Source organism: Saccopteryx leptura, chromosome 2, assembly GCF_036850995.1.
Source record: "Saccopteryx leptura isolate mSacLep1 chromosome 2, mSacLep1_pri_phased_curated, whole genome shotgun sequence".
Taxonomy (NCBI): domain Eukaryota; kingdom Metazoa; phylum Chordata; class Mammalia; order Chiroptera; family Emballonuridae; genus Saccopteryx; species Saccopteryx leptura.
In genome coordinates this window covers 155,696,696-155,768,784 of record NC_089504.1, presented here as the reverse complement: position 1 = coordinate 155,768,784, position 72,089 = coordinate 155,696,696, and the positions used below count along the sequence as shown (strand labels likewise).

Genomic DNA, 72,089 nt, shown 5'->3' with positions numbered 1-72,089 from the left:
TACCTAATTTATACAGTATTATGGTTTTATATTCAGACTTTCATTATATGTATGTGTGTATGTATATAATTATATATACAAACATATTTGTATGTGTTTACTTTATATATATTATATATTTAATATATCACATATTCAGTATATTGTATATCTTTATATTTTATATAAGATTTATGAAAAGAACATACATGAATATATAAAAGCATTATAATTAAATAAAAGCATTATAAGACAGTTTGTAAAATTACACAGGTTTTTAATTTGTTTTAAAATTTTTTATTTCTTTGTTTTTCTAAATTAAAAGATATTGACAAAAGTTTTAAAAACTTACTTCACATCTAAGTTTTATTAAAACATTTAGCTATCTCTTGTTATCTTTAAACAATATATATATATTTTGTGTATATGTACACATATGTATGTATATATGTGCAGATATATGTGTACATATGTGTATATATGTGTGTGTATATATGTATATATGTGTATATACACATACACAATATGGATATACTTACCCAAGTCTCTTCTAACTTGTGCATTAACAACATTATATTCATGTACCAAAAAGTAATAATAATGATCCTAAAACCTTGTAAAAACCTCTAGACATGTCAAAATTGTAGGCATATTTATAGTTATTTTTATTGATAAGATGGAAAAGTTAATTTTTGAGCTTTCAATTTGTTCTAGACACAAAGTTAGTTATTTTATGTACATTGTCTCATTTAATTTAATATTAGTATTTTATTTTTATTTGTTTGTTTGTTTATGGGCAGGGAGAGAAAAAGACAGGAACATTGAGCGGCTTCTGTATGTCCCCTGACCGGGAATCAACGTAGCCAACTTCATGCTCTTGGACAACACTCCAACCAACTGAGATATCTGGCCAGGGCTTTTTGTTTGTTTGTTTGCTTTTTAGAGACAGAGAGAGGAAGGGAGAGGGGAGAGGTATAAGGGATGCATTCATTTCTTGTTCCATTCAGTTCTGCATTTATTGGTTGCTTCCTGAGTGTGCCCTGACCCAGGATTGAACCCTCAACCTTGTTCTTTCACAATGACACTAACTGCCTGAGCTAACTGTCCAGGGCCTTAATATTAGTGTTTTAATTTTATGTAATTCCCACAAGAATTTTTTGTACAAGCTTCCATCTGTTCTGAAGATAGGAAAACCCACATTTAAAGAAGAAAATTGACCTGCCAAAATCAAACACTAAGAGGGAAAATCAAAGTGAATGCTTAGTTTTATGACTTCAGACATATTTTTTTAGGTAAGGTATATTAGTATTACTTAGATGTATTCTATAATCTAGATGTATTTATTTAAATAGAATATTAGATCATCTTTGTGATATATTAATACAGAGATTACAGATACCATTACTGGGAGGTAATATCTTAAATAATTTAATTCTGGAAAAGAGATTCAAAAAATATATTAGTCAAGAGTGTTAAGGAGAGTGAGGAATGTATAAACTGGGTAAATTAATACTTTGAAACACTAATCTCATCATTAACAGAAACAATGGCTTTAAAACCTAAAGCGTTATTGTAAAATACTGTATTTCAGACATGCAAAAGGTATAGAGAATAATAAAACAGTATGTATTGATCATTCAGCTTAATAAATAAAATACTATGAATATAATTTGAAGCTCTCTTTGTATCTCTCTCCAACTAATCATATTCTTTCTTCTAACCTGAATTTAGTAATTAATGACTTCCATGCATTTTTTGAATAGTAATATTCCAGAGTTCATAATCAAAATATAAATAATATATAGTTAAAGTTTATCCTTACCCCTGCCTTGATTTGTCATGTCTCGTACTCACTCATTCCTTGAAAGCAACATAATTTATTTTCTTTTTTTAAATTTTATTTAGAAAATTAAATTTAACAGAGTGACATTGATCAATAACATTACATAGGTTTCAGGTAAACATTTGTATAGCATCTGAACTATTGATTATGTTGTATACCCATCACCCAAAGTCAAAACATTTTCAATCACCTTATATCTGTCCTTCTTTACACCCTTCCCCCTATCTCCTTCCCCATGGTCCCCTCCCCCCAGTAACCACTTCATTTTTATCTCTATCCATGAGTCTCAGTTTTATATCCTACCTATGTGTGAAATCATATAGTTCTTAGCTTTTTCTGATTTACTTATTTTACTCATTATAATGTTCTCAAGGTCCATCATGTTGTCATAAATGGCTCTATGTCATCATTTCTTCTGGCTGAGTAGTATTTTATTGTATATATCATATGTACCACATCTTTGTTATTCAATCCTCTATCAAGGGACATTGGGTTGTTTCTATGTCTTGGCCACTGTGAATAATGCTGCAGTGAACAGTGGTGCATGTATTTTTACGTATCAATAGTAGATACCCAGTAAAGGGATTTCTGGGTCATATGATAATTCTATTCTTAGTTTTTTGAGGAACCACCATACTTTCTTCCATAATGGTTGTACTAATTTGCATTTCCACCAGCAGTGAAAGGGGTTCCTTATCTCCACAACCTCTCCAGCACTTATTACCTATCTTCTTGATAGTAGCCAATCTAACAGGTATAAGGTGGTATCTCATAGTTATGATTTGCATTTCTCGACTAGCTAGTGAAGATGAGCATCATTTTATGTATCTGTTGGCCATTTGTATGTCCTCTTGGCAGAAATGTCTGTTCAGGTCATCTCCCAATTTTTGAATTGGATTGTTTGCTTGTTTGATGCTGAGCTTTGTGAGTTCTTTATATATTTTGGATATTGACCTCTTTTTGGAGCTATTGTTTGCAAATATCATTTCCCATTTAGTTGGATGCCTATTTGTTTTGTTGTCAGCTTCTTTTGCTGTGCAGAAGCTTTGTAGTTTGATATAGTCCCATTCATTTATTTTTGCCTTTACTTCCCTTGCCTTTGGGGTCAAATTTATAAATTATTCTCTATGGCCAAGGTCCATGAGTTTAGTACCTATATGTTCTTCTATGTAATTTATTGTTTTTAATCTTATATTTAGGTCTTTGATCCATTTTAAATAATTTTGTGCAGGGGGACAAACTGTAGTTAACTTTTATTTTTTTGATGTGGCTTCCAAATTTTCCCAGTACTATTTATTGAAGAGACTTTTTTTTTTTTAATTATCTCCATTGTGTGTTTCTGGTTCCTTTATGAAAGATGATTTGTCCATATATATATGTGTGGTTTTATTTCTGGGCTCTTGATTCTGTTCTATTAAACTATATGTCTGTTTTTCTCTCAATGCCATGCTGTTTTGATTATCATGGCTCTATAGTATAATTTGAAATCAGGTAGTGTGATATCTTCGGTTTCATTCTTTTTCCTCAAAATTGCTTTGGCTATTTGAGGTTTTTTATGGTTCCACACAAACCTGGTAATATTTTGTTCTATTTCATTAAAAAATGACATTAGGATTATGATTGGGATTGCATTACATCTGTGTTTTGCTCTGGGTAATATGCCCATTTTAACTATGCTGATTTTTTTAAATCATGAACATGAATTTTTTTTTCCATTTTATTGTATCTTTTTTTATTTCTTTCAATGATGTTTTGCAGTTTTCAGTATATAGTTCCTTCACATCCTTTGTTAAGTTTATTCCTAGGTATTTTATTTATTTTTGTTGTTGTTGTGGCAATTGTAAAAGGAGTTGTTTTTTTAGAGTTTATTTTCCAAAGTTTTGTTGTTGGCATATAGGAAAAGAATAGACTTTTGTATATTGATTTTCTATCCTGTGACTTTACTATATTCCTTTATTGTTTCTAATAGTTTTTGGTAGACTCTTTGGGGTTTTCTATATACAGGATCATGTCATTTTCAAGAAGTGGTACTTTTACTTGTTTCTTCCCAATATGGATGCCTTTTATTTCTTTCTCTTGCCTAATTGCTCTGGCTAAAACTTCTTATTCACTATGGTGAATAAGAGTGAAAAGAGTGAGCAGCCTTGTCTTTTCCTAATTTTAGAGAAAAAGACTTCAGTTTTTTACCACTTAGTATATTAGTTGATGGTTTGTCATACATATATAGCCTTTATTAAGTTGGGGTACTTTCCTTCTATTCCAATTTTAATGAGTGTTTTAAACATAAAAGGATGTTGTATCTTATTGAAAGCTTTTTCTGCATCTATTGATAGGATCATATGATTTTTGTTCTTTGTTTTGTTGATGTGGTATATAACATTGATCAATTTCTATATGTTGAACCATCCTTGTGCTCCTGGGATGAATCCCACTTGATCATGATGTATTATTTTTTTAATGTGTTGTTATATTCAATTTGCTAGTATTTTGTTTAGGATTTATGTATCTGTATTCATTAGAGATATCAGTCTGTAGATTTTTTTTTATAAATAAATTTTTATTTTAATGGGGTGACATCAATAAATCAGGGTACATATATTCAAAGAAAACATTTCCAGGTTATCTTGTCATTTAGTTCTGTTGCATACCCATCACCCAAAGAGAGATCGTCCTCCGTCACCCTCTATCCAGTTTTCTTTGTACCCCTCCCCCTCCCCCTCTCCCTCCTTCCCTCCCCCCACCCCCCGTAACCACCACACTCCTGTCCATGTCTCTTAGTCTTGCTTTTATGTCCCACCAATGTATGGATTCCTGCAGTTCTTGTTTTTTTCTGATTCACTTATTTCACTCCACATAATGTTATCAAGATTCCACCATTCTGCTGTAAGTGATCCGATGTCATCATTATTTCTAGCTGAATAGTATACCATGGTGTATATGTGCCCCATCTTCTTTATCCAGTCTTATATTTTTTTTTATTATTATTATTTTTTTAATAATTTTATTTTTTTAATGGGGTGACATCAATAAATCAGGATACATATATTCAAAGATAACAAGTCCAGGTTATCTTGTCGTTCAATTATGTTGCATACCCACCACCCAAAGTCAGATTGTCCTCTGTCACCTTCTATCTTGTTTTCTTTGTGCCCCTCCCCACCCCCTTTCCCTCTCCCATTCCCCCCTCCCCCCCGTAACCACCACACTCTTATCAATGTCTCTTAGTTTCACTATTATGTCCGACCTACGTATGGAATAATACAGTTCCTGGTTTTTTCTGATTTACTTATTTCGCTTCGTATCATGTTATCAAGATCCCACCATTTTGCTGTAAATGTTCCGATGTCATCATGTCTTATGGCTGAGTAGTATTCCATAGTGTATATGTGCCACATCTTCTTTATCCAGTCATCTATTGACGGGCTTTTTGGTTGTTTCCATGTCCTGGCCACTGTGAACAATGCTGCAATAAACATGGGGCTGCATGTGTCTTTACGTATCAATGTTTCTGAGTTTTTGGGATATATACCCAGTAGAGGGATTGCTGGGTCATAAGGTAGTTCTATTTTCAGTTTTTTGAGGAACCATCATACTTTCTTCCATAATGGTTGTACTACTTTACATTCCCACCAACAGTGGATGAGGGTTCCTTTTTCTCCACAGCCTCTCCAACATTTGCTATTACCTGTCTTGCTAATAACAGCTAATCGAACAGGTGTGAGGTGGTATCTCATTGCCGTTTTGATTTGCATTTCTCTAATAGCTAAAGAAGATGAGCATCTTTTCATATACCTGTTGGCCATTTGTATTTCTTCCTGGGAGAAGTGTCTGTTCATATCCTCTTCCCATTTTTTTATTGGATTGTTTGTTTGTTTGTTGTTGAGTTTTATGAGTTCTTTGTATATTTTGGATATTAGGCCCTTATCTGAGCTGTTCTTTGAAAATATCATTTCCCATTTAGTTGGCTTTCTGTTTATTTTGTTATCAGTTTCTCTTGCTGAGCAAAAACTTCTTAGTCTGATGTAGTCCCATTCATTAATTTTTGCCTTCACTTCTCTTGCCTGTGGAGTCAAATTCATAAAATGCTCTTTAAAACCCAGGTCCATGAGTTGAGTACCTATGTCTTCTTCTATGTACTTAAATGTTTCAGGCCTTATGTTTAGATCTTTGATCCATTTTGAGTTAATTTTTGTACAGGGGGAGAGACTGTAGTCCAGTTTCATTCTTTTGCATGTGGCTTTCCAGTTATCCCAGCACCATTTATTGAAGAGGCTTTCTTTTCTCCATTGTGTGTTCTTGGCCCCTTTATCAAAAATTATTTGAGTATATATATGTGGTTTTATTTCTGGACTTTCTATTCTGTTCCATTGGTCTGAGTGTCTATTTTTCTGCCAATACCATGCTGTTTTGATTGTCGTGGCCCTATAATAGAGTTTGAAGTCAGGTATTGTAATGCCCCCAGCTTCATTCTTTTTCTTTAGGATTGCTTTGGCTATTCGGGGTTTTTTATAGTTCCATATAAAACTGATGATTTTTTGCTCTATTTCTTTAAAAATCGTCATTGGAAGTTTGATGGGAATTGCATTAAATTTGTATATTGCTTTGGGTAATATAATCATCTTGATTATATTTATTCTTCCTAACCAAGAACAAGGTATATTCTTCCATCTTATTATATCTTTTTCGATTTCCCTTAACAATGGTTTATAGTTTTCATTATATAAGTCCTTTACATTCTTTGTTATGTTTATTCCTAAGTATATTATTTTTTTTTGTTGCAATCGTGAAGGGGATTATTCTTTTGAGTTTGTTCTCAGTTGTTTCATTGTTGGCATATAGAAAGGCTATTGACTTCTGTATGTTAACTTTGTATCCTGCGACCTTACTGTATTGGCTTATTGTTTCTAGTAGTCTTTTTGTGGATTCTTTGGGGTTTTCGATGTATAGGATCATATCATCTGCAAAAAGTGATACCTTTACTTCTTCTTTTCCGATATGGATGCCTTTTATTTCTTTGTCTTGTCTGATTGCTATGGCTAGAACCTCTAGTACCACATTAAATAAGAGTGGAGAGAGTGGACAACCCTGTCTTGTTCCTGATTTAAGGGGGAAAGCCTTCAGTTTAGTGCCATTTAATATGATGTTAGCTGATGGTTTATCATATATGGCCTTTATCATGTTGAGATATTTTCCGTCTGTACCCATTTTGTTGAGAGTCTTAAACATAAAATTGTGTTGTATTTTATCGAAAGCCTTTTCTGCGTCTATTGATAAGATCATGTGGTTTTTGTTCTTTGTTTTGTTGATATGGTGTATTACGTTAACCATTTTACGTATGTTGAACCATCCTTGAGATTCTGGGATGAATCCCACTTGATCATGATGTATTATTTTTTTAATATGTTGTTGTATTCGATTTGCTAGTATTTTGTTTAGTATTTTAGCATCTGTATTCATTAGAGATATTGGTCTGTAGTTTTCTTTTTTTGTGCCATCCTTGCCTGGTTTTGGTATGAGGGTTATGTTGGCCTCATAAAATGTGTTTGGAAGTATTGCTTCTTCTTCAATTTTTTGGAAGACTTTGAGTAGAATAGGAACCAAGTCTTCTTTGAATGTTTGATAAAATTCGCTTGTATAGCCGTCAGGGCCTGGACTTTTATTTTTGGGGAGGTTTTTAATGGTTTTTTCTATTTCTTCTCTACTGATAGGTCTGTTTAGGCTTTCTGCTTCTTCTTGATTCAGTCTAGGAAGGTTGTATTGTTCTAGGAATTTATCCATTTCTTTTAGGTTGTTGAATTTAGTGGCATAAAGTTTTTCATAGTATTCTACAATAATTCTTTGTATATCTACGGTGTCCGTGGTGATTTCTCCTCTTTCATTTTGGATTTTGTTTATATGAGTTCTTTCTCTTTTTTCCTTGGTAAGTCTTGCCAAGGGTTTGTCAATTTTGTTGATCTTTTCAAAGAACCAGCTCCTTGTTCTATTAATTTTTTCTATAGTTTTTCTTTTCTCTAATTCATTTATTTCTGCTCTGATTTTTATTATCTCCTTTCTTCGGCTGGTTTTGGGTTGTCTTTGTTCTTCTTTTTCTAGTTCCTTAAGGTGTGAAGTTAAGTGGTTCACTTGGACTCTCTCTTGTTTGTTCATATATGCCTGAAGTGATATGAACTTCCCTCTTATTACTGCTTTTGCTGCATCCCATAGATTCTGATATGTCGTATTGTCATTTTCATTAGTCTGTATATATCTTTTGATCTCTGCACTTATTTCTTCTTTGACCCATTCATTTTTTAAAAGTATGTTGTTTAGTTTCCACATTTTTGTGGGATTTTTTCCCTCTTTTTTGCAGTTGAATTCTAGTTTCAAGGCTTTATGATCAGAAAATATGCTTGGTACAACTTCAATTTTTCTGAATTTGCTGATGTTGTTTTTGTGGCCCAACATATGGTCAATTCTTGAGAATGATCCATGTACACTGGAGAAAAATGTATACTCAGTCACTTTGGGATGAAATGTCCTGTAGATGTCTATCATATCCAGGTGCTCTAGTGTTTTGTTTAAGGCCACTATGTCTTTGTTGATTCTCTGTTTGGATGACCGATCTAGAGCCGTCAGCGGTGTATTGAGGTCTCCAAGTATGATTCTGTTTTTGTCAGTTTTTGTTTTAAGATCAATAAGTAGCTGTCTTATATATTTTGGTGCTCCTTGGTTTGGTGCATATATATTAAAAATTGTTATGTCTTCTTGATTCAGTGTCCCCTTAGCCATTATGAAATGGCCATTTTTGTCTCTGAGTACTTTTCCTGTCTTGTAGTCAGCATTATCCGATATGAGCATTGCTACACCTGCTTTTTTTTGGATGTTATTTGCTTGGAGTATTGTTTTCCAGCCTTTCACTTTGAATTTGTTTTTATCCTTGTTACTTAGATGAGTTTCCTGTAGGCAGCATACAGTTGGATTTTCTTTTTTAATCCATTCTGCTACTCTGTGCCTTTTTATTGGTGAGTTTAATCCGTTTACATTTAGTGTAATTATTGATACTTGTGAGTTCCCTATTGCCATTTTATATCTTGCTTTCTGTTAGTTTTGTGTCTTGTTTGATCCTTCTCTTTCGTTTTTCTATCTTTTGTTTTTATTTGGTTGTATTCTATACATCTTTCCTCTGTTGCTATCTTCTTTATCTCATGTGCTTCTGTGGTGGTTTTTTCAATGGTGGTTACCTTTGAATAATGAAAAGGGTCCCTACCCTGTTCATTGTAGCGCACTATTTTGTGAGTACTTTTGCACTCCATCGTCCTTTGCTACTGTTAATCTCCATCTTCTCCCCCTCTTTCTTTTTGTTGTTGTCACAGTTTAAATTTGGTTTTATTGTGTTCTTCTTGGAGCTTTTACTTGTGGCTCTGTTTTTTTTTTTGTTCTTTGTATCTGATTGGAGAACCCCCTTTAGTAATTCCTGGAGTGGGGGTTTTCTGATGATAAATTCCCTCATCTTTTCTGTATCTGTGAATGTTTTTATTTCTCCTTCATATTTGAAGGATAGCTTTGATGGGTATAGTATTCGTGGCTGAAAGTTCCTCTCTTTCAGGACTTTAAATATTGGGGTCCACTCTCTTCTAGCTTGTAGAGTTTCTGCTGAGAAATCTGATGATAATCTAATGGGCCTTCCTTTATATGTTGTATTCTTCTTTTCCCTGGCTGCCTTGAGAATTTTTTCTTTGCTGTTGGTTTGTGTCAATTTCATTATGATATGCCTTGGAGTAGGTTTGTTGGGGTTAAGAAAACTTGGAGTTCTGTTTGCTTCTTGAACTTGAGGCTTTAGTTCTTTCCACAGGCTTGGGAAGTTCTCATCTATTATTTGTTTGAGTATGTTCTCCATTCCATTTTCTCTCTCTTCTCCCTCTGATATACCTATTATTCTTATGTTATTCTTTTTGATGGAGTCAGATAATTCTTGTAGGGCTATCTCATTTTTTTTAATTTTTGAGTCTCTTTCTTCTTCTCTCTGTTGTGCCTCAAGTTGCTTGTCTTCTATTTCACTAATCCTCTCTTCTATCTGACCTGTTCTATTAGCTAAGCTTGTTACTTCGTTTTTCAGCTCGTGAATTGAGTTTTTCATCTCTGTTTGATTTGTTTTTATAGTTTCAATTTCCTTGGACATATATTCTTTGTGTTCATTTAGTTGTTTTCTGAGCTCCCTAAATTGCCTTTCTGTGTTTTCTTGTATATCTTGGAGGATTTTTAGGATTTCTATCTTGAATTCTCTGTCATTTAGCTCCAAGGTTTCCAATATATTAAATTTTTTCTCCATAGATTTTTCATCATCTAGCTGTGTTACCTCTCTTTCTTTTGTATCCATGATATTCGATTTTTTCTTCCTTAATGGCATCTGAGGGTGGTTTTATTGATAGTATTAATGAGATTTAATGAAGAATAAAAAGTTAAAAAAAATAATAAAAAAAAATCGAAAAGAGTTGTTTTTTTTTAAAAAAATTAATAATGAAATAAAGAAAAATAAAATAAAATAAAAATTTTTTAAAAAGGATATTATTTCCCCCCTCCTTTTTTCCTCTCCTCTCCTCTCCCCTCTTTCTTGAGAAAATCTTGTGGTGAACTGTGAATTATAACAAACAATGCCTGTGATGGAGGGCCTGAATTGGGTAAAAGTAATAAAGGGGCAAAAAAAAAAAAAAAAAGAATAAAAAAGAAAAACAAAAAAAAAAAAGAAAAAAAAAGAGCGTATGGACCAACAAAAAGCAAATAAGGAAAAAATTTGGGTCAAGAATAAAATTATTTGCTTTTAGGTGTTGGTTGTCTAAGAGTTATGATGAGAGGAATAAGAGGAAAATGGAAAAATGGGGGGTCAAATTAAAAAATTACTATTGTATTTAGTGGAACAAGAACTAGATAAAATGGAGAGCCAGGGATGGGAGCACTGCTAGTGAGTTAAAAAGGTGAAGTAAAAACCCCCCAAAATGCCACAAACATAAGTTTGAGTCCCAGATAAGATAATTTGTTTGTTATTGAGGTTTGAATGAGAGGAGATATAAAGGAGAAAGGAAGAAACTAATATAGAGGGAGAAAAGAAAGAGAGAGAGAGAAAAAAAGAGGGAACCACTAAAAGAAGAAAAAAGAAAGGAGAGAGAGAGAGAGAGAGTTAAGGGTTTTGGAGTGCAACCCTCATAGAGAGAAAGGAAGAGAAGAGAAAAGATAATGGGAGATGTAACACTTATGGGTAGTGTAGTTCAAGGAGAGGAGAGAGTAAGACCGGCAGAGAGTTAATCGGCCAAATTGGAGGAGGAAAAAAAGTATCAAGAATGAAGATAAGAGAAACAAATGAACAAATATAATAAAATGGGATAGGTTATAAAGTCTGCAGATTATTCTTGATTTTGAGAGGTTACCTTCTTGCTTTTTCTTTTCTCTCCCTCTTCCTGGTCGGTGACTCTGTACCCCGGGTTCTGCCCCTTTGGCACGCTCAGGTAGAGGTTTGCAGTTGATAAGTCTCTATGGCAATGTCATATATTGTGCTTTAGTCTCGTTGGCAGTTGAGGCTCATTACCATTTATAGGCTCCGACAGTGAGAGAGTCCGTGTTCCTGGAGCCTTTCTCCTAGTCTTTCCTTCCTCAATTAGTAGCCTGATAATCCAGCTATGGGGTTGCTGCTGCCTCTGCCTGGATCGTAAGAGGCTCAAAGAGCTGGCAACTCCCCACTCTATTTCCACTCAGCACAGGGCTCTGGGTAAGGCTCAGTCAGTCAGAGCTGCTAGCATAATCAGGCGGGCTTTCCGCCCACTCAAAGACCTCTGGCTCTGTCTGCCACTCTGTCCGGTAACACAGGCGGGCGCCCACTTCCGGGGCGCTTGGAGGAAACTCTCACTCACTGGCTGCGCGCGCAGACCAGGATATCCGGCCAGCAGTCTCACGCTCTGAGTGAAACCCCCAACCGCAGGGAAAAGTTGCAGCGTTGGAATTGAATCTCGCTCCTTCCCCGTGCGCGGCTTTTGCAAGGCGCTGGGGCGGCCCGAGATTCTGCTTTGGCCCACACAAAGGCCCCTGACTCTGCCCCTCTGTGCGATAACACGGGTGCGCACTGCCGAGGCACTCGGAGGAATCTGTCATTCACTATCTGCGCGCGCAAACCAGGATATGAGGCGGGCCGCATTTCCCTCTGAGTGAAACCCCTCCAGCACAGAAAATCTCCACCGTTGGAATTAGTTCTCACTCCCTCCCGAGCATGGCTTTCTCAGGGCGCTGGCGCTGCCCAGAGACTCTGCCCTCAGCGCACAGAAAGGCCTCTGAACCTGCCTCTCCGTGGGGCAACACGGGCACCCACTCTCAGGGCCTAGGAAGAAATCTCTCGCCCACTAACTGCGCGCACGCCAACCAGGAGACCGGGTAAAATGGCCGCCCCGCTTGTCTTTCTTTGTTTGGGTTTGGCGCGAGTGTTAGCTTGTATTGCCCGGGTTGCCACAGGATCAGTTTTTCCTCGGCTTGGATCTCCGTGCCACAGCCTGGTTCGGCCGTTTGTGCCGCGGCCTAGATCTATTCACCCCCTTTGCCCGCCTCAGTTTCTATATTCACAGTTACCAGAGAAAGCCGCCCTGTTTAGGTTAGTGAGGAAAACGGAGCATTTCTTACTCCCTATTTCCTTCGGGGTTTGGTTATATATTTAGCCAATTTTTCACTCGACCATACCTTTGGGTGTATTGCGAAGTTTCTGGAGGCTCCAAGTATAGGTTTTTCTGTTTCTGGTTGAAGATCTTGTTGAGTTTTGGGGGAGATTTATCGGTATCACTTCCTACCCCGCCATTACTCTGACGTCATCTTATATATATATATTTTTTACAGTGATTAAAAGCCTTTAAGCAAACTCTTGGCCAATACAGCAAGAATCCATAAAAGAGTAGTGTCCTTAACATGTTCACCAAGTCCAAGTTGGCCCCATTACCATGCCAAATCCCTGAAAAATGCAACCCAACCACAGTTCAGTCTGTTAGGAGCTGTCACAGGGAGCAGGAGTCCAGGAAAAGTCCACATTCAGGAAAAGTCCGCATGGCACTGGAATTGTTGTTACCATTCTGTACTTTGCAGCTCATGTCCAAGTCCCAATGACCGCTGCTTCTTCAGTCTGTAGATTTTTTTGTGTGTGTGTTGTCTTGCCAGGTTTTGGTATTAAGGTTATGTTGGCCTCATAAAATGTGTTGATTTTTCATTTTCTATGTTGCTTTTCAGAGTTTCATTATTATCATGTATTTCTGTATATATTTTCTACATGTGTTCTTTTTCTACACAAAACACAGTATCAAAATATATTGTTTTTCTATAATTCACATTTATATTCAAAATTACATTTGTAAGATTCTTATACATTTATATTATAAAGTATAATTCATTCATTTTCATTGCTGTATAGTACCCCAGTGTATAAATGTACCACATTATAAAATTTATTCCACTTTGGACATTAAGCTGATTCAAGTTTTGTTGTTGTTTGCTTGTTTGTTTTTTTCAGATGTGAACAAATCTCCTAAGATATTATTTTATGGATCTCTTTATGTTGATATTTGAGCATATCTTTATATATACTTGAGAGAGTAACCTTCTAGACTATAGGGGTCAGCCCATTGCCAAATTGGTTTCTCAACCTTTTCTTTTTTTACTTTTGTGAGCTCAGTTTTTCATTTAAAAAATATATTTATTTCCTGAAAACCACCATTTTTATGTGTTTTGTTGAGATGGATATAATGTTTATGAAATTCAGGGAAGCCAGGGAAGAGCAAATAGACTTGGTCCGATTATGCGTGAAGATGCAAAGTCAGCGTCAATAGGTGGACCACGCTATGTGTAAACTCCCAGTAATGCAGGATAGGTTCTTTTGACCTACATCAGAAAAGAGTGTCCAACAGAGAGCCAAGCATTTGTACTTAAGTGCAATTGAAGAGTAGTGCCATGCTCCCCTGTTACCCATGTCATAAAGGGAATTGTTGGATAAGTTAATGATTGAAAGCATAAGAAGAGATGAAGAACAAATGAGACTTGTCTTTGACATTATGTGGCAACTCTGTAAAAATTAATATTTGACAGTCTCATTGTTTAAAATAACAGGGAAACCCCAAGATTAAGAAAAACCATGAACACATGTGCCCCTGTCATCTCTGCTGAGAAAGCCTTCCATGAACAGCTTCTTGTAGCAGAGATCACCAATGCGTGCTTTGAGCCAGCCAACCAGATGGTGAAATGTGACCCTTGCCATGGTAAATACATCACTTGCTACCTGTTGTACTGTTATAATATGGTCCCCAAAGATGTCAGCGCTTCTCCATTGCCACCATCAAGATCAAGCATATCAACCATTTTGTGAACTGGTGTCCCATTGGCTTCAAAGTTGGCATTAAGTACCAGCCTTCTACAGTGGTATCTGGTGAAAACCTGGCCAAAGTACAGAGAACTATGTGCGTGCTAAGCATCACCATAGCTATAGCTGAGGCCTGGGCTTGCCTGGACCACAAGTTTGACCTGCTGAATGCCAAGTGTACCTTGCTTGGTCCATTGGTACATGGGTGAGTCCATGGAAATAGGAGAGTTTTCTGAGGCCCTTGTGGACATGGCTGCCCTTGAGAAGGATTATGAGGAGGTGGTGTGAATTCTGTGGAAGGAGAGGAATGCTGAAGTTAAAATGTCACAATGGTGCTGCTTTTACAGGGAAACTTATTCTTTTTCAAACATTGAAAAGTTGTGGTCTGATAGTTAATTTATATGTAGCCATATATACTCTCATATACATTTACTTACCTATGCTTTAAAACACAAGGTTTTGTTACAGACCTACTTGTCCATTTCTCTGATAGGTTTGAGTAAAGTATTCCCTGTCTTAAATTTTAAAAATAAATAAATAAAATTAAAAATTAAGAAAAAGAAAAGGCTTTTAAAGAGACAGTAAATTCTCCCAAACCATAGATACTAAAGTTGTGATGGTAAGGACATCTGCACTTGGTTTTAATCTCACTTACGCCTTAGCTCAACAGATGTTTGTTAAAAAAGTATTTACAAATATTAAGCACAGAGTAAATATTTATTGATTCAGCTAAGAAGTAAACTTGTTAACATATAGGTATCTTCTGATTCTTAAGTCTTGTGATTTTATCTCTAGTATCCATCTTGTATTCACCACCATACTGCTGCAAATGCCTTAAGAAAATATAGAGTATTTTAGGCTTTTAAATAAGACCATTAAAAAAGTTTCTACACAAACTCTGGGACAATAGACATTAATTTCCCCTATCTTTCATTGGGAGGTATTTGATGAAATAGGTAAAGATAGCTGAGGAGGTGGTCAGATGGTGCTTTTTCAAATTTTAGAAAGTCATCTACAAGATGAAGCAACAAGAATTTGGAGGTTGTTAGAATTATAGGTTTGCTCTAAGTACTCTCAAACAGGGATAAGGATGAAGAGTAAGGGCCACTTTCACATCTGCTCAAGTGAAATGAAAAGTGTTTTTAAGAGACTCCTGGACCTTGAGAAAGCCTGATGTGGACCAGTGCAATGTTTATGAGAGAAAGAGACAGAGAGTGAAAGAGACAAACAGACAGAAAGAGGAGGACAGTTGGAGTCATTTAAGGTCCTGACCAAGACAATCACCAGAGAGAGGAGATACCTTGGCAGAAGGAAACCTGAGAGAGATAAGCGGGCAGAAGAAGGGGTTGCATTTCATAAAGAAAAGGAAACTGCAGAGCAACGCAGTCCCCACATCCTCAGCAGTGACTACTGGTATCAAAGAGAAACAGTCAGCCCTGGCCAGTTGGCTCAGCGGTAGAGCGTCAGCTTGGCGTGTGGGGGTCCCGGGTTCGATTCCCAGCTGGGGCACACAGGAGAAGCACCCATCTGCTTCTCCACCCTTCCCCCTCTCCTTCCTCTCTGTCTCTCTCTTCCCCTCCCGCAGCCGAGGCTCCATTGGAGCAAGGATGGCCCGGGTGCTGGGGATGGCTCTGTGGCCTCTGCTCCAGGCGCTAGAGTAGCTCTGGATGCAACAGAGCAACGCCCCAGATGGGCGGAGTGTCGCTCCCTGGTGGGCATGCCGGGTGGATCCCGGTCGGGCGCATGAGGGAGTCTGTCTGACTGCCTCCCCATTTCCAGCTTCAGAAAAATGAAAAAAAAAAAAAGAGAAAGAGTCACCTTTAAACATCTTTCAAAGCTACACCACTGCCAGCAAGGTAGGACTGATCAGTCTCATACTTCTCTCTCCAAAACCCTTAGTTCAAAACCTGGCGAAATCAGAAGATATGAATAAGGAATTAATAAAAGAGATATTGTGGATCTTAAGGAGGACCTGGCAAAGTAACAAAGGGAAAAAAATGTTTTTTACCATCTGCCCTTCCCAGATATACATGTCTGTAGAGAGTTCACTTTGATTGAAATTCAGTTTTTATTATTATACTGGACAAGATATAACAATTATTGAATTGGGATTGTTTGAGGAATAAAATAAACCAAAGGATTATTAATTTTTTAAAAAATATGGTTATCTTAAAGTAAACAGATAAGCTTTCTGGGCTATCTGCCCAAATTTTATTGCATGAAAGGAAAATAATGGCCCCACAGATATGGTTTATAAAGGTAATTACAAGGAAAAACTGTCTTTAGGATTTCAGGTCTGTGTCTTGCTTATTCAATGTAACAGTTACAAGAACATTGAAGTGTTGCAATGACAATGAACTACTTGGAGTAGCAAATCTGTCCTTTGGTTCCCGTTCCTCAAAGGGGGCACCACTTGTCGCTGCAACAATAAAGTACTTGGAGACTAGATAATATTCTCTGAGGGGCCAAGGGTAGGCAACAGCTCTGGTCAGCAGATTAAAAGACTAAAGCCCTTTCCCCACCCTTCCTCAGATATTTATGAGCTAGTACAAATAACTCAAGGAAGCAGACAGCAGAAGTTTTCAGGGGGTGAAGTAAAGGATAAAGAACATGCTGACTTTTAATCTCTGTTCTGAGAGCCTAAACATTTCTGTTACTGAATCTTATCCTGCTGTTTTGTTGTTTTCAGTACAAGGTCAGAGAGGCCCCTGACCCCTTGTCCGCTCAGGGCTTTTGCCCTAGGGAGCCGCGCTGTCTCTGATTATTTACCCTAACTCTGCAAGTCTTCACAGCGTGTTCCTACATGGAAAGATCTTATCAATTGGGGTCAAATAAGATTAAATTCTAATCCTATAGTATTTGAGAATCACTAACAACATTAGCTTAAATTCCTCATTCATTAACCTTTCTGGGACTCGAGAGCCTAATCTGTAAAATGAAGCCTAAAAATTGAATGTATGTACATAAAGTAACTCACAGATTTCTGGCTACATGGAGAATGTTCAGTGTACATAAATTTCATAATCAAAATGATATTGTATAAGTGATAGCCAATTATGACCCTTGGGCTAAATCCAACTCACCTATTCTTTTTGTAAATTAAGTTTTACTGGAATACAGCTACATTCATGCTTTACATACATTCTATAGTTATTTTCATGTAATGTATTGATATTTCATGCATTGTAATGGCAGAGTTAAGAAGTTGTAACAAAACAATATGGCATGCAAAGCCCAAACTATTTACTCTCAGGCCCTTTACAAAAAATATTTGCCAAACACTGAGTTAAATTAAACATTGTGCTCTTACAATATGCCATTTATCAAAATAATGCCTTTACAATCATAATTTTATTTAATGTTTACAAAAACTTCTTTTTATTAATCTCCACGTTTTAAAATTAATTTACCAGTCAATGTATTCCTTATACAGAGTACTTAACTCTCTGTAGGGGAAGATGACAGAAAGGTCTTCTCCACAGAGTCACACAGGGTCCCAGGATCTCAACATCTTTACCTACATCTCTAGATATGCTTTCTCCTTTATCATCCTTGTAAAAGAAAGAATGAAAGAGAATTGCTTACTGGACCTTAAACTTTTTCTGCATATAAATGAAACACATTTTACTCATAACCCATTATCTAGAGCTACAACTATAGTTACATGGTCTCACCCAGTTGCAAAAGGTTGAAGCAGGAGCATGTGGATATTAGGTGGTCAATATATCTTTGTCGTATTCATGAGGTAAGTAACATTTTATTAAAAATTTAAGAATAAAGAAGATAAGAGAGACCAAGAGATTTTTCCAACCATGCACAACTGCTAAATGATAGAGCTGAATTAAAATCTAAGCTCCTTGATCTTCAGAGACCATAATATCTTATTGCAATATTCTGATTTTCCCTAAATACTCTTTATTGCACCTCATTCTACCAATCATTCCTTTTATTTCTATTATAAAGCTCTGTTCAACATTATGATATTTAATGTGGAAGAGGTTCTCATTTTAGGACATGATCTTCCCACAAGATATCTTCTGATCTGTTTGTCTACCTGATTCTACATTTAGTTGAGTTTGGTAATTTAAATTAGCTAGTTGGATACATTTTGTGTTCATTTATTAAAATGCCCAGAAAGTATATCAAAGAAATGGTAAAAAAGATCCTGTTGAAAAGTTCCTCAGATGTATCATTCAAAATAAGAAACACTTTTTTCTCCCATACCAGTATTCTTAGCCAGAACTTGAAGTAGGCAGCTTTCAGACCTGTTGTTGTTTTTTTAATTGTACAAAATAAATGACATCCTTATTCATGAGAATCTGTTCTAATTTAGAAGCCTTACCATTGCATACACCTTTACCATGCAAGCCTCAGGGGAAAGTAGTTAAACTTAATAGCCTCTGTGAGTTCTAAACAAAAATCTACAATAAATGAAATGGTGAGAATCAAATTCAGGTGTTTATAGAAGCCAACACTTTTGGAAAGTCAATTCATATTTATGAAGCTCATTCTGGAACTATAGAAATACCTTCATTGTCATTAGAATGATGTTTTCCCTACTTTTAGAATTTTAATCAGTAATTATTTAGTCGGTTACCTTTCCTTTAGCCCCTGGATTAAAATACCACTATGGAATATATATTTTCTATAAGTCATTTTTCTTAAAACTAATTTTATTTTTACTTCAGTAGGCAACAACAGAGTACTTGATCAACTACCCAAGACATGAAAGAATGGAAATGCAGACCTAGTGGGAAATAGTTACTTAAAAGAAATTCACCAATTTTACAGGTGCAGAAATCTAAAGTATTTTTAAGTTTCTGATTTTTATAGATCATTATAGGATGTGAACATGCCCTTCTAGAAAAGAAAATACTATGGTATTTAAATTGAATGAACATAAAATGATGTCAACCCACACTAAACAGATCAAGGCCAACAGATGCTCCACTGATACTCCATTTTTCACTTGCCATGTTGGCTATAATAAAAATTGTAAAACATTGCATTTTGACACACTTTTAAAAATACACCCACATATTGCTTGTGGAAATGTAAATTGGTTAAGCTTCTTCAGAGGGTAATTGTATGGCCAGAGGCCTCCACCATCATGGCCATGTAGGTTCTCATTGAATTTGGACAGATGGTAAAGAAAATGGAGCCAAAAAATGGTGGGCTGTTCCTTTATTAAAGTTTCACACCGGTGGACAAGCAAACAAGCAGGGAAAACAACTCCCTCTTATTCAGAGCTCCCAAAGCCCTGATGCATTCTTCAGTTTCACAACCAGGAGAATCTTCTTCGGTTCCTACTGGAATCAAAGGCCCCATAAGCTTCAGTGGGGCTCCCAAAGCACCCCAATTCTGGTTCCCCATCTGCACACCTTCTCTCTCTCTCTCTCTCTCTCTCTCTCTCTCTCTGCAAAACTGGCTTCTTCCTCAGCACTCTGTATTCTCTCCGCTTTCTCTGCAAAATTGCCTGGGCCCACAAAAACCCCTCCTTCAGCAAACATTAGCAAAAACAATAGTCCTCCCAAGCAGGAATGCAATCTGCAATTTGCAATCAACTGCCCTGCTCTGAGGGCAAGCACACACGTGGCTGCCCAGCACCATTTTTTAACAATAAAAGTGAGCAAACTCAAAATATACAAATTTTACAAACTCATGTGCCCAATGGTAATAATAGCCATTTGTTAAATTGTTAATCTTATGTATCTACTGACCAGAAATTAAACTTCTAGGAATTATTTCCTAAATGTGTTCAAAAAGGTATGTACATTTATATTTACTTTAGTCTTGTTTATAATGGTAAAAAAAAGAGAAATAAATTCAAATATTTGTTTCTTTAGACTGATTAAATAAATTATGGGTACTGTGCACCTGAAAATTTTGTGTACTAACACAGAATGAACAGTAAGATGTAGGGTTGGATGGCTAAAGAAAGGAGCAGAACAATGTCTTGAAAATCTTCCTTCTATCAAATATTTAAATAAAAGAATAAAGACATACAAGGTATTTCAGAAACTGGAAAAAGGTGCTTTGAGGAAAGTAGTCAATGGGAGGAAAGGTGGGAGCGAATCTTACTTTTCAGTGTATTAGAATTTATCATTTGTATGCATTGCCTACTCAAAAATGATTACAAAAACAACTGAGGTTACTATTGTTGAACTGTAATATAAGAAGTACAGGCAAAATTATTCAATTATTACCTTCTATAAGAAACAAATTTGATATATTATGAGACTTTGAAATTTATATTCATAAAAAATATTTTATATTATTTCAAGCAAGTCTATGACAATGAGTCTAAATAATTGTAAAATGTGCTTCTTGCTATCTTCTATCCTTATAAATATTCCAGTATTTAATTTTAGATAATGATGCTTCTCCTTAAATTAATCTTCTGCCTTTCATTATTCAAGTGTCCAGCCTCATTAAAATCATTCTAATCATCCCCATTGCTCAACAGTATTAGTAAAACTTACATTTAAATTAAAAATAATTTAGGTGGTATTCTTAATATTTCACAAGCATTCAGCTATTTTTATAGTTTTACCTCTTGAGTTAAAAAACAAAAGTAAAAAAAAAAAAACAAAAGTAAAGAAGATTAAATGTAGCCCATGTCATTGTTTTAATTTAAGTGATTCTGTGTTTTTATCTCTAATGCAATACCATAAAAAGTAGATTAATATTAGCTCTCTCTTTTTTGATTTGTAAATCCCACCTCTCATATTACCTCCTCATTTACACTTTTAAAAATTTTATGTTGCTCATATTCTTTTATTATCTGTTAGGTTATTCAGCGGACAAGATTTTATGTACATATTCTAGTGCATTACCCTTGAGAAATGAAGATTATTATTCATCCTGAATAAATAAATACCATGTAAGCTTGTAATGGTAGATTTTAAATAACATGAGCTGCAACCTAACATAATCTCTTATCTGCTAGATTAGGCTATCTATTTTCAAAAACAGATTTTATACATATATATGCTAAATAATATTATATATTTTTGAAAATAGCATGTGGCATTTGCAAAATGCCCATTATTATGTCTATTACATTATTTAACAAATAAGTTCAAGACTATGATCTTTGTATTTAGCATTGATTTAAGTGTGAGGAAAAGACCCAAGCCAGCTTGAAAAATAAGAATTAAAAATAGAAACAATAATTATATTCGTTTCATGAGTGAGTCTTGAAATTTTGATTTAGGTGATATAAATTAAATTAGTTTGGCATGAGCTCCCTCTCCCCCACCACAGCAGTATTGGTCCCCAGAGTCTATGTTGTGCGAGGAGCCACTGAGCCACTTCACCTGCAGGTGTTGTAAAGTACCAAAAGCTACAGAATTAATATTAATATTTTGGGAGGCTTGAGAAACATTTTGTTGATTTGGGTTAAGGTGTGCAGAGAAATTTTGATAATAGTCTCTGTACTGCGTGATTGGCATAGTCAGGATGGCCCTTGGCATTGCGTTGTAAATGCAAAGGAGAGGGAAACATGGATCCCCAGACATTCCACCACACCTGTGGGGAAAAGGGTGAATGGCTAGCCAGGTACAGGGAGAGAAAAGCCAAAATAAACCTTTTCTCATAGCAATGAGCCATTTGCGGGCATTTGTCCCCACAGAAACTACCTCTCCTATGTAAATGTGTATGGTTAACACGTGTGACTCTGGACAGAGAGATAGCAGATGAACACTAGATAATATAGGAATGCCTTTTAATATGTAAAAAGACATCTTTCTACCATTGTGTTGGCTTGTAAACTTTGTTTTCCCCAAAAGGATGTATGGCTTGCAAATTGAACATGGTCCTATCATGTTAAAGGACATATGACTATAACCAATAGTGGTAAGGGGCTCCCAATTGCAATTTTTGCTTCTGTACTTCTCACTTACAAAACTATAAAAACTAAGTAGAACAAAGGGCCGGCACGCACTCTCCATCAGATATCTGTCGGAGTTCTCGCGGCTTGGTCAAGCTAGACAATAAAGCTTTGATGTGTAATCCATGGACCTTGGCCTCGACCAGTGTGCTGTGGCCTCCCAGGTCAGCGGGGGTTAAGGCGGATTTCAGCGGCTGGTTGTTGCAGTTATTAGAATTTATGGATGATTGGAAGACTGAAATTATATTAGAGGAAAGCAGAGAAAGGCCATGTGGAGGGGGCCAGGAGAAGCAGCCAAGATGGTGGAGTGCTGAGTGAGGGGCCAGCTTGTGCAGAGTTTGTGCAAAGAGAAGGAAGGAGATGGGGAACAGAGGTGAATGAGTCTGGTGAGCTAGAAACCTTTGATTCTAGGAAACTCGGATAAATCAGTAGCTTTGTAAGCACTGAATGTAAGCGGGTTTTGAAGCCCGGTGTGTGTGTTTTTGCTTGCCCACTGTGTGCAAGCTAGGATTAAAGATGATATCATCCCTACAAATTTCTAATTTTAATTGGAGTAAATATAGCGCGCTCATTTAAATTTAAATAGAATAAAATGTGAATCCTAAAACTTGCTAATTTTGGCTAAACTGCTTCAAACTCCAGGCTGCAAAGCTTAAAAGAGGGTGAATTTACCTAGCAAAGATGTAGGTTTTCATTAATAATATAGAAAATGATAGCCACACTGGAATTTTCCAGCCTTATTGTGCACTTTAATTTGCCTGTTAATTAATAGGATAAAAATGTTTTAATAAGTTTGGAAATGTTACTTGAAAATGCATTTACTATGTTTTGTTAATTTAACATAAAGACAAGTATTTCTTACAATTTTGAAGTAAAGATATTATAAAGTGTACTCAACAAATGCTTAAAAATCTGTGTGGTGACAAGGAAGAAAGAAAAGCCACCCCAAGCAAGGCTCTGATTCCATTAGTAAATATAAGAAAGAGTTAAGGTTCTGTTAAAATCTACACTTGTTTCAGGAGTTAAGCTGTCTGACATGACTACATACTACCTCTTTCTCTTTAAAGACAAGTTTAAATTCTGTTTCCTCTATAAAGTAATTTACATATAGCCAGTCGAAATTAATCTTTCATGGCACTGAGCTACTGTACCAATTTATAATACCTCTCTAATAGTATTAATATATTGAATACTTTGTTATTGTTATATGGGTTACTTAAATAGATTCGTTTTTGTATTCCTAATAGTATCTCACTGCTGCAAGCGTGCATTGTGCAAGTATGTGCTAAAATTTGTTTTAATTTGTTGAATGACTATTTTAAATGCATCAGAACAGCTTATTCTTTAAATATTTATTCTGAATGAAAGGTCTATGTAATTCTGACATTCAGGTTTTTATGTTTAAGTTTGTTATAATAAATCTGTTTATTTCCTTTAGTGTAATAAAAAACAAAGCTCTCATTCTTGAAAAAGTGCAAATGTAAAGTTTAGAAAAATAACTAGAACCATGAGAGGAATGTTTACCAATAGGTTTGCTAATTATTTTGGAATTGGGACTTTGTTTTGTTTTTTTAATAGTGATCAGAATAATGTGGTACTAGGAAAGTTCTGGAAAATGTCAGTTTTACTTTAAAATGAGAATCTGCTGTTTCTGTATTTTATTGTTTTCAATAAAACCTTGTGTTTTGGACCTTTTAAAAATTTTCTCTTAAATACTAATGTACAGGTTTATTCAGCAACTGAGAGACTCTGGAATCCTACAAAAGATGCCAAAACTTCTTTTCTCTTCCTGCAAACTTCTACCCTCTTTTATTTAATCCAGCTGATAATGCTGTTTTGTCTTTTTCCAATCAGCCCTAGGTATATGGAAAAAGTTTATATAGGCAGATGGGGACCCTCAATCCCCTCAACGAGATCTTCTGAGCATGGTATTTAAGGTCTATAATGACCAAGAGAGGAACAGAAAAGGCAGACAGAGCCAAAAAGAGATCAGGCAAAATACCAGCTCTTGGCATACACCCATAAAGGCTCTAACACCCTCGAGAGACTTCATAGGACTCCCATCAGGGCCCTGCTTCAAGAGTGGAAAGGAAGGTCATTAAGCTAAAGCCTGCCAGGCTTCTCGGCCCCCGCCAGGGACATGCCTTTACTATGGGAAAAAGGGACAATGGAAGGTAAGCTGCTCCCTCACTCCTCCAAGGGAGGGTTCAGTCTCTTCTAGTCCTGCTTCGGTTACCTGTGACCTGACCTTGCCAGCCTACTGAGGCTTGCCACTGAAGACTAAAGGTGCCCACGGCCATTGGCCCCATCTCACGTCACTGTGGACGAGCCTAGGGTATTTCTTCCAAGTAGCAGGTAAACTGATCTCCTTTCTTATGGACAGACACAAGGGCCACTTACTATGCCTTGCCTGAATATTCAGTTTTTTTATTCATCCCTCGAAGATCTCTGTTGTGGGTATTGATAGTCTTACTTTCTGCTGCTTTGTTTACTATTTAGTGTTTCCTTTATTCCTCTTGCTTCAATGCCCCATGCCTATTTTAGGCTGGGACTTACTCCTAATTTAGACGAATTTACCTCTGCTACCCAGGATAGTGTATCCACAGGTTCTCTTCATCACGCCATGATTGCAGAGCTCCACAGAAAGGCACCCTGGGTTCACCTCTCCAGTTTAAAGAAAACAGAACCCCTGGTGGGCAGAGCATTGCCCCTGGTGGGCGTGCCGGGTGGATCCCGGTCGGGCGCATGTGGGAGTCTGTCTGACTGTCTCTCCCCGTTTCCAGCTTCAGGAAAAAAAAAAAAAAAAAGAAAACAGAAGCTCCAGCTCCATACGTGCTGCAGACGGCTTTTCCAGTCTACCTGAATTGTTACCAGCTAGAAGCAGTGGTCATTGGGACTTGGACTCTAGCTGCAAAGCATGGAAATGTGACCACAACTCCAGTGCCTTGTGAACTTTTCTTGAATGTGTGTAACTCCTCCTTGGGACACTTTTCAAAATGAAGTAGGCTTGGGTTACATTTACAAATAATATGAAACGATAATAGTGTCAACATGGATGTGGTGAAATTACATTAACATGTTAAGGACATTTAAGACTAAAAATTTTATTTTAAATCCTGTTGTATTAGTTAAGACTTTGCTTAGTAATCTAATAGGTTTTAATCACTTAATTGTATCAGGACACTTGTTATAATATCTGTTGGCATTGGCTGTTTTATTGTTGTTTATTTTATATTTTTCCAGTCTGCCTCCAAATCCGAACATGGGAATTCAGATGAGTAAGAATCACAACACACAAATTTGAAATTTTAATATCTGTTGGATACCGAAGTATAAACAGGGTTGTTTTTTTTTATATCCAGGGGACAGGTGCTGGGCCTAACCACCCATCTCACCTGCCCAGTTAACAAAGAGCAATACCTGATTATTGCTTATCCCACTCTGGTCAAACGCCAGCTAGGGGCCATCAACCTCCTGGGTCCCTCGACCTACGTTTCAGCCTACCTACCAGCCTCTCCCCTTGGTAGATACCACGTCTTATCCTCCCATTCAGAGGGGGGAATGAGGAGCCACTGAGCCACTTCACCCGCAGGTGTTGTAAACTACCAAAAGCTACAGAATTAATATTAATATTTTGGGAGGCTTGAGAAACATTTTGTTGATTTGGGTTAAGGTGTGCAGAGAAATTTTGAGAATAGTCTCTGTACTGCGTGATTGGCATAGTCAGGAGGGCCCTTGGCATTATGTTGTAAATGCAAAGGGGAGGGAAACATGGATCTCCAGACATTCCACCACACCTGTGGGGAAAAGGGTGAATGGCTAGCCAGGTACAGGGAGAGAAAAGCCAAAATAAACCTTTTCTCATAGCAATGAGCCATTTGCGGGCATTTGTCCCCACAGAAACTACCTCTCCTATGTAAATGTGTATGGTTAACACGTGTGACTCTGGACAGAGAGATAGCAGATGAACACTAGATAATATAGGAATGCCTTTTAATATGTAAAAAGACATCTTTCTACCATTGTGTTGGCTTGTAAACTTTGTTTTCCCCAAAAGGATGTATAGCTTGCAAATTGAACAAGGTCCTATCATGTTAAAGGACATATGACTATAACCAATAGTGGTAAGGGGCTCCCAATTGCAATTTTTGCTTCTGTACTTCTCACTTACAAAACTATAAAAACTAAGTAGAACAAAGGGCCGGCACGCACTCTCCATCAGATATCTGTCGGAGTTCTCGCGGCTTGGCCAAGCTAGACAATAAAGCTTTGATGTGTAATCCATGGACCTTGTTCGTGTCTTCCATGTTTTGGGTCCCTCCGAATTAGGCTTAACATTGTGCAGCTGTATATATGATTTGCAACAGTGGCATTCAGAGTCTCTGTGTACCATTTCTCCCCTTTATGCCATAAAGGTACAAGGCACAGTAAAGAGGAAAAAAAGACAGGTTAAATATGAATCTTTATTGAAATTTCAGTTTGTGCCTATTCTAAAATTATTTACCATAAATTGTCTGGGCTAAGCAAGCTTTTAAAAAATCTTCATTAAAGTTTTTCTTAGCAAGGAAATAAATTCCTTTCTGTGACCTTTGGAAAGTAATGTCAATGCTTTAATTTTCATTATAGTAATGTAAAGCATCATGAAATGCAAAGTCCAATCATTAATCATGCCTTAGGTAAAGGTGAGTGCATTTGCACTGTGCCTCAAAAGAGCTCTTTAATGTCTGGTACATTGTCCCCATAATACAATTCCTTGTCTATTCTGAGCCAGACCTACAAGGAATTTTAAGGAAGAACTGAATAGTACAACACACATAGATACCTGCAGTAATTGTGAAGTGGAAGAGAAGTCAGTGGTGGTAACATATAGATCCCCTACTCCATGTTTTATTTGAACATGGCAACATGATGTCTAAAGGAAGTCTTCCTGGCCCTAGAGGGTTGGTTCACTGACAGAGTGCAGGATGTTGTGTGGATGTCCCAGGTTCAATTCAGATCAGGGCACACAGGAGAAGCAACCATCTGCTTCTCCATCCCTCTACCTCCCTCTTCTCTCTCTCTTTCTCTCTCTCCCCCTTCCACAGCCATGGCTCAGGTTCATTGGTCTCTGGTGCTGAGGATGGCTCTGGTGGAGTCTCCACTTTAGGCACTAAAAATAGCTCAGTTGCCCAGCAACAGTCTCAGATGAGCAGAGCATCACAGCCCTGTAGGGGCCTTTTGGGATTGATCCGATTGGGTGCAGGCGGGAGTCTGTCTCTCAGTCTCCCCTCCTCTCAAATAAATAAATAAATTAACAAACAAACAAAATAAGTAAGTAAGCATTCCCTTGCAGGCAGATGCAAACATTGTCTCACATTAAATACTTTAAAAACTGAAGTTTGAATAAGTTAGTGTTTCCTTGTTTTTCATTCAGAATTGGAAACAAGCACTTCTATCACTTTTTTTTTCTGCAGAATCATCTTTCATGAAGGAACTCACTAATGACCGTAAAAAGTAGCCTGCTTGACTGTGTAAAGACTTGCTATGTCTGCGAACAACTTCTGACATCTAAACATTTGCTCTCTTTTAAATAACATGGGTAAAATAGAAATGTATGTTAAATTGTTCAAAGACAATACTACTGGTCACATTAACGACACTTATTTTCTAAATCCAGTGAATATAATTTTGGTATTTTTTATCTCATTGAGTGAAGTCTCTTAACAGAAAATAGCATGATTCATTGCCTTTCTGGGTGAAGGTGATTAGTGATAATTCAAGAATTTCTGTATAGGAAATGGTTATGGAAAAAGGCTAGTGAATACAGGTGGAAGTTGAATTTCATAAAGAACAAGTGATGTTTATTTTGATTGTATTTAATACATGGGATGAGGTAAGAGAAAATGTGGAGAGCTCCCTAAACCTCTGACTACTCTTTTCACAAGTCGCTGCTAATTCCAACCACAGATTAAAATGCTAAAATTCTGTACAAAAAAAAATAACTACCCAACCAGAGTAGAAGGACTCCAGAAACTGCAATTTCTGGCTGCAGATCCACACAACATACCAACCCCTGAGAGCAAATTTCTTAACCTTTTTATTCCTAGAATTATTTGCAAGCAGAAAAGTTTTTGCAAGCCCTTTGTTAGGTTTCAGAGTGTAACAACAAAATTTTCAATGTGGGTCAAAATTTAGATTTTGACCAATTTCATGAACAACCCTCAAACGTCACATTTCAGCACATTTATATTGGCCAGTGTAACAATTTTAATCTGAGAGAGAGAGGGACAACTCAAAATGGCAAATTTAATTCAAGTTGTAAATATATACTAAAAAAAGAACATTTTTATCACAAATCTTGAGGACTCATAAGAAATTTTTGATTCTCATCATTTATTTGGAATAGGTTTAATTTTACATTTTATATTGGGTTTAGATCTTCAGGACACACTCTGAGCTGGATACTTGCATAGAGACGGTTTCTTAGGGTGTGTTCTTCATATAGTGCTTTTGAGGGATGAGGACAACAGGACTGGTCAGTGGAGAAATGGGATGTCATTGTGTCAGGGTTTCAGCCAATTCCACAGAAAGCTTCAGAGGGAACAGCCCTGCAGAGTCTCAAATTGAAGGAAAAAGGTACCAAGGTTCACCTCATGCATGGGCAAGTCCTCGGATGTGGTACCACAAGGAAGGGAAAGGAACTGAGCCAGGCACATTCCTTAGGTCTAAACAGACTTGCCTGGATGAAATTTCGCTGTAATCCCTTGCAAAGCTACACTCTCAGCCACAGAACAAAGGACTGTCGCAGTCTACAAGGACATATACATTTTTTCCCACATAAATCTTAAGTCATTCAACTCTTAATAATAAAAACCCATTGCTCACTACTTTCTAATATTTTTCATGCATTAATGTGTATACAGGGTTAATGTTCTGAATATTGCTACTTATTTGAATATAACACATCTTAAATATTTGTGGGTTTCATGTGTTTATTATTGACAGAATGGACTGTTTACCACCATTGATTTCTTGCTAGAGATCTTTAAAACAGAATTTTTACACACCACACAGTTGCAAATAGAATTTGTGTCGCTGCAACTATCACAGATAAAAAAAAAGACCTTGCCTTTTGTAGTTGTACCTTTCAATCAATATTTGTTTAGGGCTAGGATGAAAGCATTTCCGTGAACAAGTCACAGGCTTTTGTACTGGCATCAGTTGTCTATTTGCAACTGTGTTAACAAATTACACCATCTCTCATGCCAAATCTACATCATCTCTCAGCTGGACTCTGACAACAGCCTGCCAGCAGGCTGCTCAGCGCCTCAGATTTCTCTGTTGAACACCATTTTCTACAGAGGTGCCTGAGGAAATTCAGTTAAAATGCAAATAAGACCACCAAATTCCCCTGCTTTAAAACAGTTCCATAGCTCCCCATTGCACCCTGAATATATTCCATAGTCCTTCCCATGGACTAAAAAGGGCTTCATGATCTGGGTTCTACCTGCTTCTCTTAAATTCCCTCCTGACTTCAACTACTGAGTTTACAAACATCAAGAAACACTGGCCTCAGTTCTGTTTGTATAGAATAACAAACTCTCTGGCTCCAGGGTCTGCATTCTGTCATCTATACTCGGAACACTCTTCCCTCTGAGTCTTGGCAGTTCATGTCCTCTCCTTCTTTAACTATGCTATCCAAAGATACCTACATATTACCTTCCTTCTTGGGCTTTTACTGCCTCTCCGTGTCCCTGTCAACATCTTCCCCAGCCTGACCATGTCTCTGCCTAATGTCTTCATCACAACTCTCCATAGTATTCTTGTTTATTAATTTAATAATGTTTATTTTTATTCTTCCCATAAGAAGGCAAACTGTGTGTTTTGTTCCTCCCAATTTTAATGATCATAAGATCTATTCCAAATATTTAATAGACACAGAAGAAAAGTATGTGAAATGAAACTGGAGAGTTAGCCACGGACTGCACTAGAAGTAGTGTGTTAGGCCATGTTAAAATTCTGAAGCAATGGAAACTATTGTTAGAATTTTAGGAGTATATTCTTGCAGTGGGGAGAGATACGAATATTTCTATTTAATGCAATTACCTTGCTCAAAACATAAACATTTTATTGTATTCATATAATTACTAAAATGGTGATTGCTAAATTGCCTGTCTTCTTACTGCTGATCAACACTAATATGACCTGGTTTTTGAAACATTTATGTTGAGCCTGTCCTTACAAAAACTTTTCTACGTGTTTATAATATATTTGTAACTACTCATATGAAAATTGTCTTGATTCCAAAAGTAATCATCATATAATCATACTACTTAAAATGGTTTCTCTCCCAGGCCCTCCCTAAACTCTAACCCCCTTTAATCTTCTTCATGGTGCTTTTTCTTATATCTGTACATTTACCTGTTAATTGCATGACTGTATCAGGGAACAAGATTGTCTTGTGTTCTCCTTTATCTCCGGTCTTTGAATAAGATTTGACAAATAGCATGTGTTCCACAAATATTTGTCAAATGAATAAATGAATGAATTTTTTTCTCTAAGAAATTCACATATATGGTAGTTGCTTCTTCCCAATGCATTGAATAAATGAAATCTCAGTCACTAGTCTTTTCACTCTGAAACAGTCATAGAATTAATCTTTTCTTTAATTATTTGTATGTCTGTATGCAAAATGACTGCAAGGGGTTCCGTACTTACTAGTCAGTAATAAACACTTTTTTAATCTATTCTGTAGTCATTGAAATAATGAAAATTCAATTGTTAATTGGAAGAAATTGAATTGCTGCTTATTATTTGTTACATTTCTTCCAGTAGTTATCTAGTTATCACACTTGAGTTTTCTTTTAAGGGAAATTGTATTTAATCTTTCAAAGAAAAAGAGAAAAAAATAAAGAGAGAGAGAGAATGAGAGAGAAAAAAGAGATTTTGTCTTTTTTATTCACTACTCTATTTGTAGTACCTAAAATAATACATAGCACATGTGAGGGAGTCACACAATAAATATTTGTTAAATTAATAAATTAACATCATTTACATAGCCAAAGTGAATAAAAGCTCTTCTTTGGGGAAGACATTCATCCATGTACCTATTTTTTAGTTAGATTTTATTTTTACCATGTATTCTTACCTATATTCTTTTATTAAGCACATCAGGAAGAAAGAATGTTAGATTAGTTTCTTTTTTTTTTAAGTGAGAGGAGGAGAGATAGTGAGACAGACTCCCACATGCTCCCTGACTGGGATCCACCCAACAACACCATCTGAGATGATACCTCAATCAACCAAGCTATTTTTAGTACCTGAGGCTGATGTGCTGGTACCAGCTGAGCTATCCTCAGCACCAGACGCTCAGACCAACTGAACCACTGAAGGGGGAGAGGAAAGGGGGAGAGAAGCAGATAGTCCTTTCTCTTGTGTGCTGTGACCAGGAATTGAACCCAGGACATCCATATACCAGGCCGATGCTCTATCCACTGAGTCACTGGCCAGGGTCTAGATTAGTTTCTTGATCAGGTCCTTTCTTATGTGACTATATGCAAGTCCTTTCAGTTATTTTCGATGCAGTTTCCTGAATTATAAAACAAATAAAAGCAATTATTGACTCTCTAAGTTTCCCTTTTAAATCTAAGATATGTTTTCTTCAACCCCCATCAATAAAATCCATTTTAGCATGCATTTGTCTTTGGAGATAATGTGTAAAGCAGCATACATTTTTGTCTCTTTTCAAGTATTTTCAGTGAGACAGTTTCTCAATTACTCAAAACCTTTCTTCAATTCCCCTTTCTTGATTACAGTCAGTTATATGGTTTCAACTTTATTGCATAACTAAGGGATAATAACTAAATATGACCTAAAATTATTAATTCTAAAAATTAATAACCATTTGAGAGTAATAGATGACTTGACTTAAAACCTAACACCCTTATATGTTTGGCTGCTGCTGAATAAAACAAGAATCAGCTAAAACTACCCAAACCAGATTCTGTTCTATACTGGAGAGCTCACTCCCAACAATCGTTTTAAAGACCAATGGTCAGTGTCACCTCATTAAATTTAATTTAAAAATAAAAAAATAATAAAATAAAGGCCAATGTACTATGCTATTGTGTTGGGTGATATAGTCTCTATCTAATTTCAGAAAGAAACCTGGATGCAAATAAAGGCTTTCTATTAGACAGTTCGGTTGGTTACATTACCTAGCAACATTTTATTCCATATAGAATTACGAACATCTTTGCAGGTGGTATAGAATGTTATACATGACAGTAATTGAGTTATTAAAAGCTCCATTAAAAAAGTTTTCAATAGCCTGACCTGTTGTGGCGCAGTGGATAAAGCATCAACCTGGAAACACTGAGGTCACCGGTTCGAGGCCCTGGGTTTCCCTGGTCAAGGCACACATGGGAGTTGATGCTTCCTGCTCCTCCCCCCTTCTCTCTCTCTCTCTCTCTCTCTCTCCCTCTCTTTCACCTCTCTAAAATAAATAAATTTAAAAAAATAAATGAATTGGTAAAACCAAAAAAAAAAAGTTTTCAATAGAAAATTCTATTTTTTATCAGTTAGCAAAGAAAATATCTAATGAAAGAACCAGTACATAAAATAAGAATGATTTTTCTACATTTCAAATTTTAAAATAACTAAGGTTTTAATTTTTTTAATTAATTTTAATGGGGTGACATTAATCAATCAGGGTACAGAGGTTCAGAGAAAACATCTCCAGGTTATTTTGACATTTGATTATGTTGTATACCCATCACCCAAAGTCATATAGTCTTCCGTCACCTTCTATCTAGTTTTCTTTGTGCCCCTCCTCTCCCCCTACACCCTCCATCCCCCTCCCCACCCCTGGTAACAACCAGACCCTTGTCCATGTCCATGAGTCTCATTTTTATGTCCCACCTATGTATGGAATCATACAGTTCTTAGTTTTTTCTGATTTACTTATTTCACTCAGTATAATGTTATCAAGGTCCATCCATGTTGTTGTAAATGAGCCAATGTCATTTCTTAAGGCTGAGTAGTATTCCATAGTATATATGTACCACATCTTCTTTATCCAGTCATCTATTGAAGGGCTTTTAGGTTGTTTCCATGTCTTGGCCACTGTGAACAATGCTGCAAGGAACATGGGGCTGCATGTGTCTTTATGCATCAGTGTTTTTGAGTTATGGGATATATCCCCAGTAGAGGGATTGCTGGGTCATATGGTAGTTCTATTCTTAATTTTTTGAGAAACCACCATATTTTCTTCCATAGTGGTGTACTACTTTACATTCCCACCAACAATGGATTAAGGTTCTTTTTTCTCCATAGCCTCTCCAACACTTGTTATTACCTGTCTTGTTGATAATAGCTAATCTAACAGGGGTGAGGTGGTATCTCATTGTAGTTTTGATATAGCTAATGAAGATGAGTAGCCATTTGTATTTTTTCCTGGGAGAAGTGTCTGTTCATGTCCTCTTCCCATTTTTTTATTGGATTGTTTGTTGTTGAGTTTTATGAGTTCTTTGTATATTTTGGATATTAGGCCCTTATCTATGCTGTTGTTTGAAAATATTATCTCCCATTTAGTTGGCTGTCTGTTTTGTTGTCAGTTTCTCTTGCTGTGCAAGAGCTTCTTAGTCTGATGTAGTCCCATTCATTTATCTTTGCCTTCACTTCCCTTGCCTTTGGAGTCAAATTCATAAGTGCTCTTTGTAACTAAGTCCATGAGTTTAGTACCTATGTTTTCTTCTATGTAATTTATTGTTTCAGGTCTTATATTTAGGTCCTTAATTCATTTTGAATTAATTTTAATAAAGGGGACAAACTCTAGTCGAGTTTCATTCTTTTGCATGAGGTTTTCCAGTTTTCTGAGCACCATTTGTTGAAGAGGCTTTCTTTTCTCCATTGTGTCTTCTTGGCCCCTTTATCAAAAATTATTTGACTATATATATGTGGTTTTATTTCTGGACTTTCTATTCTGTTCCATTGGTCTGCGTGTCTATTTTTCTGCCAATACCATGCCGTTTTGATTGTCATGGCTCTAGAATATAATTTGAAGTTTAATATTGTAATGCCCCCATCTTCGTTCTTTTTCCTTAGGATTGCTCTGGCTATTCGGGGTTTTTTATAGTTCCATATAAACTGAATCATTTTTTTGGTTCCATTTCTTCAAAAAAATTACATTGGAATTTTGATGGGAATTGCATTAAATTTGTATTAATATATTGCTTTGGGTGATATAGTCATTTTGACTATATTTATTCTTCCTATCCAAGAACAAGAAATATTTTTTCATTTCATTATATCTTTTTTGATTTCCCTTAACAATGCTTTGTAGTTTTCATTATATAGGTCCTTTACATTCATTGTTATGTTTATTCCTAGGTATTTTATTTTTTTTGTTGCAACCATGATGGTATTGGTTTTTTGAGCTTGTTTTCTGCTGTTTCATTGTTGGCATATAGGAAGGCAATGAACTTTTGTATATTAATTTTGTATTCTGTGACCTCATTGTATTGGTTTATTGTTTCTAGTTGCCTTGTTGTGGAGTCTTTGGGGTTTTTGATGTACAGGATCATATCATCTGCAAAAACTGAAACCTTTACTTCTTCTTTCCCAATATGAATGACTTTTATTTCTTTCTCTTGTCTGATTGCTCTGGCTAGACCTTCCAGCACTACATTGAATAAGAGTGGAGAGAGTGGACAATCTTGTCTTGTTCCTAATTTTAAGGGAGAAATCCTCAGTTTTCTGCCATTTAAAATGATGTTAACTGAGGTTTATCATAGATGGCCTTTATTATGTTGAGATATTTTCCTTCTATTCCCATTTTGTTAAGTGTTTTTTTAAATAAATTTTTATTAATGTTAATGGGATGACATTAATAAATCAGGGTACATATATTCAAAGAAAACATGTCTAGGTTATCTTGTCATTAAATTATGTTGCATACCCCTCGCCCAGAGTCAGATTGTCCTCCGTCACCCTCTATCTAGTTTTCTCTGTGCCCCTCCCCCTCCCCCTAACTCTCCCCCTCCCTCCCTCCTGCATCCTCCCTCCCCACACCCCTGGTAACCACCACACTCTTGTCCATGTCTCTTAGTCTTGTTTTTATGTTCCACCAATGTATGGAATCATGTAGTTCTTGTTTTTTTCTGATTTACTTATTTCACTCAGTATAATGTTATCAAGATCCCACCATTTTGCTGTAAATGATCTAATGTCATCATTTCTTATGGCTGAGTAGTATTCCATAGTGTATATGTGCCACATCTTCTTTATCCAATCCTCTATTGAAGGGTTTTTTGGTTGTTTCCATGTCTTGGCCACTGTGAACAGTGCTGCAATGAACATGGGGCTACATGTGTCTTTACGTATCAATGTTTCTGAGGTTTTGGGGTATATACCCAGTAGAGGGATTGCTGGGTCATAAGGTAGTTCTATTTGCAGTTTTTTGAGGAACCACCATACTTTCCTCCATAATGGTTGTACTACTTTACAGTCCCACCAACAGTGGATGAGAGTTCCCTTTTCTCCACAGCCTCTCCAACATTTGCTATTACCTGTCTTGTTGATAATAGCTAATCTAACAGGGGTGAGGTGGTATCTCATTGTAGTTTTGATTTGCATTTCTCTAATAACTAATGAAGCTGAACATCTTTTCATATATCTGTTGGCCATTTGTATTTCTTCCTGGGAGAAGTGTCTGTTTATGTCCTCTTCCCATTTTTTTATTGGATTGTTTGTTTGTTGTTGAGTTTTATGAGTTCTTTGTAAATTTTGGATATTAGGCCCGTATCTGAGCTGTTGTTTGAAAAATAACATTTCCCATTTAGTTGGCTGTCTGTTTATTCTGATATCAGTTTCTCTTGCTGAGCAAAAACTTTTTATTCTGAGGTAGTTCCATTCGTTTATCTTTGCCTTCACTTCTCTTGCCATTGGAGTCAAGTTCATAAAATGTTCTTTAAAACCCAGGTCCATGAGTTTAGTACCAATGTCTTCTTCTATGTACTTTATTGTTTCAGGTCTTATATTTAGGTCTTTGATCCATTTTGAATTAATTTTAGTACACGGGGACAGGCTGTAGTCGAGTTTCATTCTTTTGCATGTGGTTTCCAGTTTTCCCAACACCATTTGTTGAAGAGGCTTTCTTTTCTCCATTGTGTGCTGTTGGCCCCTTTATTAAAGATTATTTGACCATATATATGTGGTTTTATTTCTGGGCTTTCTATTCTGTTGCATTGGTCTGAGTGTCTATTTTTCTGCCAATACCATGCTGTTTTGATTATCGTGGCCCTATAATATAGTTTGAAGTCAGGTATTGTAATGCCCCCAGCTTCATTCTTTTTCCTTAGGATTGCTTTGGCTATTTGAGGTTTTTTATATTTCCATATAAATCTGATGATTTTTTGTTCCATTTCTTTAAAAAATGTCATAGGAATTTTGATGGGAATTGCATTAAATTTATATATTGCTTTGGGTAATATGGCCATTTTAATTATATTTATTCTTCCTATCCAAGAACAAGGAATTTGTTAAGTGTTTTACACCTAAAATGATGTATTTTATCGAATGCCTTATCTGCATCTATTGATAAGATTATATGATTTTTGTTCTTTGTTTTGTTGATATGGTGTATTACATTAACCATTTTACGTATGTTGAACCACCCTTGATTTCTGGGGTGAATCCTACTTGATCATGTTGAATTATTTTTTTAATGTGTTGTTGTATTCGATTTGCTAGTATTTTGTTTAGTATTTGAGCATCTGTATTCATTAGAGATATTGGTCTGCAGTTTTCTTTTTTTGTGTTATCCTTACCAGGTTTGGTATGAAGGTTATGTTGGCCTCATAAAATGTGTTTGGCAGTATTGTTTCTTCTTCAATTTTTTAGAAGACTTTGAGTAGAATAGGAACCAAGTCTTCTTTGAATGTTTGATAGAATTCACTAGTATAGCCGTCTGGACCTGGACTTTTATTTTGGGGAGGTTTTTAATAGTTGTTTCTATTTACTCCCTGCTTATGTGTCTGTTTAGGCTTTTAGCTTCTTCATGACTCAGTCTTGGAAGATTGTATTGTTCTAGGAAATTATTCATTTCTTCTATATTGTTAAATATGGTGGCATATAGTTTTTCATAATACTCTACAATAATTTTTTGTATATCTATGATATCTGTGGTAATTTCTCCTCTTTCATTTTGGATTTTGTTTATATGAATCTTTTCTCTTTTTTCCTTGGTGAGTCTTGTTAAGGGTTTGTCAATTTTGTTAATCTTTTCAAAGAACCAGCTCCTTGTTTTATTAATTTTTTCTATAGTTTTTTTCTGTTCTCTATTTCATTTATTTCTGCTCTGATTTTTATTATTTCCTTTCTTCTGTTGGTTTTGGGTTGTCTTTGTCCTTCATTTTCTAGTTCCTTAAGATGTGAAGTTAAGTGGTTTACTTGGGCTCTCTCTTGTTTGTTCATATAGGCCTGTAGTGATTTGAACTTCTTTCTTATTACTGCTTTTGTTGCATCCCAGAGATTTTGATATGTTGTATTGTTATTTTTGCCTGCCTGTATTTTTTTTATCTCTGCGCTTATTTCTTCTTTGACCCATTCATTTTTTAAAAGTATGTTGTTTAGTTTCCACATTTTTTTTTTCCTGAAGTTGGAAATGAGGAGGCAGTCAGACAGACTCCCGCATGGGCTCAACCGGGATCCACCTGGCATGCCCACCAGGGGGCGATGCTCTGCCCCTTTGGGGCATGGCTCTGTTGCAATCAGAGCCATTCTAGCATCTGAGGCAGAGGCCATAGAGTCATCCCCAGCGCCCGGGGCAACTTTTGCTCCAATGGAGCCTTGGCTGCAGGAGCGGAAGAGAGAAACAGAGATGAAGAAGAGGGAGAGGGGTGGAGAAGCAGATAGGTGCTTCTCCTGTGTGCCCTGGCTGGGAATTGAACCTAAGACTCCTGCACACCAGGCCGACGCTCTACCACTGAGCCAACTGGCCAGGGCTAGTTTCCACATTTTTATAGGTTTGTTTACCTCTTTTTTGCTGTTGAATTCTAGTTTCAATGCCTTATAATCCGAAAATGTACTTGATATAATTTTAATCTTTCTAAATTTGTTGATGTTATTTTTGTGGTCCAACATATGGTCAGTTCTTGAGAATGTTCCATGTACACTAGAGAAAAATGTATACTCTGGCACTTTGGGATGAAATGTCCTATAGATGTCTATCATATCCAATTTTTCTAGTATTTTATTTAAGGCCAATATTTCTTTATTGATTTTCTGTTTGGGTGAATGATCTAGAGCTATAAGCAGTGTACTGAGATCTCCAAGTATTATTGTATTTTTGTCAGTTTTTGTTTTTAGGTCAGTCAGTAGTTGTCTTATATATTTTGGTGCTCCTTGGTTTGGTGCATATATATCAGGGGTCCCCAAACTTTTTACTCAAGGGGCCAGTTCACTGTCCCTCAGACTTTTGGAGGGCGGACTATAAAAAAAACTATGAACAAATCCCTATGCACACCGCACATACCTTATTTTAAAGTAAAAAAAAAAAAAATGGGAACAAATACAATAATTAAAATAAAGAACAAGTAAATTTAAATCAACAAACTGACCAGTATTTTAATGGGAACTATGCTCCTCTCACTGACCACCAATGAAAGAGGTGTCCCTTCTGGAAGTGCGGCGGGGGCCAGATAAATGGCCTCAGGGGGCCGCATGATATATATTATGAAGGCCGTAGTTTGGGGACCCCTGATATATATTATAAAGTGTTATGTCTTCTTGATTTAATGTCTCCTTTATCATTATGAAATGACCATTTTTGTCTCTGATTACCTTTGCTGTCTTGTAGTCAGCATTGTTAGATATGAGTATTGCTACACCTGATTTTTTTGGGGATGTTATTTGCTTGGAGTATTGTTTTCCAACCTTTCACTTTGAATTTATTTTTATTCTTGTAGCTTAGATGGGTTTCTTGTAGGCAACATACAGTTAGATTTTCTTTTTTAATCCATTCTGCTACTCTGTGTCTTTTTATTGGTGCATTCAATCCATTTATGTTCAGTGTAATTATTGACATTTAAGTGTTTTCTATTGCCATTTTATATATTGCTTTCTGATAGTTTTGTATCTTGTTTGGTTTTTCTCTTTTATTTTTTTATCATTTGTTTTTGTTTGGTTGTAATCCATACTTCTTTTCTCTGTTACTTCTTTTTTCAAGTCATGTGCTTCTCTGTTGGTTTTTCAGGGGTGGCTACCATTAACTAATGGAAAGCATACATATCATGTTTATTGTAATACATTATCTCATGAGTGCTTCCTCACTCCATCCTTCTTTGCTACTGTTAATCTTTGTCCTCTCCCCTTTTTTGTTTCTTTGTCACAGATTAATCTTGTTTTTATTGCAATCTTGAAGTTTTGTTTTGTTTTGTTTTGTTCTTTGTTTCTGGTTGAAAACCCTCTTTAGTATTTCCTGGAGTGGGGGTTTTCTGGTGATAAATTCCCTCATCTTTTTTGTATCTGTGAATGTTTTTATTTCTCCTTTGTATTTGAAGGTTAGCTTTGATGGGTATAGTATTCTTGCTGGAAGTTATTCTTTTTCAGAACTTTAAATATTGGGGTCCACTCTCTTCTAGCTTGTAGAGTTTCTGCTGAGAAATCTATTGATAATCTAATGGGCCTTTCCTTATATGTTGTATTCTTCTTTTCCCTGGCTGCCTTGAGAATTTTTTCTTTGTCATTGGTTTGTGCCAATTTCATTATGATGTGCCTTGGAGTAAGTTTGTTAGGGTTAATATAACTCTATGCTCTGTTTACTTCTTGAATTGAAGGCTTTAGTTCATTCCACAGGCTTGGAAAGTTCTCATCACTTATTTGTTTGAATATGTTTTACATTCCATTTTCTCTCTCTTTTCTTTCTGATATACCCATTATTCTTATGTTGCTCTTTCTGATGGAGTCAGATAATTCCTGTAGGACTATCTCATTTTTTTTTAATTTGTGAGACTCTCTCCTCTTCTCTCTGTAGTACCTCTAGTTGCCTGTCTTCTATGTCACTAATTCTCTCCTCTATTTGTCCTGTTCTATTGGCTAAGCTTTTTACCTTGTTTTTCAGTTCATGAATTGAGTTTTTAGTCTTTGTTTGATTTGTTTTCATAGTTTCAATTTTCTTGGTGAAATATTCTTTATGTTCATTGAATTGTTTTTTGAGCTCCCTAAATTGCCTTTCTGTGCTTTCTTATATATCCTTTAATATTTTTAGGACTTCAATTTTAAATTCTCTGTCATTTTACTCCAAGGTTTCTAAGCTATTAAAAATTTTTTCTATAGATTTTTCCTCATCTATCTGAGCTACATCACTGTCTTTTGTATACATGATATTCAATTTCTTTTTCTTTAATGGCATTTGAGAGTGGTATTGTTAATAACACTAATAAGAGTTGATAAAAAAAATTTTTGAGAAAATGCAGTGAAAAACTGAAAATTCTATTGTGCTAAGTGGAACAAAAATACATAGAATAAAAGCTTGGGTTGGAGGGAGTGACAAAGAGGCAAAAAGTGAGGCAAGAACCCACAAAATGCCACAAGAAAAAAATTTGGATCAAGTGTAAAATAAGTTTTTTGTAAATGATGGTCGAACAAGAGAAATAGTGTAAGAGAAAAGAAAAAGAGATAAAAGAAAAAATACAGTGAAAAATGAAAATTCTATTGCATTAAGTGGCACAAAAACTATAGAATAGAGAGCTGGAGTTGGGGAAATACTAAAGAGATAAAAAGCACACAAAATGCCAAAAAAAAATTTAAAACCAGAATAAAATAATTTATTTGTGGGTGAGATTCGAATGGAGAAAAAGTGAAATAGAAAAGAAGAAACAAAAAGAGAGAGGAAAAAGATGAGTTAAGTTTTTTGGAATGTAACTCTCAATTTAAAAAAAGAATGGAAAATGTAACACCTATGGGTAATAATGTTTAAAATGAAAAGAATAAAATGGAAAGAGAATAAAATGACCAATGTGGAAGAAAAAAAAAGATAAAAAATACAAGAAAAAATGGAAAAAATGATAAAGACTGTGGATTTTTCCTGGTTTTGAGAAGTTATCTTCTTCCTTTTTCTTTCTTCTTTCTCTTTTTGGCCAGTGGTGCTGTACCCCAGGTTCTGTCCCTGTGGCACTCTTAAGCAGAGATTTGATGTTGTGTCTCTATGGTGATAACATAAACTAGGCCTCAGTCCTGTTGATAGGTGGGGCTTGTTAGCGTTTGCAATCTCTGACAGTGGGAGAGTCCATTTTCCCAGAGCCTCTCCCCAAATCTCTCCTTCCTGAACCAACAGCCTGGGACCCAGCTATGAAGTTGCTCCAGCCACTTCCTGGAGAGCAAGAGGCTCTAAGAGCTGCCAAATTCCCCCTCTATCTCCACTCAACACAGGGTTCCAGGTAAGGCTTTGCCAGCCTCAGCCGCCAGTGTAATCAGGCAGGGCTGGGAGCCGATTGCCTTTCAGGTATCTTTCTATGAGCCTCCAGGCATGTCTAGTATGCCTCAGCACTCCACAGGTCTGCTCTCCAGAGGCTGTCTGCAAGCTGCCTGTGCGTCCTTCCCCCAACCACTTCTGCAGTTCTCTTCCCCAGGAGTGTGCTTTGTTAGCCTGAATGGCTGGTGGAGGTGCCACACCCAGACAGGTTTGGGTGCAGGGAAGCTGGCTTTCATGCACTTCCTGCACGCTATTGTTCCGAAAGCCAGGATTATTCAGAAACTCTGGTCACAGCCCACACAACGGGCCACTAGTGACAGTCTCTGACCCAACCCTTACATCCTGAAATGTGGGCACCCATGCCCAAAGCACCAGGTAGATCCACTCGCACACTGCCTGCACTAGCCCACCTCTGCCGGGGTCTGCCACTTGCGTTAGCTCCATGTGGGTTGAGCCGCGGGCACACTTTATCCTTGGCTTGAACATCTCTGCCCTAGCCCAGCTTTTTCCACATCCCCAGTCCTCGCTTTCTCTCAGTTCCAAGTGAAAGCAGCCCTTGTTCATGTCAGTGAGGAAAGCAAAGCGGAATACTCCATTCTCTGTCCTGTTTCCTTCAGAGTGGTTTATATATTCAGCCACCTTTTCTCCCAATCATACCTTTGTTGGATGTATATGTATTTCAGATGCTCCTGAGATTGTTTTTCTGTCTCTAGTTGTTGAATTTGTTGAAGTTTCAGGGAAATGTATCAGGAGCACTCATCACAGCACCATTTCTCTGATGTCACTCATTTTTTTAATCTCTATGACATACTCTATAAGATTGGGATAAGATACACCTCAACTACATTCTCTACTATGGAGGATAGAGTAAGATCATAGTCATGTAACTCTCTGTGAGGCTTTCTGAGAGGTGCTAAAATATTTAGGGGGAAAAAAACCTTTCTCTAAGCCATGTATACTACTGTGTTTTGTCACCCTAAAACAATCTCACCTTTTTTAACATCCTCCCCAAATGTGATTATTAGAATCGTTTAAGTGGATTATTTTTAGTTGTTTACCTACAGAATTGTGTTTAGCGGCCCATCCTAGCACCACAACAAAAAGGAAATGAAATCATCTCCATCTCTGGGGTGTATGTTAGTCTAAGACAAGTATGGCAGTCTTATCCTCTGTACCAACACACGGGATGTATGTCTGGTCTTGTTGTTCTCTCATTCATCTCTTCAACAATTATTTTAGAGTGTCTCCTATGTACCAGGCATTCTTCAAGGCATTAAGGCTGTAAAAGGATACAAGAAGAAATACAAGTCATTGCTCTTCTTAGAACTTACATTTTAGATGAAAGACAGAAATAAAACAAACATAAATCAGAAAATAGCATTTCAGGGAGTACAAATTCTATGGAGGAAAATAAAGGCAGGGAAAGCTATTGGAATGTGAGAAGAAAGAGATTATTTTCAATAATATGACTAGTTTCCAATGTTAAGTGAAAAGGAGTTGTGATTGAAAAGTCAGGAAGAAAAAAAACACTAAAATACAATTTGATATTACTTCAATAACTATAATTGCTGTGGGATTCTAAGATATAAAAATATATTAAAAGAATGTAGGATTCTGACATATCCAATGATCTTTATGCTTAGATAATAAAGATATCTCAATAGACAACAAAAAAGCTAATAAAAACAATATCACCATTTGGAGGGTGGTTATAGACTCTAAATTCACTTAAAAATTAACCATGATATTATTCAAAAACAAGAGATGCCTCTATATAGTTACATTTTCTTCTATATCATGAAGTCCTTGCTACAAATTATATACAGATTTTAATAAATTTCAGTCTTTTCAGGCTTGAGAGTGAACTCAAAAATTACTTGTTAAGGTCTTTTGAAGATTCTGTAATATGATATGTTTCCATATTATGTAGTCATTTTTTAACTCAATAGAGTTAAAATTAAGTTTAAAATGTTTATAGCAATAAAATAAAATCCATGTTATTAATATTTATAATAAAATATATGCATATTTGGTGATAAAATATTGGGTTGTACAAGTAATATTAATCAGAATTTGTTCAATTAAAGTGACAAATCAACTGTATTTTTTTTATTTTTATTTATAGAGTTTAGAGAGAGAGGATGGGAAAGAGAGAGAGACAAGACATTGATTTGTTCCTGTTTGTGCCCTGACCGGGTATCGAACTGGCAACCTTTGTGCTTCAGGACAATGCTCTAACCAACCCAGCTATCTAGCCAAGGCACTCTAAATTTTTTAATATTTAAACTTCAATATAAGAATTACTTTACTTTAGAATTGTTTGTTATTTGAGATAAATAAGCATAGTACTTGAGTAAATTAATACATAAAATTTATAAATACAATTTAAATATTTTTAAAAACTTAAGATAATAAAAGAGAACCGTTATAAAATTTTCTTTAAACATAATCATTAAAAATGAAGAAAGTAACAACTTTAATCAATTGAGCATTTTTTTAAACAACTTTGAATAATTTTTAATGTGCAAAAATATATCCATGTGGCTTATATTTTCATTGAAATGACTTTAAAGCAGAGACTTGAATACAGTGGGAGAATTAGCTAAGGAAAAAGTTATTCTAGCATAAGTAATAGTAAATGCAAAGGTTCTGAAGCAGGAACATGACTGCTTGATAGTTGTGACTAAATGTGATTCCTAGAAGTGCAGTGGCCATGTTTTCCCCAGACCAGAGGGTGCTGTCTAAGAAAGAAGGGCAGAATCTGAGATCGATGTGTTGTTGGAAGCAGTGTCCTGGGATACTCTCCCCATCTCCTTCTTGCTATGTAAAGTAACAAATGCTCTTATTTTTTAAGACACTTAGAATTTTCAGTTATCCATAATATTATTTGCAAGTGAAAACATCCCCAACAATTCAAGTTACTTTTTTCTTTCCTTTAATCTTCTTCAAGTTGTCAAACAATGAACAATCTTTACTAGGTGCTTATGCTAGGAGATTTTATTTTCAAGTAGATTTTCATTTGCAGGATAAGTTGTTTTTTCTGGATTTAATTATTACATAACTACATATATATTAGCCACTTTAATTATATAAGCATTGTCATCCTGAGCTTCATTTAGTCTCAGCATAAGTTCTTATCCTCTATTATATAGAGAAGAAAACAGACCCCGAGAAGTTAAATCAGTTGAACATTACAGCAGGTGTACATAGGCTAATACCGTTGCTATTTTCATTACAGAGGGTCCTCGGATTACTACAGTCCCCACTTATGACATTTCAAGTTTATGACACTCACTTCCATAAAAACTTTAAAATAATTAAGAGGTGAGTGTTTCAGCTTATGCCATTAGCATCATACCTATGGACGATGTGGGCAAACTAGTTTGGGCTGTACAAAACACTGCTTCTGTCTGGGATGAAGTGAGGCAAACAAACTTAAATGGTGTGTAAAAAAAAATGTGTCCCCAGTTTATGCATGACTTTCATGGTATTTAGGAATCAGGGGAGGCTGACAGAGAAGGTTGTTGTCATGGGTAAATAACTTAATTTGGAGGTGGAAGCTGAGGATGTCACAGAGCTACTGGAATCACATGATGAGGAGCTGTCTGCTGAGGACCTCATTCAGCTGAAGAAGCAGCTGACTGAAGAGGAAGAGATAGAAGCACCAGAACCCAAGAGATTTACAACCAAAGTTTTGGCAGTTTTTCTATGGTAGAAGATTGGTTTGCCAAATTTCAGGCTGAGGACCCCAGCGATGACAGATTCAGTAAGGTCTAGAGAGCTGTTATGGATGCTTTGCAATGCTATAGGAAGATTTTGGAAGAGAAGAAGTCATCAACCTTCTAGACTAGCCTGAAACAATTCTTTAAGAAGGTAGAGAGGCCTGCAACACATCCTGTACCCTCTACATCAGCTACTTCTTGAGATGAAACACCTGTAGTACAAGTAGAATCATCTCCAGCATCTCCTGCATGTTCCTTAGGCAATCCTGATTCACCTGACCCAGTATCTCCAGCACCTTCTGCAGGTTCTCCTGCCTCTCCAGCTCCCTCCTCCCCATAGGTCATTCTCTCCCACCTTGCAATGCCCCTTCCAGTGTGCAAGCCAACCACAGGAATAAAGGTAAGGAATATTTTTTTGTCATTTTTTTCTGTTACTACAGTATGATGTACAGTACAGACTGTGTTATAACCTGAGGGCCCCCATATAACCAACTGTTAAAAATTGATGGTTGGCATAAAATTTCAGTCTAACTAAAGTTCTTTTCTTTTTTTTTTTTTTTAGATGATTAAATTTAACAGGGTGACATTGGTTAACCAGAGTACATAGATTTTGGGCAAATATCTCCACATCATTTGGATAGTTGATTATGTTGTATACCCATCACACAAAGTAAAATCATCCTTCATCACCTTATATTTGTTCCTCTTTATGTCCTTCCCCCTCCCCCACTGCACTCCTGTTTATGTCCATGAGTCTCAATTTTGTGTCCCTCCTATGTTACTAAAATTCTAAAGTCATAAATCATAAATTCCAGGTAATGGCTCTCTAATAAGGAAATGTGGGGCAAGTTAATGGAAGAAATGATTTGATGGGGTAGCCTTCTATGTGGAACTCTTTAAATAAAACCATATTAGTAACTTCATCTACTCAAGTCTTAACCTTTTGTTGAAAGAGCCAGGAGCTTGTGGAGAGTTGGATATATAATATTTATCATTTAGTAGCTGATTATCAAGATTTAGTTTTCCTATTACTAACCTGTTGTGGGAATAATATGTATATATGTATATATCTCTTAACATAGTGCCTAACACATAATAGCAGCTCAGTACATAATAATCACTGTTGGGCTAAATAAGGCCACAAGTGGGTTGCCCTTTTAAAACTTCACAAGCAATCACAGAAAAAGTGATATTTTTTTAAGGTATTTATCAACCTGTTACCCATGGCTTTGAAATTTCATTGGAAAAATTAAATCTAAATCAAATATTTTTACTAATATACTTAAAATGTCCTTCTGGCCATAATCCTGCTATTATCCTTGTCTATGAGCCCTATGTCTTTATTACCCTTGTTTCTGGCCAATTCTGACTGACATCTGTTAACATACAATAAAACAATAAAAATGAAGAACTTCACGTAATCTCTGAATGTGATCTCAGAGATGAGTGTTCAGCAGTTAGATAAAAGTAGAAAGAGAAAAAAATGGAATGCTAAATAGTGTTCCAAAAGAGAACTCTTAAGATATTAAAGGATTAAAACAAGACCTGGAAAAAAATCAATTAAACTCACAAATACTTTTTTTAAAAATAAATCTACTTATAGTCAGACTGAAAAAGTCCAAAAAAAAGCAAAGGATTCTATTATATCATATCATCATATGTTTTTTACAGAAAATACCACTTGATTCTTTTTTTTTATTGATTCTTTAAAAAGATATCTTATAGTGGCAATTTGAACAGACTCTTTGTTGAATGTAAAGTGGGTACATTTATTATCAAGATGTAAGGATCTATTTTTTCACAATTTTCTATGAAAATTTGCTTTCTTTTAGAAATGATTTTACTCTTATTTTTTGTTAAATCATCTTCCCATGATAGAACTCCCTGTAAAACAGTACACTTAAAGGCTGATTCCAAGATTACAAAAGGAGACTGAAAGTGTTGAAGAAAATATACTGTAAGTAGGTGGCAAATTAGTCATTAATGAAAGCATTCATGCCTAAGGAAGGTCAAAGAAGCAATGTCACTAATGCTGGTCCTTTCTACTGTTTAAAGAGGTAGAGAGCATTTAATGGCTTTCTCACTCAAGCCATCCATCACCGTGGGCTGTGGTTTCATTCAATTATTCAATTAATATTTACTAAGCATTCACAGAGTTAGGTAGGAGTCTATTGGAGATAAAGTAGTTTAGGAAAACAAAATTCTTTGTGGAACTTATAGTCTAGGAAACTGAATGGAAAATAAAATAATACATGAGTTAATTATATAGTATATTTGCTACTAATAAGTACTTTGAGAAAAAATTGAAGTAAGTGTGGGCATATAAAATTTTGGTTTTGGCTGATTGACAGATTTAGAAATGAACTAGAGAAAACTTCCCTGAGACAGTCCTGTTTGAGTCAAACGTGAAAAGAGCAGAAAATAGCCATCAGGATGTCTAGAAGGGGCATTCTTAGTAGAGAGAACAGCAAGTGGAAAAGCTTGGAGGCAGGAGTGTGTCTGAGGTTTTTAAAGAACTAATAAAAGCTCAGAATGCCTAGAGGCAGGGGAGCATCCAGGAGAGGTGTGGGGATATTACTGAAGAGGTAACAGGCCTTCTCAAGCTTTGCTTTCTTTTCTGCCAAATAATTCTAATAAAGATTCTATCTGCCTAGGATGTTTGTAAATATTTCATGAGATGATTCTTGTAAAATTCCTGGCACACAGTAAGTGCTTAATAAATGTTAGTTCTTGTTTATTACCTCATGGAAATAGAGCTAAAAGGCTATTATGCCTCATGCCACTGAACATTTGAATCATTTAACTGACTACCCAACTTCATGACTACCTGGAGATTCTGCCTCCAGGGAAGAATTTGCCACTTTCACTAATGTAGGTGCTCCAAATTAGATGCCGGTAGAGTTCCCTTTATAAATGGACAAATTTTCAACCTTGCCTCTGTGAGCCTAATTAATGTGAGTTTACCGAAAAAAACAGATCTACTTTCATATTTTACTAGCAAAGTTGGATTTCTAATGCAGACCACCTGAAAATTCCCTGAGGTGATTCAGCTCAGGGATGCATCCCAGAGAAAAGCCTGCAAGACTCTCTCGGCTACATTCATTGCATCTCCTTTTCTTCTTGAGTATTGCAAAAACATAATTGTTCTTTACCCTTACTCAATCCTATCACATAGATCATCTTTTATGACATTCTACAAACTTTTGTGTGAGGGTACAAAATAGCTGCTGCTTACCCTCGTTTTACAAATACAGAGCTCAGACATAGAGATGGAGACACAGACATAGTCATGCAGCCAGATGTTCAGACCCTTCAACATGTGCTTTTGCACTGCTGGCAACAAGAAAACCCGGTCTTTGTCTCCAATTTCCCACTAAGAGATGTGTGTTCTGGAATTATCCTTTTCCTTAGGATCTGTTTCTTTAGGGAGCTGGAATAAATGACCTAAAATATCCGATCTAATATAAATAAATTAGAAATCCAAGGTAAGAATGAAATAAGCAAATTAATAGTATGTGTAGTGACCTTGACTGGTTGGCCCAGTGGATAGAGCATCAGCTTGGTGTGCAGGTGTCCTGGGTTCAATCCCCAGTCAGGGCACACAGGAGAAGCAACCATGTGCTTCTCTTCCTCTCCCTCTCCCCTTCTCTCCCTCTTGCTCTCTGCAGCCCGGAGCTTGATTGGTTCCAGCACCCTCTGGGTGCTGAGAATAGCTCAGTTGATTTGAGCATTGGCCCCAGACTGGGGTTTCTGGGTAGATCCTGGGGCTTGGGAGTCTATGTCCCCTCCCCTAACTTAAAAAAACAACAACAGTGTATGAAAAGAAGAAATTTAATTAGACCAGAAATTAACAAAAGAATATCAATATATCTTAAATCTGAACAGAAATAGCTCTGTCATATATAAGCTATACAGGGAAGTGAGGTGGGAAGAAGGTCCTGAACATTGATATTTGGCAAAGAGATCCCAGATACTTAGCTGCATATTTTCTCTTCGCTATATTGCATGGAAATTAGTAAATTATTATGAAATTTATAAATTAATAAAGTTATAATTTATTAATAGTACTATGCTTTCCAATCAAAGCCTGACTGAACAAAATAATATTGAATGTAAATTGAGAAATGAAAACTTAAAAAAAAAAACACAGCAAAATAATTTCACAAACATAAAAATTAACAAAATAAATAAAAACATTTTTCAGGGTTTTTTTTAAATTACATCATCAGGCAAATTTATGAATAGTCACTACAAGAATGCTGTCCTCCTTAGTGGCCACCATGAACTTTGACATGGTGTTTAAGTTGGAGACTCCTGTCTATTATCTCTTGGTTCACTGATCTGTGTTTTTATCGGACATGTTGTGGAGGTCTTGAGGGCTTTGGCAGTCCAACACCCCTAGCAATTTTCTATGCTGTCATCTGAAAAGGAAACTCTGCTGTATCATATAAGCTCCCCCTTACTCGTGCAGTGAAGTGGCGGGGAAAAGCAGGGCAGGCAACTCACCTCAACATATTCTTTTAGAATGTGTTCTGAAAAACTGCCTGTCTGTTGTTGTTGTTTTTAAATTTTCCTCATGAACCTACAGCAAACATTTGACTGCAATGAAGATTTCAAGAAACTACAATTTTGCTGTTCCACACTACACTGATACCTCAGCTAAATGCATGCATTTGGGACAAGATAATTGAAATGATAACAAATTAATTGCACCTGTTTCAAACCAACATAAGAACACTCTTTAGTTTCCCATGCATTAAAGTGTCATTTCTCACAGCAGGTATGCTACTGCACTTAAAATCCTGTTAGGTACCTTTGATTGTGATAGGAAGAAGACAAAGAATCATTTAATCCTTAAAGAACAAGTACTTTATCTGTACATAAAACAACCTTGTTTCTTTGGTAGCAGTCTTTTAGTTATGTCCCAGGGAGAGGGAGACTTAATATTGCTTATATACTGGCAGAATCCAGAGAGTATAAAGAATGTGATTCACTCCACTACAAAGAACAGCAGCATTAATGCCTCTTTGTACTGGCATTTGAGATTTCCTCCCTCCCCTTCTTAGGATGCAAGATTCATTAAGCATCATTTAAATATTTTTTACTTTAGGTAATCAAGATAAATTTAGAGCATTTATGTAATAAATGAGCCAATGAATGCCACAGAAACTATATTAGTCACATCACTGGATTCAACTCTTCATCTACTTTTATGGTTTACTGAGATGTAAGTTTTAACTTTTGTTATGACTTGTACCCTTATACACTACTTAAATATTTTCACGGCAACCAAATATTCATAGATGTTATTATACTTGTAGTTCTTCATTGCTCCATTTGTTATTCAAATAAGTACAAGCTATTTTCCATTGCATTTTCTTTGAAATGGGTTACTAATAGTTTAAGATAAATATGAATAAAAATAAGTACAGCAAAGAAAATAAATAAAGTAAGTTTAAATACTTTAGCACTTTCATTTATTTTCTAGAAAGATAAGGGAAAAGCAAAACAATAAAACAAAAATGATGTTAGGATTAGAGAACATGAGCAGGAAAAGGAAATGACATTTACAAAAACGTGTATGTAGTCACAGAAGGTATCAGTGACCTAAAGTAATCCTTCTTGCTTGTATCCAGGTGCAAAGAAAATTTCACCAGGTGCATGAGAGTTGTATTAAACGGAAGACTGGATATGGGGTGTTGATAATAATTTAGATCCTCTATTTAAGTTTATTTGTGATACTCTTAAAACTGCAAAAAGAATACATTCCAATGTCTAGTACAATGCCTGTCATCAAAGGAATGCAACTGAAATAAATGCATATTGGTTTCACCTCCTTTTCTCTTTCAGAGCAAAGAACTGGGTGATGTGTCCATTGGAAAAGCCACTAGAAAAAATAGGGAATAGAATCAGCAAATCACAGAATTCATAGTATCATTATATTTAGAGTTTATGAAGTTTCTGTTGAATATTGTTATAAAGGTGAGAGGTATAAGTATTTGGTTAAGCAAAGGGAGTTGCAGTTAAATATAGTGTTTTTGGATTTGATATTGAACTTAGCCTTTTTGGGCCAGAAGGGCAGCAATTAATATTTTATATCAGTACTTTCTAAATTTTTTGGAATTGAGCTTTATTATTGTTCGTTAGATTATCCACTGCTCCAGGAGCAACTATTTGTAAAGCCTATTTAAAATTCTAAGGGAATTAACATATTTGTTTTGAATATTTGCAACTTCTTTTAGGCATCTCAAGAATCACTAAACCAAGATTAGGATTCACTCTTTTATAACTTTGAGACATTTAAAAATATCTCCACCAAAGACAAAAGATACTAATTTTATTTTACTGGATTACCACTTCAATAGTCTCCTGCTTTCATTGCGAATATATTTGTAAGCCACTATGTGTTTACTTCTGACTGTAGGCTTTCCTAGGAAGATAATTTTTGCAAGACTGAAATGAAATGATCTCTGATTTTCCTGTCGTTAAAGGCTTCTGTTCACAAACCACAAGCCTAAAGGAAGTAAAATCTACTAGAGAAATATGTGCTACAAAGGGAGCTTTAGCTCTTGTTCTGGTCATTTAGACAAGATTTAATGCCACCATTGATTTACACTATGTATTGTAGTTAAGATAGCAATTGCTACATTAAAGTTTATAGTTATCTTTAGTACCTCTGAAATATGTTCTTTTTAAAATATGACTGTACACTAATAAAGCATTGAGCTATTATTATTTTTGTTGTATGTTACTTTTTACAAAGTATTTTTTAACAAAATGCAATTATTTTTTAATAGTTTGCAGTTTTAGCACTCCAAATCCTTCTACAGAATCATTTGATAGACCCATTAAAATGCTGTATTCTAAATATGGTTCTAGCCTAGTATGGACCAAGTACTATCTCTGCCACAGGAAAGTCAGAAACTAATAAAACAATACCCGGTTCTCAAAGACTGTATGGTCACTTAGACAGGAAGCCCTGTAGTTACATTAGAGCATGATGATAACAGTAAATGCTTCATGCTACAGAATGAATGGGAGCACCAGAAAGTGGGATCTAGAAAGGCAGTCCTGCATTCTGACTTGGAGAACATTCTGAGGTGTCAAGTGCCCTAGGTCCCATGGGCTTCGCAACCCACAGGTGAAGATGCAGCCAACCAAGGAAGGATACAAATGCTGGGGAGCCCTCTGAAGAGCAGGGCCCTGAGAAGGCCTCTTAGGCTGAAACTCAGGGCAGTACTAGGATATATTCTCGCTAAAGGAATACAGAAGGGAAAAGGCAAACTCCCCTTTTATTCATTCCCTTGGGAAAATGGCCCTGAAATCCATAATTCATACAATCTCTGAAATCCATGGCATTAAGCAGACAGTTGCTTTTGATACCAAATAGTAGCCAGTTTTCACCCTTATATTGGCTCTCCTTTCTTCTGCCATTTTACTCTTCTTTTCCCTCACCTGAGTTTGACTACAGTTGCATTCTCTTATAATATTATAACAGGTCATTTTTTGTCTGAGGCTCTGCTTCCTGAGGCCCCAAACTAAAGCAAGTTTTAAGCAGAGGACTAGCATAATTAGTTCTTTTTTTTTTCCTGATCTGGAAATGCATTCATTAATCCACTTAACAATATTTCCTGAATGTTGTAGAGGATAAAGTCAGGGTACAAGGTACTGAGAATAAATAAATAAGGCAGATACGGCCCTTTCTTCATGAAGCATATCCTAACTGGCAGTTATGATAGAGTGCTGGGTATGGCAGTGGAAGAGTTCAAGGCTCCTATGGAAGGCATACAGATATCGAACCTTTTCTTCCAACTTGATGGCAAGTTTCTCACAGGAAATAAGAAGGTCCCTTGGTTAAAAAGCCTGCTAATCAATGACTGTGTTCTCTCATTGTCCACACTCATTCCCCTTTTCCTTTTTCATTCATATTTATCATTTGTTATATCTTTCAATGCACCAGGCTCTCTATTTCCTGTACTGTTTCTTTGATCTGAAATATTTTTGTGCAAACCTCAGTCCCCTTGTACTAATTCCAACTCTTTTTTTTTTTTTTTGGTTTTTAGAAAGATTCTAGAAAAATGGACAGAGGCCATGCCACAGAGAAATTTACATGCTAATGTTAGGTTTTTGGACTTTACCCAGAAGGGTGAATAAAATTCTCAGATTAGATTTGCAGTTAAGGAGAGTATTCTAGCTGCAGTAGAGTGGATGTAATGTACTGAATTAACTGTGGGTGGAGAGCCTATAGCAATATACCAAATGAGAGAGGACTTTGACAGTGTGGAAGTGAGTACTGTAGGTATTTAAAAGATTTTATTATGGTATAGATACGATCAACATTTTGGTCAATGATGGACTACATATACAGCAGTGTCCCATAAAATTATAATGGAGTAAGTGATGGTATAGCTATGGTAAAGTCATAGAGCAATGCGTTACTCATGTGTCTGTGGTCATGCTGGTGGTATAAAAGTGGTAGCACATTTAATTATGTACAGTACATAATACTTGATAATGATAATAAACAACTATATTACTGGTTTATGTATTTACTATACTATACTTTTTATTGTTATTTAAAGTGTACTCTTGTGTCTGACTAGGCAGTGTTACAGCAGATAGAGCATTGGCCTGGGATGCAGAGGACCTAAGTTCCAAACCCTGATGTCACCACCTTGAGCATGGGCTCACCAGCTTGAGCATGGGGTTGCTCACTTGAGCAAGGGGTCAATGGCCTGGCTGGAGCCCCCTGGTCAAGGAACATATGAGAAAGCAATCAATGAACATCTAAGGAGCCACAATGAAGAACTGATACTTCTCATCTCTCTCTCTTCCTATCTGTCCCTCTCTCTTCCTCTCTCTCTATCTCACTAAAAAATAAAATAAAAATAAAGCATACTCCTATTTTTTAAAAAAGTTTGCTGTAAAACAGCACACTGCATTATACAGGTGGCAGTCTCATACATTTCGTGTTTACCACGTCTCTTGATTGCATCACTTTCTCTTGTGCTAGATTTAATCTCATATTGTTTTTTTACAGTACCAAGATGTACACAGGCTTGTAGCCTAGAAGCAATAGGCTATACCTATGTACATGGTAGACTATACTATTTAGGTTTATGTAAGTACAATCTATGGTATTATGTAAGTACAGACAAAATTAAGATTGCCTAATAACTCATTTCTCAGAATTATCCCAGTTATTAAGTGATGCATGACTATGACAGGAATAGGTAAAATAAAGAGAAAGAGGCAAACAAAAAGCGAAGGAAAGGTTAATGACCACACCCAGTTTACATCTTAGAAATCTTGTTAGATCTTGGGCAATTTAGTGAAGTTTCCTTATCAGTTAAAACATTTTGTTTGCTAAATATGGCAATTCTAACTTAGGTAGGGGACGCAGGAGCAAGAATAAGTTTTTGAGAAACACTGTAAGGAGTTGGTATCCTCTGTCACCCTTCTAAAATGTAGAGATTTCTTATAAACTGATTTCAGGTTAGAAAATGTGGGAAGTTTGGGATACTATTTACTTACATCCCTAAGTTTAGCAAACGGAAAAGCAAAAATGTAGACAACAGTAATAGTAATAGTACAATCCATGTTGATTGAAATCTAAAATAGAATTACTTTCAGTATAGTTTTTCTTCATTATTGTCATTGTGTGTTCATAGCTTTTATCTCAAGCAAATGTTAAGAACAATCAATGTAATTTGCACAAATATTTATCCTTTCTGATCCTTCAGTTCTGTCATTGTAATATCTCTATTAGAAGAAATGATAAGGAAGAATTCTGTAAACTTTTGTAATGTTATGAATTCTGTTTAAATTGTGAACTGTTGATTTTCTGCTGAGACTTTTGCAAACTTGAGTTTTGAGAGGGGGTGAGAAGGAGGATGATGTATTCACAGGTCCTTTAATTTGTACAGAACATAAAACTTATTTATCTATATAAATTATTTAATACATTGAACATTTAATTAAATGTTCAAAGAGGAGAGATGTTCCCTAAAAAATACTCTTTTTTTTAATTAAGTGAGAGGTGGAGAGGCAGAGACAGACTACCACATGCACCTCAACTGGGATCTACGTGGCGAGCCCCTATCAGGAGATGCATTGCCTGGCTGGGCTGCATCTCCATTGCTCAGTAACCAAACTATTTTAGGGCTGGAGGCCAAGGCCACGGAGCCATCCTCAGGGCCTGGGGCCAACTCTGCTTGAACCATTCAAGCCATGGCTGCAGGAAGGAAAGAGTGAAAGACAGATTGGGGGCAGGGGGAGAAGCAGATGGTCGCTTCTCCTGTGTGCTCTGAGCAGGAATCAAACCTAAGACTTCCACATGCCAGGCCTACACCCTACCACTGAGCCAACTGTCAAATAATACTCTTAATGCTAAAAAAAAATAGTGATTAAAAGATTGGTTGTGATTTAAAAAAAGACAATGGAAGACTAAAATACAGGGTAGGGCAAAGGTAGGTTTACAGTTGTTCATATGGGAAAAATTTAATAATTAACACTACAAGAATAAACTCTGTGTTTCTCATACTCACAACTGTAATTCTACTTTTGCTCCACCTTGTATGACTTCTGATTAATTTATGAGATAGTGTCATATAGTACGCAGTAACTCCAAAAGTTTAATCTTCTAGGGAAAATAACTAAGGCATAAAGCCAAGAAAAAAAAGTTTTTTTAACAAGTTTTCACTCCCTGGATATTTTTCCTACCTGTATAGACCTTATAACTCAGTTACAGAGACTTAAATCTACAGTGAAAATACTCTTCCAGTAAAAGGGAAAATGGATCCTATAGCTGGTAAGACCAACAGAATGGAAGATAGACATATATACACACATTCACTCATAATCAGATTTTTTTTACTATAAAAAGATTACTATAGTCACAGTGTAAATAATAATTTGAAGGAGAAAAATGACTGAAAGCAGAGAGACTTTTTGGCAGAAAATTGTGTTCAGACTGAAATTAACAGTGGGGACAGAGTATTAAAAAGATTTGTTAAGGGCAGGACTGAGAGAACTCAAGGTGCAATTTAGGGGATAAAGAAATGTTGACTATTGTGCCATGCTGGGGTTATGGATGACAGTGTCATTCATTGAGAAAAGTTACACAGGAGGAGTTGTTTGGGACTAAAAGATGGAAGTCAGTTAGTTCTTGTAGGACTAATTGCATTTAAGTTGAATAGGAATTTATGAAGATGTCTAGGTAACAGCTGATGTGTGATTATGACCATAGGTGTTTTGTGTGTATGTGTGTGAGTCTGTGTATAGTCTGGTAGATATGTACATGAAATCCAGAGGTAAATGAATAATTGCAATACAAGAGATATATCTAGGAGAGTGGCAGACAGTGTAGAATAGTTGAGCCAAATACTGAACCTTATTTCTTCATGACCTGCTTCTACAGAAGCAGTTCAAATTAAAACTTAGTTTTTTGCTCTCCAATAAGGTTTTTAATGATCATGTTTCACAGTTATGGTAAGTAAAGGAGAAGCAAATTCTAATATGACTCTTCTTTCTTCTCTTTACTCCTTTATAATGTCCAAATCTTAGACCTAAAGCTAGAATACTAATATATGTACTTAACTACAAAACACTAGATGATGTGAATGGCAGAGCAGATTGAGAAGATGCCTCAGCCTTGTCCTGTCTCTCTTCTAGACTTTATATTATATAATAACAATGGTCTACTTCCAATCAAGATGGTAGCATAGTAAATACAGTATTCCTATCTTCCCACAACCACACCAAATTACAACTAAAACATGGAACACCATCTTTCAGAACTGTCTGAAGTCTGGCTGAATGAAAGTCCTACAACTAGGGATTTAAAGAAGAAGCTACATAGAGATTGGCAGGAAGGGCACACATATAGAACAAGCTGGTCCCAAACCCACATGTGGCAAATAAAAATCAGGAAAGATAACTCAGCTGCATAAGTCCCCCCCTGAGGTTCATGGAGTCCCAGCCCCACCAGGTCCCCCAGCCCCAGGGACCGATGTCAAGAGAGAAGTCCCCATAACCTCTGATTTTAAAAACTAATGGAGATTGTGGTTGAGTGAGACAGAGGGTTTCTGGAATCCCCAGCAGTTCCTTTTTAAGGGCTTGCACCTAGACTTACTCAGACTCATGCCTTCTGAGCTCCAATGCAGGGACAGGACCTCAAAAGGCACTAGGGACAAAGGGGAAGAAACTGGATTGTCTGATATCAGGACAAGAGCTGAGGGACAGCTTTGTGCCAGACAAAAGTGTGGGCAAAGGTCATTATTCCTTTGATAAACCCTCCCCAAACAAAGCTGGCTGGCAGATTCTATATGAGTCTCCATCACCCTAGCTCACATTGTTCACTCCACCCTGGTGATTCTCTGAGACCCCACTCCACCCAACTTACAGCCCCATGAAAACTTTCCAGTAGCTTTTCCATACAAATGAACTGTCTTGGCTTATGCTTCAAACTTTCCTAAAATCTCTCAAACAAGTAGCATCTGGCCTCAATGAGCCTTGTTCCTCTTGTTAAATAGCCCCAAGGCTCAGCACTAGCAGAAGCCAGTTGTGGCTTGTAGCTTGGCTTCTCTGAGGCAACTTCAATCCCAACACAAGTAGCAGGCATCTGCAGATCACTTTGTAGCTCATGCTGGGTGGCCCTGGGCAGACACAGGTGACTACTAATCTTGGATTGACATACCCAGTAGACAGCTCCAAGTCACCTCAAAGCACTATCCAATCACCTCCACAAGTGACATAATATAAAGACTCAGTGGGCACTGAAGCCTCACTGAAGTAAGTCTTGAACAATGGGGTGGGCCTCTACATAGCTGATCCTCCACAGTGGTCAGTGGTCCCAACCCGTCCTTATAGCCAATCGGCCTGGAGATAAATCCCTCCTATTGATGTGCCAAGAGCAATCAAGGCTCAACTAGAACAAGATGATGTACACAGCCCACATGGGAGGAACATACCTTAATACTCCACTGGGTGTTGGGGAGGCTGTGCCATGGGACGCTACAAAACATTTACCACATTAGACCATTCAACCAAGCCCAGGAGACATAGCAGCTCTACCTAATACATTGAAACAAACATAGGTTAACTTCCAAAATGAAAGGACAAAGAAGTACATCCCAAATGAAAAAATAAAGCAAAATTTCAAAAAAAGAACTAAACAAAATGGAGACATGCAATCTACCAGATAAAGAATTAAAAACTCTGGTTATAAGGGCATTCAATTAACTTAGTGAGAACTTCAACAGCATAAAAAAGGACATGAAAACCATAAAAAAGAACCAATCAAAAATGAAGGCTACAATAACAGGAATGAAGAATAATTTATAAGAAATCAAGAGTAGAGTAGATGAAGTTGAGAATCAAATCAGCAACTTGGAATATAAGAAAAAAAAAACCCCAAAAAAACAAAAACAAAAAACCACGCCTGACCAGGCAGTGGCACAACGAATAGAGTGTCAGACTGGGATGCAGAAGACCCAGGTTCAAAACCACAAGGTTGCTAGCTTGAGCATGGACTCAGCCAGCTTGAATGCAAACTCACCAGCTTGAGTGCAGGGTTGTTGGCTTGAGTGTGGGATCATAAACATAACCCAATCATTGCTGGCTTGAGCCCAAAGGTCACTGGTTTAAAGCCCAAGGTCGCTAGTTTGAGCCCGAGGTCACTGGCTTGAGAAAGGAGTCACTCAGTCTGCTGTAGTCCCCTGGTCAAGACATATATGATAAAGCAATCAATGAACAACTAAGGTGCTGCAACAAAGAATTGATGCTTCTCATCTCTCTCCCTTCTGTCTATCTGTCCCTCTCTCTGTCACAAAAAATAAAATAAAATAAAACACCCAATCACAATAGCAAAAAGAAAAATATCCAAAAAACATGAAGATAGTAGAGGGAGCCTCTGGGACAACTTCAAGCATACCAACATCTGCATCATGAGGGTGCTGAAAGGAGAAAAAAGATATAAAAAAAAATTGAAAACCTATTTGAAAAAGTATTCACAGAAGACTTTTCTAACCTGGTGAAGAAACTAGACATACAAGTCCAGAAAGCACAGAGTCCCAAACAAGATGAACCTAAAGAGGCCCACAAAAGGACACATCATAATTCAAATACAAAAGATGAAAAAAAAAGAGAGAATATTTTAAGAAGGGATCATCACAAAATATTCAATGTGATAAAGAGAAAGAAGATTACTTTACCCATCAAAGCTATCATTTAGAATTCAGACACAAAAAGGGCTTTCTAGACAGGAAAAAGCTAAAGGAGTTCATCACCACCAAACCAGTATTATATGAAATGTTAAAGGGTTTTCTTTAAGAAGAACAATAATAACAACAAAGCATCAGAAATATGAACAATGAAATGTTAATAAATACATATCTATCAATGACTGAATCTAAAAAAACACAAAATAAATGACCAATCAGAGAAGAAACAGACTCATAGGTACAGAGAACATTTTGATGGTTGCCAGATGGGAGGGGGGTTGGGAGAATGAGTGAAATAGGTAAAGGGATTAAAAAGTACAAATTGGTAGTTATAAAATAGTCATGAGGATGTAAAGTGTACATCTGAAACTAATATAATATTGTAGGTCAACTATAATTAACAAATAAAAAATAATAAGTAATTTAAAAAAGAAAGAAACTTGTTTATTAATATATAGTTTCACAAGAATACTAAAAAGTTTGGGGAATAATATTAAAAGGTATGGTAGAAAGGGAGAATAAATTTGTTTGAGATACACTTTGAAATTCATAGTTCCAAAAATAGAAAAATAATTGAGTAGTATCAATAGAGGGTATATTAACACTTTTTATCCCTTGGAAAAACCTTTATGATCCACTAAGAAGAATCTAAAGAATTCCATATGGACTCCATTTCTTTATGTAGAATAATAATTCTTTATGTTTTAAGGGTTATGAACCTCTTTAAAAATATGTAGATGAGTCCCTCGCTGGTTGGCTGAATGGATAGAGCGTTGGCCCACCATATGAACATCCAGGTTTCAATTCATGGTCAGGGCACACTAGAGAAGTGACTATCTGCTTCTCCTCCTCCCTCTCCCCTTTCTCTCCCTCTTCCTCTCTTATAGCCAGTGGCTGTATTGGTTCCAGCATCAGCCTCAGGTGCTAAAAATAGATCAGTTGATTGGAGGATTAACCCCAAAGGTGATTGCTGGGTGAACCTCTGTTGGGGTACATGCAGGAGTCTGTCTCACTATCGCCCCTCCTCCCACTTAGAAAAGAAGAGAAAAAAAAGGAAAAAGATGTTTTATAACTTCCATCTAATTTTTTTTAAGTGAGAGGAGAGGAAATAAAGAGAGACTTTCGCATGTGCCCTGACCATGGTCTACCCAGCAACTCCCGGCTGGGGCCAGTGCTGTGCCATCTAGGGCCATGCTTCCAACTGAGCTATTTTTAGTGCCTGAGGTGGAGGCTCCACAGAGCCATCCTCAGTGCGTGGGGCTGATCCGCTGGAACCAATCAGGCCATGGTGGCAGGGCGGGGGGTCGGGGAAGATAGGGAAAAGGGAGAGGAGAAGTGGGACACTTGTGTGCCCTGACCAAGAATCAAACCTGGGACATCCACATGCCAGGCTGATGCTCTACCACTAAACCAACCAGCCAGGGCCTTAAACCATCTTTTAAAAATGCATATACATACAATATTTGCATAAAATTTCAAGAATCCATTGTTATAGTTAACATAAAATCAAATTAATATAAAATGTAAACTCACTAAGAGTGAGTTAGATATAACCAGTTATGCCCTTTTGAGATAACTACATATCTTTCAACTGCGTGTTTATAACTAATGTGATTAATTATATTTTACATTAAAGGCCACTATGTAAGGCCTGATTGCCAAGGTGTAACAGGTTTACTCCCTTTTTTGATAACCCCATCCATCATCCTTATCAAGCCTATGTGTGACTTACGTTTGAAGTATGATAATGTAACCCTATGATGTGATGAGTGGCCAAATCAGATAAAAGTTACTGGGGTGAAGACCAAGGCAGTTTCCTGAGTCTGCCACAGACTCCACGTCACCCACTGAGACCCCTTGGCAACTGCTGTGAAACACTTTGCCTTCTCCAAGCAAGTTTATTCTGGGCCTCACCAAAGTGAGGACCTAGACTTAGCCGCCACTCATCTAAACTGTGAGTGAATTAAAGTCAAAGTTATTTAGCTTGTTATGAGTATCTTTGCCTATTCAACTGACACCTAATTAATTTCATTTTACGTCATAAATTACCTAACGAACCTAGCTATAACTTAATTATAACCAACTAAATAGTTTATCACGACATTCATAAATCTAAAAACCAATAACAGACTAGAAAGAAAAAATTGGTAGGATATGTAGCAACTTAGTCTAAATTTCCTCTACCAATTTTTAATAAAATGTTTTAAAAAACATCTTAACATTTGCCATTATCACAGGTGCTCACATATTATATAAAATGAAAAACAATCATCCTACCTCAGGCAATGTCCAATTTTGACATATAGATTTTATTTATTTTCCTGGAGCTGCCATTGAATTCTGCAAATTGCTTTCATCATCATCGCACTTCCAGGAAGTAGTGCTAAAGGGTGCAAAAACAATCTGGTGACATGGGAGAATGCTAGATTATGAAAGGGAGGTGATAATAGTCAGTGGACATTTCAAACTAATAGAAGAGAACTGAGAGTTCATCAAAGCTTATAGCTTTGAGAAAAAGTAAGTCTAAAAGAGCATTCCAGTGGTAAAGTTTACACTTAATTAAAATATTTAAAACAATGGGAAAAAGCATGATAATATGAATAACAACATATTCCATTTACTTAAGCCACTATATACAGTCAAGATGTGTGTTTGTAAGAGAATGCATTCCTGACTGATACAGAGAATAACTGAGAAGAAATAGGGATTGAAGCCCTGAGAACAGATGAGATTACCCAGAGTGTTATAGTGGATGATAGGAAGAGGACCTAAGGCAGAATCCTGTAAGAACTCATATTTGAGAGCGAGTCTAAAAGAAAATATTATTAAAAAGTAAAAAGAGAGGTAAGAAAAAGATAGTAGAATGTGGTACTACCGGGTTCCAGGGAAGAGTTTATTATATAGAGTGAAGAAGATTTTACAGAGTCAAATGGTCCAGAGAGCTCAAGATAAGAAAACTCAAGGGGTTCATGTAAATTTATCAATTAGGAGTCCTCTTGTGACCTTGTAAAGAACACTTGCTGTAAAATAAAGGCAGAGTGAATGGTGAAGAAAGGGGGGGGGGAAAGTATACCCATATTTTTCAAAAGTTTTTCTTTGAAGGGAAGAAAAAAGTCAATAGCTATTGGACAATGTGGGCTTATTAAGTGTTAAAAAAAACACCCTGCCATTGTTGTCAGCAATGGTTTGTTTATTGATTATTTGATGGTGTTTCAGTGCTAATGGAAATGATTACAAGCAGCCAAGACCCCTCTCCTATTAGAGAAGAAAGGGTGAAGATTGAGTTTGCTTTGGTCTAAGATGAACAGGAAGTTGAAGAATTCCCTTTCTCAAAGACTTAAGAGGTGAAGATGACATCTGACAAAAATGAGAGAGTTGAAGGGTTATGAAGTATTTGAAACATGAGTTTTAAAAGATAACGTCAACAAAAAGTCACAAAGAAAAAGAAAGTGAATTCTTGGAGGTGGTTGAGAGGCTGATTAGAATTGGAGGACACAAAATTACAACAGCAATTACCCATATGATTACAAAGTTCTCTCTGCCAGTAAATACTCACTATCCTGAATATGGAGAAGAGGTAATTAGACTCATCTCAGTTTGGGTTCTGCAATGCTAGCTGATGAAAGACAAATGGGTGATAATGTTTAGAATAATACAGGCAATAGTAGTTGATGTGATGGCAACATAGAGCGGAAGGATTGGGGTAAGGGATATAACTGATAATAAAGACTGAAAAACAATTCTCTGTGATTCTCAATGAGTTTAAAGAATAGATACAGTGAGATTAAAGCAAGGAAGAAAAGAGAATGTATAAACATATGGTCAAGAAATAGGATATTTTTATATATGAAATGTGACTTAGTATTAAGAAAAAGAAGAAAAGAAACATCTTCATAGTAGTTCTGACACAGGCAATGATTGCCCAGGGAATAGACAAAACTTTACCCTGCTTTCTATTTATAATACTGAAAATTTTTGGTGTGATTTTTCTTTCTTTCTTTTTTATGACACTGACAGAGAGAGAGGGACAGATAAGGACAGACAGGAATAGAGACGAGAAGCATTAATTCTTCATTATGGCACCTTAGTTGTTCATTGATTGCTTTCTCATATGTGCCTTAACCGAGGGGCTACAGCAGACCAAGTGACCCCTTTCTCAAGCCAACAACATTGGGTTCTAGCTGATGAGTTGTGCTCATACCAGATGAACCTGTGCTCAAGCTGGTGACCTCGGGATTTCGAATGTGGATCCTCTGCATCCCAGTCCAACACTTTATGCACTGCGCCACTGCCTGGTCAGGCTTGTGTGTTTTTCTTAAGTAACTACAATTGAAAAGATTTGAGCTAAATCTAGGCTGTTTGTGTCTACAAATATTAAAAAAAATAATTTCCCAGAAGTATTTAGTTACTAATTTACTGATTGTATTTCATGAGGTTTTTTTAAGGTACCTAATTTTGATGAAATGATTGTTTCTCCAATTGATTTGTGAATGTGCACAAATTCACATTAAGCATTCATAAACAATCAAATTTTGGATTTGTATAACCTTGAAATGCCTTATTTGGCACCCTGTAGACAAAACTTCCTGATGATTTTTGACCTGGATGTTTTACTGGCATAGAAGGCCAGCCCCAGAGAACTCTCTGCCCTTGGTTCTCCAATACTTTCTTTTAATTACTAAGCATAATCAAATAGAAAAGCAATTCAAGCCCAGCAAGACTGTTACTTCAGTCAAACCAAATTTGTCTCACCATAATTGCTGTTCTGACAACTGCTGCAGTTTTCCTTAAACTCCTACAGTGACATCTTTAGCATCCAACTTCTCCAGCATTACCAAAATGTATTACCTTTTAATAAGCAAATCATTGATTTGTGAAAATACAGCTGATCTAAGCTTGTTTGAAAGCCTTCATTTTCACTTAGTACATACCCAGCATTTTAACAATGCAGTCACAACAAGACCTGCAAATTATACATCAAGGAGGAAGATCCACAGGATATGCCTTCTTGGGATTTATTTTTCCACTTTTGGGGCTTTGGAAATTCACAAATTAAAAGTAAACATGTGTGCAACCTACATGTGTAAATCAGTCACTCTTTTCATAAAGTAGCTGAAGGAATTGGTACTGTTGCTTGGTTAGTTACACTTTGGCAAACAATTCAACAAACATTGTTGAAGACTTAAAACCATTTTTCAAAGATTTTATTCACTCTCTTGAGCATATTAGGTCCTGTCTCTAACAGTTTTGAGTTTGAGGCATCAAACATCCTAAATTTCACCACAAATAGTATTGAATTGGCAAATGCTTCAGTGACTTATCAGATACTCTGAGCTTAAATCATAAAAACTAATGATTAGCTTTTTTTAACATTATTGATTTTAGAGAGAGAGAGAGAAATAACAATCTGTTCTTGTCTGTACCTTGACTGGGGATCAAATCCACAAATTTTGCATATTGGACAATGCTCTAACCAAACTAGCTATCTGGCCAGGGCTAATTATTAGCTTTTTAAATTATTTATTTGTATTACATAAAAAAGTCTATATTTTATCAGCATCAAACTGTCAAAGATAGATTCATCTACACTTCTCCTTTCATCAGAAATGTTTAAATATTCTTAAGTGAGAACAAATTTAAAAGTTTAACTATATGTCTGGATTGGTACTTAGAAAATTATATATTTTTTAACAGATGCAGTGTTTAGTAGTACCATTTTACTACTTCTCTCTGGTGCTGTTTTTACCACTTTGCTCTATTACCAACTTAGCAGCCAAGTAAAAAAAATACATATTTAAATTTCTTCACCTGAAGTTCATCAAAGGAAGTCAGCTTATTAAATTTTATGTAAAAAGAAACACAACTTGCCTTTACAATAAAAACTTAATTCAATAGAATGTGGAGTTTTCATATTTAAGAAAGCTATTCACTAACTTTTTATTTAAATGATCTATGAGACCGTATTTCTGTAGCATCAAAGAACTGCCTCAAATAATAAGTCAATCCTTCTGTTTGAGGTTACAAAAGACACTTTTTTAATCAAAGAAAATTCCCCATATTATATGGACTTGAATTAGCAGTTTGCTTTAAAGTGCTTCTTTTTAATTTCCATAAGAAAACAACAACATGGATGAAGCTTGAAAAAATTATACTGAGTGAAATAAGTAAATCATAAAAAGCTAAAAACTATGATTTCACACATAGGTGGAAAGCAAAATTGAGACTCATGGACATAGATAAGAGTACTGTGGTTACCAGGGAAAGGGATTGGGGAAGGGTATAAAGAGGGACAAATATAAGGTGACAGAAAATGATTTGACTTTGGGTGATGGGTATACAACATAATTGACTGTGCAAAAGATGTGGAGATGTTTACCTGAAATCTAAGTACTCTTATTGATCAATGTCACCCTGTTAAGTTTAATTTTCTAAAGAAAAAAAGGGGGAAAAAAAGAAAATCATCCCATTTCCCTTTTAGAAATATTGGTAATTGTTAGATTCAGGGAGGTGTGCTGTGGAACCCTCCATCTGTTCAGTTCCTCAAAACTGCTGCCCTGAACCCAGCAACCCTGTTGCCAATACCGGACTCTACTTTGGTCCATAGTTACAAACAAATCCTTGACACAGTGACTGGCTTCTGCCCGGACTTAAGGGCTCAAGCATACGGGAAGGCAGACCTGACCCTCTTTACTAACAGGAGCAGTTTTATTAAGGATAGACAGCGACATACAGGGGCATCAGTGACCATGGAAAATAAGGTCCTGTGGCAGAAAGCACTGCCCACAGGAACATTTGCACAAAGGGCAGAGCTAATAGGACTAACCCGAGCCTTACAGATAGCAGAGGGAAAAGTTACCAACATCTACACTGACAGCCGATATGCATTCACCACTGCCCATGTCCACGGAGCCATATACAAGGAGAGAGGCTTACTGACAGCAGGGGAGAAAGACATTAAAAATCACAATGAAATTCTTGCCCTCCTAAACGCCATTTGGCTACCTACCAAAGTTGCCATCATTCACTACAAAGGACACCAGAGAGGGGACTCGTCTATTGTAAAGGGTAACAACCTAGCAGACTCAGCTGCAAAAGAGGCAGCCACTGGGCCACAAGAAAGCCTCTGCCATTGCTGCCTAAGCCAACGCTACCTCCGGATCCTAGATATTTCCCAGAAGAAGAGCAGGAAGGGATGCAGTTGAAAGGGAAGAAAAATCAGCAGGGATAGATAGAGCTTCCTGACTCCCAGCTCTATTTATCCCAGGGAATAGTAAGAGAAATAGTAGGAGATATTCATACTAGTACCCATCTAGGACAAAACAGGCTAGAACAACTTATCAGGAAGTATTATGTAAGGCCCAACATCAGGGATATTGTCACTCCATTGTCTCGAGGTACAGCATCTGTGCCAGAGTAAATGTGCAGAATAAGAAGCTACCCCCCTTTGTGAGGTATCGGGGGAAAGCTCAGGGAGAACTGTAAGAAATAGATTTCACAGAGATGACCCCTAGGAAGTCAAGTTATAAGTATCTATTAGTATTAGTAGGAACCTTCTCAGGATAGGTAGAAGCATTCCCCACGCGAGGAGAGGCTGCTTCCACAGTTTGAGAAGTCTTATTAAGGGAAATCATACTTAGATATAGCATTCCCGTAGCCCTAGGACCAGACAATGGACCTACATTTATATCCAGGATATCTCAAGAATTAGCCACTAAGTTAGGTATTAATTAGAAATTACATTGCATTTATAGGCCCCAAAGTTCAGGACAGGTAGAAAGAATAAACAGGACTCTGAAGGAAACTATAATTAAGCTAAGAGGAGAGACTGGTGAAAACTAGGTTGAGCTCCTCCCTTTTACCCTTTTTAGAACCAGATGTACCCCCTATCTCAATAAATAGACCCCTTATGAAACCTTATTTAGGCAACCTGTGCCCCTTGTACCTCGATTGACCAGAGGGGAACTAGAGATTTCTAATCATAATTTCTTCAAGTCTTTACAGGCCCTGCAACACATCAGAAGTGAGGTGCAGGCCCTCCAGAGATCAGCCCAATCGAATGCGAAACACAGTTCCCGACTACTGGAGCCACCAGAACCTAGACAGTAAGTGTAGATACTCAACCACAGACGGGGCAACCTTGAGCCACAGTAGAATAGACCATTCCAGGTGATCCTGAGTACACCCACAGCTATTAAGGTAGCTGAAAAGCCCTACTGGATCCACCTCTCCCATGTGAAGCTGGCCCAACCACCCGACGAAGGATCTCGGAGATGGCAAGTCAAGCAGACCCCTGGAGAGCCTTTAAAGCTCACCTTCTCCTCCACTTAGGACTGATGACTTTTTATTATTTACCCAGTAAGGGACTAGAGCTACAGGAATAGGTTTTAATCAGGACAGCAGATAGCACAGTTATAGCACAGAATAACACCTAGGATAATAACAACCCCATAACTCTCCAAGCTGACTTATCAAAGTTCTTTGAAGACAAGTTCTGTGATTCACCAGCAGATTAGAGACATTCTAATTCAGCCAGGAGCCCTCTTGCTAATGATTTGCCTAGCTCATACACCTTAGGTAATAGGTGTAACCCCAATGTAAAAAATAGAGCTTTATAGTATACTCCACACTATGCTTGCCCCGAACCCTCTTCCGGACGGCGTCGCATATACGGGTCTCACTCAGATTATTTTTGTAAAAAGTAGGGTTGTAAGACCCTAGTCAGTAAATTTCAATAGAGTCCACCTAAACCAGGTAATATACCTCCAGAAGTAAATAGACTCCCTAGCTGAGGTAGCCCTTCAGAATAGGAGAGGGCTAGACCTCCTCCTCCTTGAGCAAGGAGGACTGTGTGCTGCTTTAAGAGAAGAATATTGTTTTTACGCTAACCACTCTAGAGTAATTAGAGAGAATATCAAGATACTTGCAAACAGATTAAAGAATAGGAACCTAGAAGAAGACAGCCCTAGCTAGTATACCTCTATGTTCAAGACTTCTCCTTGGTTAACTACCCTCATATCCGCAATTGCTAGACCCCTCCTATTATTATTGGCTCTTACCATTAGACCAATAATCCTTAATAAACTCCTTGCATTCATAAAGGAGAGGGTAGATATAGTAAAGTTAATAGTTCTGTCCCAACCTTATACCAGTCTCCCCACTGATGAAGAATCAAGGGTTTGATTTATGCCCAAAAGAAATGGGGGGATGTTAGATTCAGGGAAATGTGCTGTGGCTGCCAGAAGTGTAACTATTGAAAGAGCAGGAACAGGGAGGGCTGGCAGGAACAGGGAGTGCTGATAGGGCCCATGTGAGGATAAGAACAAAGAAGTTTATGTTTGAAATTCGCCACTAAGTTGAACCTGGCCCCTGTTGCTATGCCGGCCCCTGTTGCTATGCTGCATGCGACCTCCCTAGCGAATAGCTAACTGCCACATCTGCTTCTGTAAAATGCTTGCTCACTTAGGATATATAAGGACCTAGCTGTAAGCACCAGGTGCGACTCCCTTTTACAGCTCCTTGTGAGTACGGTGTCTCCAGACATCTTAGGAGTTCACCCTTGTGCAGGTTAAACTGGCCAATAAAGTAACATCTAAACTCCTAAAAGTCTCTGACGTTTGTTCTTGTACCCGGTAGATACAACAGTAATCTCTAAAATTCTCATTTGGTTAAAATCTAAAAATGAAAGTAGTAAAAATTGAAAATCTTTATCAACCTAAATGGATGAATAATGTTCCCTCTTCCCAATGCTTTTACTTGAGTCCCACTGCAAAGCTAATAGATATACTCCAAGCTCATTCTCTATGTGCCTTTTCAGTTCTGGCGCACCTGGAGAGATGTCACAGAGCTTTCAATCAATAGGCTATTGGAAGTGTTCCAAATTTGGAATTGTTCCAAATTTCAGGAACAATTCCTTTATTCTCAAAGATCTGTAAGTGGGATGAAAGGGCTTTCAGGAATCCAACTCACAAGTATGCTATGAATTCATAAAGCCTTCATCTGTGGTAGTTGTGACTCAGCATGCTTTTTTTTTTAGCAATTACTCATTATAGATGCAAAATAGAAGGCAATATGATTCAAATAAAAGAACACAAATGAATGAGCTAACTTGCCTGTATCTTTCCTTGGGAAAATGCATATTAGTGAAATAACCAACATAGACTGATTGTTTTTAACCTACGTCATTATAGTACTCCGTGTAAGCAATGAATAAGAATTAAATATGTCACTGTAGTGCATTAAGAAACATTTTTAAATCTTATCATGTCAGTGTGTTGATAGACCTCTAAAGGAAATACATGCCACATAATGATAGTCTCACTTCTCAGAAAATAAAAGTGGCATATTCCCAATTTTGTCATTTGGGAAAAAAAAATTGTCTCTTTTTGAAAAGCAAAGAAAACCTAAACATTTTTTATCAAAACAAAAAAAGGTGAAAATCCTTGTAAATCTTTGTTCTACCATTAGAAAAGAGCTTATAAGAATCAGATATCAAATATTTTAAGTGACTGTACAGTATTATGACATTCATATGAACTTTATAATTTTCCCCAGTTTTTTTAAAAGCATTTATAAACATAATATACTTTTTAAGGGGGAATTGAGACATTTTCCAGAAATGGGCTTCATATCAATTCATGTATCTGCACTGTTCTATAATATTGCCATCACAGTAACTAAATGAAACAATAAATTTAATCTATATAAGAGTTTTATTTGATCATGATTTCTATTTATATATAGCAAATAGATTTTTTATATTTTATTATATAAAAACAATTTATTTCACTAAAAGATACACAAATGTATTTACTTAATGTACTCATATTTCAATGGCTATCTCCTTTGAAACTTGCTGCACTGATTTGCCCAACAGAGCAAACATTCTCCTCCCTACCCTTCGCTCTATGAAAGAGCTCATCTTTCTCCCTAACCATTTCCACATCCCACTGTCATATGATAGAACCTTGAGTCACTCAATGATTTCCTACCTTACCAAATGCAATCCATGACTTCACTAATGCCCTATGAAAATATTAGGCAAGAGTCTTAAAAATATAGAGCTGCTAAATATTTAATCTTGACTAATAGTTTAACTATAGTAAAACAACTAGTGAATTTATTAATTAGGGTTTAATCTATATGTCTATTTTTAAAGAGAAATTTTTCTGGGAGTGTAATTTATGTGTTTATTATAGGGGTTAGGGTATGAAAGTAGTGGCTAACCAAAGTTTCTTCTGTGAAATAAAAGGCTGTGAAATTCTAAAACATCTGCATAGATAGGGTGTATTTTTATTTTTAAAGCTATTAATGTAGTGACCTTGATCACTTTGATGCATTTTAATGAAAAGAAAAAGTTTTACAGCAATATCAAATACATAAATAGAATCGTCATTTATGAGCATCCTATTATTCTTTCTTAATTTAGACACTTACTAATGATTTGATGGTTCTAGTTGATGTCTTATTGTCCTAATACATTATGTCTTACAAATATTATTATTCTTTAATAAACAAAATGAAAGGGTTATATTGTTGTTCACTAATCTTTAATGTTAACATTACTTTTGGTAAATATATTATTCTGATAAACTCTTAAATATAAACTTGGAAATATATAAAGAGATTCTTTTCAGTGTAGCATATACAAATAAATCACTCTCACTAAACCATTTTTTACAAAAATGGAATCACAAAGACCATCCACTGAAATGACAGCATCATGCTATTAGGAAATTTATTCCCTAGCCATGTAGGTATGGACCATGGAAATTATAGGTAGAAAAACAACCTACACTATTAGAGAAATTATTATAAAGCTTTCAAATGTTTTACTCATGGTTTTCATCATTTTAGAATCACAACTATTATAACTATATAGGGAGCTAAAGATGATGACTGCACTCAATTTTATTGATCTAAGAAAAATTTTGCTTAGGTTATCTATTATAGCCCCATGGAGATAAGGAGTTTCCCTTTGAAAATAGGTTTTTTCATGACTATCACTGCACCTGGAAACAAAGATGTTTCCTAGTGACTCTGACAAAGAAGATAATGCAAACTGAATCTAAAAGTAAGAGGAAATTTTGAGTGAAGGATAGTAAATACGGGAAGGTTGTTTCAGTGTTGGGAGCTCATGCTCCGGGAAGGCAGCACTGCCCTAAGCAACAGGTGACTCATGCCCAAGCCCTAACCTACTAATTGAGGGTTGCAGCTTAAGGAGTTCGAATCACACATTATTGAAACAAAACTGTGCTTTTAAAAAGTGAAGATGTTTTAAAGGATAATTTATATTGTGAAAAGTAAACATTAAATTTCAAAAATGAACATTCTTATGTCACCTATTTTTCTCTCAATAAAAAAAAAAACTTTTTGGAAGCTGTATTCTTAGGAGACTCTAGACCAATAAAAGAAATTACATTTTACTGAGAAAGTTAGAAAAAGTATAAGATTTACTTTTTACTGCATCATTTAAATTGTAGGGGCAAAAATGAAATGATTTATTTTTCAGTTTTGGGGATAGATAGCTGAAAGCTCTACTAAACATAAAAAATATAATATATTTGAATTATATTCACTGTCAAGGGAGTAATGTCTGAGAGTTTCATATGTTAAATATGAGTTTAA

General features: G+C 36.4%; 1 pseudogene; it reads left to right on the top strand.

The window, feature by feature from the left end:
- Positions 1 to 13,619: 13,619 nt before the first annotated feature.
- LOC136391620 (tubulin alpha chain-like) lies at positions 13,620 to 69,034 on the top strand (annotated as a pseudogene).
- Positions 69,035 to 72,089: the final 3,055 nt, after the last annotated feature.